Source organism: Gopherus flavomarginatus, chromosome 2 (assembly GCF_025201925.1).
Source record: "Gopherus flavomarginatus isolate rGopFla2 chromosome 2, rGopFla2.mat.asm, whole genome shotgun sequence".
Classification (NCBI taxonomy): Eukaryota; Metazoa; Chordata; order Testudines; family Testudinidae; genus Gopherus; species Gopherus flavomarginatus.
Window position 1 is genome coordinate 257034153 of NC_066618.1, and position 72089 is coordinate 257106241.

The window sequence follows — 72089 nt, forward strand, 5'->3', positions numbered from 1 at the left end:
GGTGCCATTAACGATAGACATCCAAATGGCTAAAGTTTTAGAAATTTGGCCTATGTTGTCTTTCAGTCTTAAGAAACACGTGTGCCTCAGTCTTTACAATACTGTTCGTAAGTGATTTTAGCTTTACACTGAAAATTCAGGGAAACTGTACTTTGGGAGCATCACCGCTCTAGTTGAGTGCCCCATCCTGGCTATCGCCAGACTGCTTTGAGGGGATCCAGCTGTTGAATCCCTGCATGTTTTAAGCCTCCAGAGTCTGAACAGAATCCAAACACAGCCTCAGGTACCCCTAAGAGCTCCTCAGTTCCTGTCATAACTATAAAGGGAAGGGACAGCCCTCCTGTGTACAATACTATAAAATCCCTCATGGCCAGAGACACCAAAAGCCTTTTACCTGTAAAGGGTTAAGAAGCTCAGGACACCTGGCTGACACCTGACACAAAGGACCAATAAGGGGACAAGATACTTTCAAATCTTGGTGGGGGGAAGGCTTTTGTTTGTGCTCTTTGTTTTGGGGGTTGTTCGCTCTTGCAACTAAGAGGGACCAGACATCAATCCATGCTCTCCAAATCTTTCTGAACCAGTTTCTCATATTTCAAACTTGTAAGTAACATCCAGGCAAGGCGTGTTAGTTTTATTTTTGTTTTCTCAACTTGTAAATGTTCCTTTTTGCTGAGAGGATTTTACCTCTGTTTGCTGTAACCTTTAACCTAAGGCTAGATGGGGTTCCTCTGGGCTCTATGAATCTGATTACCCTGTAAAGTTATTTTCCATCCTGATTTTACAGAGATGATTTTTACCTTTCTTTCTTTAATTAAAAGCCTTCTTTTTAAGAACCTGATTGATTTTAACTTGTTTTAAGATCCAAGTGGATTGGATCTGGACTCACCAGGAATTGGTGGGGGAAAGGAGGGGGATGGTTAAATTCTCCTTGTGTTAAGATCCAAGAGGTTGGATCGGTGTTCACCAGGAACTTAGTGAAGAAGTCTCTCAAGACTATCCAGAAAAGGGAGCCAGTATTTGAGAGTTTTCCAGATAACTCAGAAATCTGGATAGTGGCAGCGAGATCAGATCTAAGCTGGTAGTTAAGCTTAGATGTGTTCATGCAGGTCCCCACATCTGTACCCTAAAGTTCAGAGTGGGGAAGGAACCTTGACAGTGCCAAATGGTTTGTTGTCCTGTAACAGAAACTCCTAACCACATTGCTGTAAGAGTATTTGCCTGTACAGATGATTGTGTAAGTTATCAAATGAAAGCTTATATCATACTGGTCAAGCATGGCATGATGTATGTATAGGTGATCATGAATAAGCTGTATGTATGTACTAAAAAATATGTTTAAACTATGTAAACAGGCAGAGTTGATAAACAAGTTTGTCCTAGATAAAAGAATGTTGATTTACTGTCTTCCTAGGCCTCTGAGGTAAATTAAGCACTGTAAAAGCCTAAACACAATGGGAACTGCATTTGCATGTAAGTCAACAGGAAAAGCCAGGTAGACCTCCATGTGAAACCAGCATGGGAGGATACAGCAGACTACAACCACAAGGACTTGTCCTGTATCTGGGATCAAAAACAATTAGTTTTGGGGAAGCAAAGGAGAAGCAAAAAGACAGTTTGTTGTCCATTTCACTGAGGGGCACTCTTAGTAGAGGGGAGTGATTTGCGACTATTATGGATCATGGTTGTGATTGAAAGTTCTGCAGAAAGTTATGCGGAAAGACTTTGAGGGTGAGAAAACTGCTTTATCTAGAGAAATATAGCTTGCTAAAGTTATATTTTTAGCCTTTTAGAAGAGTGTTATACTTTTGTTTTATTAGTAACCACTATCCTTGCTCAGTGTCACTATATCTACTTTCCAGCATTTTTACTTGGTGACACTTAAATCTGTTCTTTATTAATAGACTTATTCTTGGTTTTATTGTAAATACATCACAGTGCTGTAATATTATGTGCAAATCCTCAGCTGACCCAAAGAGGCGTGTGTGCACTACCTCTTTGGCTACAGAATACTTGGTAATTTCTGTGAGTGTCCAGTGAGGGGGGCTGGATACTGCAGGGGAGGACTCTTCAAGGGGGCTCAGAATTGAGGTGCAGCTCCAATGCAAGTAAAGGCTGGCACAGCTTCTGAGGTGATTGTCTGGGTGGTTCAAAGACTGAAGTGACAGAGAGTGCTGAGACCCAGTTTAGCACCAGCAAGTCTCTCTCTTATTGAAGCAGAGAGGTAACAAGGTGATTCAGTCCTGAGCGCTCTAAGAAAGTGTTACACTCCTGTCTTTGGGGTCCCTAGGCACACTCTTGGGATGCAACCCTCTGTCTAGCACCTCCTTCTGAAAACTGTGACCATGCTACTCACTACCAGCCCCCTGGAGCATGGGTTGACTCCTCAGTCTTCCTCTGTAGTTTGAACACACACATTCGCAGAACTCCAGCTGAAAAGGTGCTGAGGGCCCTGTGACAGGTTCGGTCACAGAGACCCCCTTGGGACTGTCACCTGACATGCTGAAACTACCTCTGAGCCCTGCCAGCTTGGGACTCCAGGACCCTGTCTTGTTGAGCCAGACACGCAAGCCTGCTGAAACACAGACCCATGGTCTGAACCACCCCCTCAAATCTACAGACTTAACTGAAAACAGCTTAGCTGGTCACCTCTCTCCAGCACCCAGACACCCAGCTCCCAATGGGATCCAAACCCCAAATAAATCCATTTTACTCTGTATAAAGCTTATGCAGGGTAAAATCATGAATTGTCCACCCTCGATAACACTGATAGAGAGATATGCACAGCTGTTTGCTCCCCCAGGTATTAATCGCTTACTTTGGGTTTACTAATAAACAAAAGTGATTTTATTCAGTATAAAAAGTAGGATTTACATGGTTTCAAGTGATAACAGAGAGAACAAAGTAAGTTATCAAGCAAAATAAAACAAAATATGCAAGTCTAAGCCTAATACATTAAGAAACTGAATTCAGGTAAATCAAACCCTCAGAAATGTTCCAATAAGTTTCTTTCACAGAGTAGACTCCTTCCTAGTCTGGGTCCAATCTTTTCCCCTGTACAGGTCTTGTTAGTTCCAGATCAAATGGTAACTAGGGGTTTTCTCATGACTGCAGCCTCCCTTGTTCTGTTCCACCCTCTTTTATAGCTTTGGCCCAAGGCGGGAATCCTTTGCCTCTTTGGGTTCCCACCCCTCCTTATAATTGGAAAAGCTCCAGATTTAAGATGGATTCCAGTACCAGGTGACATGGTCTCATGTTCTGTGAGGCTCCAAGCCTCCATTCTTTCCAGCCTGACTCACATGAACACAGGAAGGCTTACAAGTAAACAGAGCCATTTACAACCAATTGTCCTGGTTAGTGGGAGCCATCAAGATTCGAAACCACCATTACATTACAGTTACATTATATTTACACTTATAAACATATTTTCATAAAACATATGGAGTGCAACATCACAGGCCCATAGTTTACCACTTCAAGGGCCATGTGAATTGTGTAACACAACACACACAGACTTTGCACAGGTTTCTAAAATCATTGCTCTTTACTTAATTGCACAAGAAATACTCAGAACTAAACAATAATAAACCCTACACGCATTTCCCTGCCTAAGTTTCTTCATCACTTTGGAGTGTTCTTTGGTCTGGGGTCCAGGGTCTTATAAGGCCATGCAGGGTCCTTCTGCTGCAGTGCACAGCTTATGTTCTGAAACATGGATTCTTCCTCCCCCTTCCCCATCCCCCCCACCAGTTAATGTTCTCTGACCTTGGCGAATGCATCCTCTTCCCCCTCCTGCCCAAACCTTCCTTTGTGTCTTTCCCCTGTGACTCCTTTTACAAACTTTTAGTCCCTCGAACAGGGTGGCTCCCAGATCAGCCTCTTCAGGTGATCCCAGACTTTGTTGCTTGGTGACCACTCCCCTGAGAAACCAGTTCTCCTGGGTAGGAACCAGCCTATGGTTTAGAGCGATTCAGTTTCAATGGGACATTGTCATTGACCCTCTATTGTCAGCCCTTTTCCATCAGCCTTCGGAATGCCAGTCCAGCATGCTGGTAAGAGGAGAGAGAAGGTAAAGACCCGCACATCCAAAATGGAGCCTGCAGTCAGACGCAGATAAATGTAAAGAGCTCCCAAGATCAAACAGAAGTCATAAGTTGTACATACAGATTTTCCACGTTTCTCCCCCTCAAAAAAGAACAGACCAGGGATACATGCCAAGTACCCCAGAGATGTTCTGGAATCCACTTCTACACAGAGCATCTGCTATTACTTATTAATTCAAACTTCATACATTCAGTCAGTAAACAATCCCTACACACACATATACACCTACACACACACCAATACAGTTTTATGAAAAAGGGGCAGAGTAAGTATAGGCAGAGTTCCTGGGCCCTCATATGTTCTTGTCACTTACATACTTCTGACTGGTAGGAGTGTCCATGAGAGATGTGTCCCTCTGCAGGGTGGATCTTGGCACTGCAGTGCTCCAGGGAGATGAGTGGTCCCTGTCCTGGGGCAAGGTTGAATCTCCATATTTTCTCCCAAGATGAGTCTCCTTCATATTCCTGAAGAGAGATGAGTTGTGCTTCCTACTCACTGGGATCAATTACATCTTGACTGACCACCCTGAAATCATACACTAAGAAGAACCTTCCCCCTCTTTTCCATCTTCACCAAGTGATTGCTTCACACCCCTGTGAAGATTTTCACACCCTCTGGCAAGTATCATGAGTTTAGCAGTATTCTTTACCACCCTCAGGTTCCCTTCTCCCAGAAGAGGTCTGATACAAAGCATCTTTCAGCCATGCCTCAGTTTCCCTGCTCCCAGAAGGATGTTTTACCCTAGATGCAGTCAGCACAGATTTTGTTTCACCAGTAAGGAATAGGCAGAGAGCATGAGCCCTGCAGCATTGAGCATGTGTCAAGCTGTGCTGGTCTTACAAAGGCAGGCTCAGGTTGAGTTCTGGCCCAGAAGACCAAGGAATTCTGGAAGTTGCAGTTCCCAGAGGGATCTAGGCACTGTAAATTGATAGCAAAGCATGTTGGGAAGAGAAGTTAATAAAGTTCACTTGCCTTCCTCAATACAGACTCAAAAGGCATATTTTCTCTGGCAAGGGAGACATGGATAGCAGCAAACTTCTGCCAGGGCTAAGTTACGGCCGAGAGCTGCAGTAGGGTTCTCAGCAAAGAGTGAGCCCATGAAGGAGCTTGAGAGGGGGTGAGCTGAAGAAACCTCTGGAAGGACTGGGGATAAGGCCGAAGAGGCAGGCCGACAAGCATGGGAAGTAGCCCCAAGGGACAAGTAAAGCAGGAACATCTGAGGCTGGAGTGTTGGAGCCCCGGGCAGGGAGAGGGCACAGGCTGTTCTGTGCCATAATAGTGCCACATAGAAGTAGTTTTGCTGAGACCCCAGCAACCAATTGCAAAGGATTGTTTGTAGTCTCCTAGCTGCAAGAAGGGTGCACCTTTGTTGAAGGGAGGAAGCTGAGGTCTCACACACCTTGAAGAGAGGGCTGTGGCCCAGGGAAGATGAAAGACTTTGCGAGGTCCCTGCATTGAAGGATTAAGAGATGGAATGGGGGTGTTCTCTTTTGGATTTTTCCTTACCTTGGACCAAGCAGACTTTTTAATTTGTCCTGAAGGCCAAACTATTCACAGCTTGGAGGGAAGCTTTGCAGAGAACAAGGTGAATTATTTAAAGGAGGTGAGGAGACTGAGACAGTGCCTGCATCTCCACAGGATGAGATAAGAGCTCTGTGACAGAGCACGAGAAATGTAGAATCAGTCTCATAGTGTCAAACAGTATGATGTATTCTAGCTCGGGTGAATACAGGTGAACCATAGAGCGTATTTACCTTCCTACAAAAAAGTGAGGTGTCCTAAATAGGAGACAGTCTGACTGACTGAAACTAAAACAGAAGTTAAAACAAAATGGAACTTTTGCATATTCTCTCTTGAGACAGAACCACATTGGTATATACAAATACAGTGGTGGTCTTGGGTTCCTAATCATTTATTTTATTTATATGATTTATAAAAATATAAATACACTCATCTCTAACACTGCACCCTCTGATGTAATTTAGTGTCACAGCTGTCAAACACAATGGACTGATCGTCCCACCATAAAATACGCTTCAGCAGATGAAATAACCCACACAGCAAACAACCAAAGCTCGCCAACCTTCAGCAGCTGCACAATGTGATGTGGTGAGACATAGCTGAAGGCCAAAAGCAAAGCTTTTATTGGCAGTACTCTAGGAAAACATATTTTAATGCAATGCTATCAGAGTAATGTTCCTTTCCTTCCAGATCTGTACTTTACACAAAAGTGACCAAAAAATTGCTATGTAAACATCCACCCTCCCACACCCCTCATCTCCCTTTCAGAGGAGCTTTTTTTCTATCGCTTTCAAAAGAACATAGCCTTTCAAATTTGGGACATAAATGCATACTTCGTAAGTTTTTATTCCCTGCTTAAAAAAACAAACAAACAACCCTTCATCAGTGTACCACCAAATAATTCATCAATATAAGCCTGTTTTTTAAATGAACAGTATTTTGTTCCCAAAGTGAGACCTATGGGCAAATGCAGTCCATTGAAACCTAAGATATAGCTTACAGGCGTCGACATCTTCAATGCACAGGTGCACTACACAGATATTCTAAGTCCCAATTGCCCCATCATGATATAAACAGGCATGAATTAGGCACAGCCCACTGGCTCCTGGCAAGTTTCCAGTTCAGGTCTCTATTATGGAAAGTTTTGTGTTAAACTCCACGAACAGCACTGATTTTATATCCTTGTTTCATGGACAGGCAATAAATCCCTTGGGAGAACATATAATTACAATCTAATGTGTACAGAGCCAGAAGTTATTTGCAATATGATAATACAGTAGCACATCAACCAATTTGTACAGTCTTCAAAAAAAATCTTTCTTGTTTTGTTCATCTTGGAACATTAAAGGAGGCCAATGGTGCTTACACAATCATAAACTATCCCCATGAATACATGCAATAAAGGGAAAATTAAAATAACTACTATTTCACTAACCTACGTTGCTTAATATATTGGTGAGTCACTGTAATTCTTACTGTCCTAAATTTACAAGAATAATGTAATAATATAAGCAGGTGTGGTCCAAGTCCGAATATTTCCAGGCATAGCTAGCTTTGGGGAGCAGTTACATTTATGGTCAAGGAATCCCTCCCATTTTGTGGGAGAGCCCTAAATTTAGTGCAGGGCTTCATTTAATTACACAATCTGTGCACATTGATTGTTAACTTGTTATAAGAAGAATTGTAGGAAAATGAAAACTTTCTCTAAGAATAAAAAGCTGTCAGTATTTACTAATAGTTTCTACATTACAGGACTATAAGTCTTTCTGGGATCATGGCTTTGTGGTATCATCACAAGTTAACTCCTGGCAAGAGCTGATATTTTTATTAATGGCTGCCACTGTACCTTGTATATAGATTTTATAACTGAATCTTAATATCTAATAAAAATGGGCAGCAGGGGGAACCTGCATGTACGTGTTTGTGTCAAGAGTTTCTGAAAATACATTTATGGGAGGTCTGACTTACAAAAGTCATTTGTTCCTCTAATAAAATAAACAATGATTATGTTAATGTTTTCAGTTCAGATGGCTTAGGTGCATTTTTATTAAGTTCTTTCCTTGTCTTGTTTTTCATTCTGAGAAATACACCTCCTACAACCAAACCTGAAAGAGAAGGAAAACCATGGCCTAATAAAAGGAATTTTAAAACATTCTTAAAGTATTTCAGCAAGGGATTAAGCTTCATTAATATACAAACTATTCACAATACTTTCCCATCCCTAACTGGAACAAAATGGACCTTAGGGATATAGGAATTACCAAAATGGACCAGACTTGTAGTTCTTCTGGTTCAGTTGCTTTTCTCTGATAGTGGTCAGGACCAGTATTTCAGAGGAAGGTGTAAGAAATCTCATACTGGACAATTCTCGGATGACCTGAGGGGAGGTTTCTTCCTTAATCCCCTTCAGTTAGAGGTTATTTCATGGCCTGAGGCATGAGGGGTTTTATCCCTTATAATTTTTCTTATCCTATCTAGTGTAACTCTAGATGTTCTCAATATCAATATAAATGTTCCCAGCAGCGGTGCCAGAGTTTCTGGCGCCCTAGGCAGAATTCGGGGGGCGGCATTTTGTGTGCTTCCCACGGGGCACGCGGGAGCTTCCTGTTCCACTCCTATCGCGCCTCGCCGAAGAAGGAACCTCTGCCGAAATGCCGCAGGCGGCAGCGGCAGTCATTGAGCTGCTCAATTACCTGCCGCTGTTTTCCGCGGCACGTCAGCAGAAGGTCCTTCTTCGGCGGAGCGATGGGAGCGGAACTGGAAACTCCCGTACGCCCCTTGGGCAGTGCACAAAATGCCGCCTCCCGAATCCTGGCGCCCTAGGCGACCGCCTAGGGTTGCCTAATGGAAGCGCCGGCCCTGAATGTTCTGTCTCTCTCTCTAAAATTGTACTAAGCCCTTGGCCTCAATGATATTTTGTGGCAATCATTGCCCTGTTTAATTTTTTTTTCCTTTTTATCAGTTTTAAATTTACTGTCATTTTCAGTGAATGTCCCCTTGTTCTTCTCTTCTGAGAAAGCATATGAGTGACTGTTATCCTCTGTATACCATTTATTACTCTATACATCTTTACTATGTTGCCTCTTATTAGTCTCCATTCTGAATTGAAGAGTCCTAATCTTTTCAGTCTCTCCACACATGAAAGTCTTTCCAGATCTCTAATCTTTTTCATTGCCCAGCTCTGAACCCCCTGCTAAATCTGTCTGACCAGCTATAGATTCTTGTTCCTGATTCAAAGGGGAAAAGGTCCTTTATAGGTGTGAAAGTGAAACTGTATGTTTGGCACAGTAGTTTATTTTAAAAATCATGAGTCATATACAGTTTTTTTAAAAACTTACTTTCACTGGCTTCCTTAAAACAGGCCAGCATAAAGCTGGACAAAATGTCTTCACTGAGTTTGCTGGCAAACCAACAGCAAATAGAAATTTCAAGTAAGGCAGAGACGTGGGATCAAGTCCTTAGTACTAGGAATCATGTTTTGCTATTCCTGTTAATCTAATTTTCCTATGGTACACTTTGTCTCTAGTTCATATTAAATGAGAGATTGGATGAAGATATTACAGGGAAATAGTGACTTCAGAGGGTTGAACATAGATCTAATGTAAAGGGTTTCTCTGGTAGTCGCAAACTCTGATCCTGGCTTTTTTTCCATTTGCTTTGGTTTCTTTGAATCACACTCTATCCCTCCTCCCCCTTTCATCTTCTAAGGACCAAATTATAGTCATAGGTAGTGTCTCTTGTTCCAGAGGCTTGTGAATTAAACAGCAAGTGTCATCACAAAATCTTGGTTTCCTTTTCCTAGTTGCAGGGCAGAAAACTTGTTTTCTGGTGCCCATTCTTTTTTCCTGTGTAACTGAAGTAATTGAAAGGTTGGACATTAGGAAAAAGTTCCTAACTGTCAGGGTGGTTAAACACTGGAATAAATTGCCTAGGGAGGTTGTGGAATCTCCATCTCTGGAGATATTTAAGAGTAGGTTAGATAAATGTCTACCAGGGATGGTCTAGACAGTATTTGGTCCTGCCATGAGGGCAGGGGACTGGACTCAATGACCTCTCAAGGTCCCTTCCAGTCCTAGAATCTATGAATCTATGAATCTATGAAAAAAAGCTTACATAACTTCTCTTTATATCATCTTCTAAGTTTGTCTGATCCCTTCTGATATGATGTCTACATTTTATTTAATTTTAGCTTTTTGATATTTTCACCCTCTCTAAATCTGAGTCACAGTCAGCCAGTCTGCTGGCTGTAGCTACGCCATCCAAAAATCACAGACCGTGCTCTGAATTCTTTTGTTTATTTACTTACTGGGTGGGATTGGGGGGGCAGGGGAGAGGAGGAGACTGAATCTCGTCAGTCAGTTATCCCGACTCCTTTTGTGCTTAAGTTTATTAAAAGAATACTCAAAAGCATTTGTCTTGTTTTTGGGGAAAAGGTATCAATCTGTTTGCCCACATTCCATCAGCTCATGCCTATCTGAATAAGATCCTGTGCAATACAATCTAACTTTACAATCATGCTTGTTGGCACCATAAATGTTGTTGTTCCACAAGCTCACGGGAGTTAAAACAATGAATAATGTTAAACTGAGAAGTTAAAGTAATCGTGTCTCAAAGAAATATCACCTACCGATGAATAACAATACTCCAAGAAGAAGACCAACTGCCATGCCTGTGCTTGGCATCCCAGAATGGTTTTCTACTTCTATAAAGCACCTCCCCTCATCGGAACACCTGCAAACGTTTACTGTAGTCAAAGAGAAATGTCATAAGATTAGTGGAATCATTTATCAGCCCTATGAAACTGTCCATGAATATTGCCATTCTCTGTAAATCAGTACCATAAATGCTGTGTGTGTAACGTACCTTGAAGATTCAGGTCTCCTTCCAAAGGTGGTTTTCCGTTGTCATTAATTATTAACGGAATGCTATACTGTTTCTCCTCTAGATTAGTGTGCTTTGGGGAAAGGTAAGCATGGGTGCCTGTCAACATGAAACAGGACATACATATCAGGACAATGAGGAGCTGTAAAACGTGCTCAGTTTCACTAAACGCCACCTCCACCTGCAGATACCCTACTGCCCAGGTCTTTTTTTTTTAAATCTATTCAATCCATTCAAGCTGCTGTAAAGGGGCTCCAGCGCAGATGCAAGGGCCCCTGGGGAATTACTCCAGCTGCAGAAAGCCTTTGTGTCCAGCACCTAGCTGCCTTCATCAGCTCTATGCCACCTCTGCAGGGACCACAGGCACAGGGGATATTCTAGGACAGGCCAGGGGTGGGGCAGAGGTGGATATATGAGAAGGAATCAGATGCTCAGGGAGTTCTTACAAGTGGTCTGTTCTGTCCCCTGAAAAACCACATAGGGACCTTTATGATCATCTCCTGCAATACATGGGCCATAGAATCTCACCCAGTGCCTTGTGCATCTTAAGTTCTACAATACACCACCTCTTATGTTCAGAAGGAATTCTACATTCATGCAACCATTTCAGAATATCTAAACCAACTGGGTAGGCCATCCTCGCATTACACCCCATGATAACCTAACATGGCAGGCTTTCCTAAAAGGGGCCTTCAAGGTCACCGAGCAGGACAGGCCACCCCTTTGATGAATGCAAACTAAGCCAGTGTAGTGGGGAAACCTTCACAAAACATTCTAGCTACGGTACATACCATCAATCTAGAGTCAGATTTTTCACATTGCCACATCCAATATCAAGATATGACCCTTAAAAATGCAATGTCCTGGGAAAAGTCTCTAATGCACAGTTTACTCTAGTTGTTCTGTTTCTTTATCAAAAATGGTTTTCTACTGTTTATATTGAAGTAGACTCACAAAACACTTTGAGTCACGTGTTTCTTCTCTCTTCTTGTCAGAAAAATCCCAGTTTGCTAGCACACTAAATAAAAGCATCATCTCTTACAGACAATGGGTTTTATCAATGTAAAATAAAGCCAAATACAACAGTCTAAAGTGTTTCAATAATCACATACTCAAATATGTATTACTTTCTCAACACACCTAAATATTTCAATGTACGGTATAAAACACACAAAGGTCAGAATGAAACAGGAATCCAACCATTTCTTAAATATACAATAAATACAGGTACATGCTACATTTTCCATATAATTGAAAAACTTACCATCTATTCTAGAAATTTCCCAGTCACTCTTTATATTTTCACCGCCACCGAGAGAAAAAGTGAATTCTGGAGGATACAATTGTTCATCATCATCGGTGGCCTGGATCTCTGCTTTTACTTCTCCACGGAGCGGATGGCAGAAGAATAGATGATTACCTTTTGCTAACCGGGGAGGATTATCGTTCACATCTTTTATGTGCATTATGAAGATTGCTGTGGAGCTCTGAGATTTTTTATCTATAGAATTTAAAATAGTGCAAAATTATATTTCAAGTCATAGACTTCAAATTAACGGTCGCTTGGGGCTGGGTTGTTGCTTTTGCAGCCACAGTGGCCTTGAAGAGCGTGGATACGGTGGGGCAACATGAGAGAGGCAGGCGTCAGAGCTACTCTGTCTGTAGAATACACAGGCAGTCTCTGGAGCCAGAAGTGATAGCTAGTGTCACTTTAAAAAAAGGGGGGGGATTAACACACACCCCTACACTTTTTTAAAAGGGACACTAGCTGCCACTTCTGACTGACTAGTGCTGACTTCTGAGTGATAACCGGTGAAAGAGAAGATATATTAAGCCATCATATCCAGCAAGCCCTCTTCGGAGCAGGGAACTCCAACTTTTTATATTAAGTGAACACAAGCCCCAGCTTTTTGGCTATTCCATGTGTGAGCAGGCAAAAGGCAGGATACGGTTGCCTAAGCAGTGTCCCTTTCTTTGCACATCCCTGCAACAGCAGCCCCAATCTAGTTCTTCATCTAAGACTTTCTCTTCCCCAGTAATGTCAACTGTTCTTCTGATACATCAAAAACAATGGACAGAATTATATGTTAAGTAATTTGCTGTTATGTTCTACTTAGTTAGGGAAACCTGGGTTTATGCCTTAAAAGACAGATTTCAACCCAAATACATCCCAGTCTTGTTAGCCATCCATGCAGTGTAGATGGCAAAATGAAATCCCCTGCCAGGAGAAACAAACGAAATACTATTTTTCAGTTCACCTCATACACGTACTGTAGTGCAATCTCTTTATCATGAAAGTAAAACTTACAAATGTAGAATTATTATATTTTCCACATAACTGCACTCAAAAACAAAACAATGTAAAACTTTAGCACCTACAAGTCCACTCAGTCTTACTTCTTGTTCAGCCAATTGCTAAGACAGATAAGTTTGTTTACATTTATGGGTGAGAAACTGCCTGCTTCTTATTTACAAAGTCATCTGAAAGTCAAAACAGGCATTCCCATGGCACTGTTGTAGTTGGCATTGCAAGGTATTTGTGTGACAGATATGCTAAACCTTCATATGCCCTTTCATTTTGTATCTTGCACTATCTTGTTTTTATCTTTTTTATGATGCAAAAATTTGTAATCAAAATAGTAATATAAAGTTAGCGCTTAACACTTTATATTCTGTGTTGTAATTGAAATCAATATATTTGAAAATGCAGAAAAACCAAAATTTTTGTAATAAATTTAAATTGGTATTCTATTGCAGTTTAACAGTGTGATTAAAATTGCGATTAATTCCAACTTTTTTATCTCATGATTGAGATTTTAAAATCATTTGATAGCCCTAATCCATATTATCAATAATTTGAAGTTTCATTTTACAGAAAGTAATTCCTAAACGAACATATCCTCCCAAGCATAAACAGCAAGATGCGTCAAAAATAATTTGACAATGCAACTTCTATAGCTGTATCAGTCAAGGTCTTGCTGTTAGCTGTGCATGTAGCCTTGGAAAACATATATGGTGCTTTCATTGCTTACTTTCTTCTGTTGCAGTGACTTGTACTCTGTAGTCATGTTCTACTTCTCGATCCAAAGGAGCAGCAGTATATATCTTTCCAGAAACTGTATCAATCTCCAGCCAGTTTCTCTTGTTGTTTTTCAATGTGTATCTTCACAAAGCATAAATATATATGTGTATATATATTCTGTACCAAGCCATTATAATTTTTATAATGCAAATGTCTCTTCATTGGTTAAACATTAAATTATCTGGACTGATTTAAAAACTATCAGTAAATAGTTTTATTAGTAGAGTATCTAAAGGACAAGGATAGAATCCCTTGGGGAAAGTTGATCATCCTTCCATCAAAAAAGAGAGAGACAACTCAAGAGATGCCCTAGGGTCTGCCCTTCAGTTAGGGATAAAGGCAAATGAAAAAAATAGGAGACTAGATGCTCAGGGAGGTGCTACTACCACCATCTAAAAGCTGTGCCCCGTGTAAAATGGAAAATATAAGAGCTGTATAATTGTGATTTTTTTTAATGTTCTCAAATAATTGTCTTTTAAATTTTGATTTAAAATGACTCTAGATCCTTAATTTACAAAGACTCTTTAAAATGTGACCTGAGTATAAATTCAGTTTAAAAGGAGTGTAAACAGTGTTGTTTGACAATTGACTGAGTATGCAGACAGCTAGCTCAGAGATACATGTGAACTGCTCCTATTAATCTCAATAGGATTTTAATTCTGAAGACAAATGATGATTTAAAAATCAACATTTAATTCTTTCACTACTGATTGAGTTAGCAAAAACATCTAGTTCATGTGCTTATCTATCACTTTTCGACATAGTGGCAGATACTGGAGTAAGATGAAGTAGGGTAGCTGGTTGTTGACTGGCTTTCTAGGGAAGAGAATAAGGAAATCTCATAACATGCAGACAGGATCAATAAACCTTAGAGTTATGTAAGTCGCTGTTGAATATCATGGCCTTGGTTTAAGGATCTATCCCTTACTGGGGACACTCACAACATCAGTTCCAGGGACAATGACCCCATGACAAACAGCCACAGTGGAAGCCATCTAAACCCATTCCATGGCACTTGCACCGTTTAGAAGACAAGCAAGTAAAGAGGCCTTAACCATAATGGTCAGCAACAGGGAGTATACTGCCTTTTAGTATAGGATAAAGACAAAAAAAATGTTTGTACCTGTATATTCTACCAGGGGGAGGAGAGAGGATTTGTATGAGGCATAGTGATAGAAGAAAGTGTAGATAAGCTAGACAAGGTGGGTGAGTTAATATCTTTTATTGGACCAACTTCTGCTGCTGAGAGAGACAAGCTTTTGAGCTTACACAAAGCTCTTCTTCAGATCTGAGAGACTTTCTAAGATCTCTGTGTAAGCTTGAAAGCTTGTCTTTCCCACACATAGAAGTTGGTCCAATAGAAGATATTGCCTCCCCCACCTTATCTCTCTAGTATCCTGGGACTGACATGGCTACAACACTACTATCTGTGGTGAGACATGTATTACAGTCACAGGTTGTGATCATCATGCTTCAATGTTTATAAGTGATTGTTAGTGCATGGCAAAAAGCCACAAGTTGTTACCCTGAGTGTTTCCGCTTCATGCCAATTTATTGGGGCAGAGAGATTGTCAGCCCATCTTTAAATACTGTCCTCTAGGTGTCACCATTAGCATCCCCACTCAGACAAACTAAGTTAATGGAATCAGTGTAAAATATAGATCATTCATATGTGTGGTGCTGGGGAGACCTGAGGTCACATTCATCCTTCACTTAACTCCATTAGCTTGCTTGGTGTTTTCCTCAAAACTAGTTAACGTTGTTTTTTATTTTTCTGCAAAACCCTCAGTATGAATTGTACAGAAGTAGTGGCAGAGCATTTTTTGCATCCTAAACAGAGGCTTAGACTCTGAGAATTGAACTAAAGAAGACTGATTTGAAAAAAAAATTTAACGTATTATTGAAGACCTGCTTTAGATGTGTTAAACTCTTTGTTTAGTTTGTAGGTGTGTTCTGCTGCATAAAAAGCACTAACACATGCCTTACTGAAATGAAAAAAAATCATTGTCCTCTTGCTTATTTTTAGTCTTCATCTAGGAATATTTTATACACAACTCATTCATTATTAAACCTACTTGAAACCACAAATCAAGGCAAAAGGAATTGTTTTCAAGTCAACAGTGCCTTTCTCTGGAGATTTACTTTGGCCTATTTTTCATTATTAATCCCATAAACCATGAGCTCCCTTGGAATTATTCTTGCTGTAATACAGGTACCCTAGAGTTTGCTGCAGAGAAGACCATGTACTGCAACAGGAACACATCCAACTGTTTTGTATTATCTTCCACAATCAAATGTAAACTATACATACATTGAAAAAAATGTTGCATTTCCTTGTATTCTATGTTTGGATGCATTCTTCTTCTAGCACAGATGTTCTATTTTTCTCAACCACAGCATTTCAATCTAGACACTCGCTGGTTTAGGACTAGATTAACAACTGATGTGAGAATCCCAGTCAATGCTAAAACTACAAATAAATAGAAGGCAAGGTTTTTTGTTTGGTTGTGGGGATTTTTGTTTTTTCTTTTACCTTATCTGGTCCCCCTCAGGATCATTGGCTGTCATTGTCATCACCAAAGTACCTACAGGAACATCTTCAAATATATCTGCTATATAAGTGTTCTTGGAGAAAACTGGCCCTTCATTCGCATCCACCACAACAACTCTGAAATAGGCTGTGGAGCTTGAATTATACCGTACTCCTTTCACCAAAGGTTCTGGATTTGTGGCCTTGACTGTCAGGTTGTATGTTGAAGACATTTCAAAATCAAGAGCCTGGGGAAATGGGGAGAGATTGCAATAAACAATCATTTCACTGTTCTCTTCAATAAGATAAATGGTTGAGGAATCTCTCATGTGTGCCTATAATCTCTCACTCATTTGAAGATTTCCATCCCTGGGGGAATTGGAAGCACAAGGGTGGGTATTCTCAATGCTGAAGATAAACTAAGAAGTTAAAAGTAAGGCTTTCAGGCAATCTATTAATTCTCCCCTAATGTGAAGCCAACAGACACAATGGTACCATCTCCCCTGCTTTGGAGACAGAGGCATGGTCTACACTATGCATTTAAACTGAATTTAGCAGCGTTAAACCAATTTAACCCTGCACCCATCCACACAACGAGGCCCTTAATGTCGATATAAAGGGCTCTTTAAACCGGTTTCTGTACTCCTCCCCGACGAGAGGAGTAGCGCTGAAATCAGTATTGCCATGTTGGATTACGGTTAGTGTGGCCGCAAATTGACGGAAATGGCCTCCAGGCGGTATCCCACGGTGCACCATTGTGACCACTCTGGAAAGCAATCTGAACTCGGATGCACTGGTAGACACGAAAAGCCCCACGAACTTTTGAATTGCATTTCCTGTTTGCCCAGCTTGGAGCTCTGATCAGCACGGGTTGTGATGCAGTCCCAAATCGAAAAAGAGCTCCAGCATGGACCGTATGGGAGATACTGGATCTGATCGCTGTATAGGGAGACAAATCTGTTCTATCTGAGCTCCGTTACAGAAGAAGAAATGACAAAGCATTTGAAAAAAATCTCCAGGCTATGATACAGTGTCCACAGCACAGTGCTGTGTGACAAGCGTAATGGAAAGCCAAAGAATCAAATGGACGCTCATGGAGGGAGGGAGGGGGGACTGAGGACTCCAGCTATCCAACAGTTCCCGCAGTCTCCGAAAAGTATTTGCATTCTTTGCTGAGCTCCCAATGCCTGGGGTGGTTCAGGGTATATCTTGTCAATTTGCCACTCCTACCCCCCCATGAAAGAAAAGGGAAAAAAAATCTTTTCTTGACTTTTTTATATGTCACCGTATGTCTACTGCATGCTGCTAGTAGACGCAGTGCTGCGGCACTGAATAGCAGCATCCTCTCCCTTCCCCTCCCCGGTGGCAGACGGTACAGTACAAAAGGACTGATAGCCGTCCTCATCATCATCCCATGACTGTTCCTGGCTGTCCTCAGGTGAGGTCAGCCGGGGGCGCCTGGGTAAAAATAGGAATGACTCCCAGTTATTCCTGGCAGATAGTACAGAATGGCTGGCAACCGTCCTCATCATAGCAACTGGGGGCTGAGTTCCATCAGCTCCCTCACTTTCATGTCTAAAGAAAAGATTCTGTACTGCCTGGACTATCATAGCAGCAGGATGCGGGGCTCCTCTCCCCCCCACCGTTTAATGTCCTGCCTGGACTATCATAGCAGCTGGAGGCTGCCTCCCCCTCATTTTATCTCACTAAAAACTCAGTGTTTCTTATTCCTGCATTCTTTATTACTTCATCACACAAATGGGGGGACACTGCCATGGTAGCCCAGGAGGGTTGGGGGAGAAGGGAAGTAACGGGTGGGGTTGTTGCAGTGGCACCCCCTAGAATGGCATGCAGCTCATCATTTCTGCGGGATCTGACACGGAGTGGCTGTGCTCTCTGGTTCTCTGATACACTGGCTCTCTAGTACACTTGCCCCATATTCTAGGCAGGACTGACTCTATTTTTAGATAAAACATAAAGGAGGGAATGACCCGGGGAGTCATTCCCATTTTTGTCTTTGCACCCCCGGCCAACCTCAGCGAAGGCCAGCCAGGAGCACTCATGACAGCAGCAGATGGTACAGAACAACTGATAACCCGTCATCTCATCGCCAATTTACAATGGCACAGCAGACGGTACAGAATGACTGGTAACCATCTCTGCTACCTTGCAAAGGCAGTACCGCCTCTGTCAGCAGCATCCAGTACACATACGGTGACAGTGACAAAAGGCAAAACAGGCTCCATGGTTGCTATGCTATGGCATCTGCCAGGGCAATCCAGGAAAAAAGGGCGCGAAATGATTGTCTGACGTTGCTTTCACGGAGGAAGGAATGCGTGACGACATTTACCCAGAATCACCCGCGACACTGTTTTTGCACCATCATGCATTGGGACCTCAACCCAGAATTCCAATGGGCGGGGGAGACTGCGAGAACTTATAGAATAGCTACGGGATAGCTACCCACAGTGCAACGCTCCAGAAATTGACGCTAGCCTCGGTACATGGACGCACACCACCGAATTATTGTGCTTTGTGTGGCCGCATGCAGTCGACTTTATACAATCTGTTTTACAAAACCGGTTTATGTAAAATCGGAATAATCCTGTAGTGTAGACGTACCCAGAGTATACCTTAGGTAATGAAGAGATAGGGCAGACTCATCATGTAGGAGGATAACAGCACAGCACTAGAAAGAATTATTTCAGAATGAATAGATCTTGAGAGTGTCCCTCAGCAAGTAACATTTCCAATTATTTTCCAATTCCATTTGTAGCAATAATATTTACTGTTACATACAAGAAGACTCTCACTCATGATTGGTTGAAAACAGTTATGCAATTAGTTAATATATTTCTAATGGTTATTTCCTTGGAAAGCAATAATACTGAGGTCTAGAATAATGTTAATCAAGAAAACTGAACATGTGAATGACTGCACCCAAAATGGCTGCAGGTGAGGTAATGAAAACTGTATTTTACCCATTAGATGATAAATAATTATTTGTTTGTTTTTGGATCTCTCTAACTTCAACTGTCTTTGAGAAGGTTAATTTCAAAGGAAAAGCACCTCTGGTTTTTAAACTTATGGTCATAAGACAGAGTTTTCCTGGTAATTCTAATTATATATTCACTGACTTCTTGTTTCAGTGAGCATCATGATTTGTTATCTACCAAGGTAAATATTGACTTTGGCTTTGTCTCAGTCAGTGTGCACCTTAAATGAAACAAATTCTACATTTGCCCTGCTCCTGAGACATGCTGAGCACCTGCAACTCCCATTGTAAAAGTCAGTATGGGTTGGAGATGCTCACCAGCTCTAAGATTCCATCCCAGAACAGATATCTTTTACTTCTTATGGTATTACAAACAAAATATCTGTGAGACACTGTAATGTTTACTTGGCTTAGTTTTCCGGTGACCTTATCATGATATTGAACAACATGTAATAATAGAGTGTTTGCGTGAAGAACAAAGATCTACAATACAACATATCATCATCATATCTTGTGCTATATTCTAACGAAACAAAAGAGTTGCAATAAGGGACACGCTACGTTCAATGTGACAACAAAACTCCACTGACATCAAAGCAAGTTCCAGGTAAGGAACAAGCAACCCTTGTGGGAATATTTTAATTTATACACTAGAATGAGTAATTTATTTCATTCTGGTGTTTTAGTAAAGATTAAAATATAATTTTGAGTCTGTATGGAGTTTGCCTCAATTGAAGAGACCTGGGTAACAGGAACAACATTTGGTGTAAGTGATTAAAGGCATTCACATTTTGAAGGGCAAAGAAAACGTCTCTTTGTGGGTAACTTGTCTGGAAATCAAAACCTTTTGCTGTGTAGTGCTCTACAAACTATTACCAGCTTTGTTACACTGTATGTGGCATAGGGCTGGGATACACTTAACAGTTAAAACACACTTTCTGCTATGCTACAGCCATTTTGTTAAGAGTTATAGATAGTCTTCTGTCTTCAGTTACCAATTTTTGTTATATGTTGGGCTTCCTCCTCATTTTTTTCACTTTTCTTAGGATGCAGGTAGTTTAATTATTGCTACTGTACTGGCCACTTCCTTCCAGTTCAATATTCAAAGCTTTAGCTCACCGCTTTACAATGGGGAGCCAATGATACACACATTTTAAGCTGTGTTTTCTGGAGATCCATAATTCATCAGCAAGCAGTTAAAAATAAGATTACTGGATGTTGTTCAAGAACAAAAAATAAGGTTTAAAGAAAAAATTAACTTGCACTGCTGTAATTTAGGAATTAAAGAGATCCACTTACCTTGCTAATCTTTACAAAACCCCTATTTGTTTGGGGGTCTGTCTCTATAATGAAGTTTTTATTTTGATCTCCCTCTTCAATTTGGTAAATGATTTGAGAGCTCCCAGTGAATGGTTCATCAGCATCTGTAGCTTGAATTTCTAATATTACTTCTCCTTCTGGAGTATCTTCAAGAATAGTACAATTACCATACTAAAGAGAAAAGATAATTGAAACATGAGACATCAGGAACCATTCAAGGAAATGGGCTTCAGTGCTACAACTTAGTGATGCACAATCATTAATGAGTTCAACCACACAAGGAAATAGAGAAATATTTTCTCTATTTACAGATGAGGCATAACGAGATTGAGGCTCAGATCCTCAAAGCTATTTCAATACCTAATGCCCATTGAAATCAATGAGAGTTAGGTGCCTAAATGTCTCTGAAGATCTGGCCCAAGGTCACACAGAAAAATTGTGGCAGAACCAGGAATTCCACCCAGTGTCCTGAGTCCCAGTCCACTTCCAAAAAGACCATCCATCCTGCTAGCTTAGGTAAACATCTGAATGATAAGCTCAAAAAACTGAGTTATGTCAATCAACTGGCTAGAGTGCCCCATTCAATTGGCAAGGATGGGTAGTGGTTTCTATACCAGCCTTAAGCAGGTACTTTCTATTCAGTTAACCATCAGGGATTTCACCCTCAATCATTCTTTAATTAAAAGTGCCTATTTGAAATTTCTACGCCCTTGTACAAACCTTACACAAAAGATACGTTGGACATATGTCAACAATAAACCTCCCGAACTGCCAACATGCTCCTTAAAGATTTTTTTCCTTAACACTTGAATTAATTTTCAAAAATAAGTAATATTTCTCATGCAAGCAATGGTTAGATTTTTTTTTAATTTATAAATGTTTGTATCTTTTAAATAGATCATAATTATAACTATGTATTTGTATGGTTCATATTGCTATTATTTGAGAAAAGGAATTGCAGAATATTATTTAATTGAAATCAAACATCTGTAAAATTAAGTCAAAGGTGTAATTGATGGCATAATCTGGCCTTTGACATGTTCCCTCCAACTATTTTATCTGCCTCAAATAGCTTGTTACAATTTTTTTTTCAATAGTTCTTTTACTAAAAACCTTACATCCTTGTAGTCTAGAAACTGAAGGGATGCTGCCAGGGTAAGATATATATATATTTACATAAAATTATTTCTGTATTACTAGAAACATTTCAGTTTTCTAAAACTGAGCAAACTTTCTAAATCTAATCCATTCTTCACCATTCATTGTCTTTGTCTTTTGTGCTTTCCCTTTGCTGAAAGAAAATAGACTGGTCAGTTTCACTTGTGATTACAGTTAATTTCACTTTCTGGTGCCTATGCACTAGCATTATTTTTGCAATGGTATTGGGGGAAATATTAAATCAAATAAAATTTTACATTAAGCCATTTTAATCCATTTCATTTCCACTCCCCTTTCCCCCTTTATAAAAGCTAAATTTCAGGCCTGAATTCCCAATATCGTCCCTTTAAATGAGCAGTATACATTTTAACTTATTTTCATACTTTAGAATGAATCACCAGATTTGTGTATGTAAATCTGTTTACCGTAGCTATTTAGATCTCATAGACAGGCCTTGCTGCAGAGGCATAATGTTATCACTACTGCTCACTAGCAGCCTTAACCAATGACCATTGTAGTTAATGGAAAGACTCCCACTGACTTCAGCAGGCATTGGATCTGGCCACAGCTTTAGTAAAAGTTTGTCTTGTAACATCAGAAACAATATTGTGAGGAATACTCACGTCTGATTTTTCAAAGATGGGAATCTGATCATTGATGTCAATGACATTTATTTTCACATCACACAATGTGGTGAACACTGTACAAAACAGAATAAAACATGTCACAAGCAACATTTCTGCAGAAAACCTGAGGGTTTTTTTTTCAAGTGTCCACAGTGCGATAGGCATTGTACAAGCATACAACATGGCAATACAACAACGTAGCAATCAAAGCAAAATCGTACTGCTGTCAGAAAGACTGGCCACAAGATATTGGGAGTCACAATTAGTTTATATCTTGACAAGGATTCCCTCAGTCTCTCCTTGCCTCTTCCGAGTTCTCTCAATATTTCCTCCATCCTTACTCTCATTCCTTTTTCCAAATTTACTTTTGCCCCATCCCTGATGAGGAGCAGGAAGATAATGAATCTTCTGTTTTCTTCATAACATGGAGATTACAAGGAGACTCTTCCCTCCCCCATCCAGAGATATCAGTCTTTTTCCCCCCTATGTGGGTCATTCTGGTCTTTGCTTATAGCTGGGCAAAAACTAGGTATAATTAACAGAATGCCAATCAGTGAACTCAGACAACAGCAGACCTCACAGCCTTGTTTTAAATCCAGGAATGTGCCACAAATGTGGGGGAGCCCTTAGTTGGTTTTATGAGTCCAAAAAGCTTGCTCTGGTTGACTGTAAATTGTTCAGACGTAGTCAGATCCCAGTATTTTCATCATGTACGTCATAAACCAGGAGTCAGTGAATATCCTAAACAAAATAGTTTAGATATAATTCTAAATGAGCTTCCAAAGCCAGCAACCAAGCCTTTTGAAGTTCTCCTATCATTTGTTTAAACCATGCTGTTTCAATAATGTAAGAGAAACGTAATCCTGCTTACTCTATGTGCTTCTATCTCCTATGGAGGTCAATGTAAATTTTGTAAATTTTGCTTGGCTAAGAACTTCAGGATGAAGCTCTTAATCTTTAATGGGAAAATGTACGTACTTTCTATTCAGTTAACCATTAGGGATTTCTGAGCTTTTGGATAATGAGTCTTGCAAAACCTTTTTGAAGATGAACTTTTGTTCTGAATATTTATATAAACCATCTGGACTCTCTGGCCAGCTGCATTGAACTCACTGAAGTTTCTTCAGTGAGACATTATTGCTTTCCAATAAAACCAGTGGAAACATCACAAATCATGCAATCCCTTCAGAGATTCCCATGCAATAGAAAACCTCTTTCTGGAGAATTCTAGTGAACCCTCTGCCCTAGTGCTTGCTGAATTTAATTATCACATTATGAGTCATTTCTCTGTGCATCTTTAAAACAATTAGGTAAAATTCAGTAAGAAGAGCGGCCCTCAATACTGCTGCTGCCTGTAATGCCCTGTCTGGGAATCGCTTAACATGAACATCGTGGATACTGAACACTGAAACAGGAAGGCTGATGAATGAAATTATTTCAGTGTGTGATAGGCTGTTTGTACTGACCTTTATCTGTCACCTCCACCATTACAGAATAAGTCGAAGCTACTTGCTTGTTTAATGAAGAGCTAGATAACTGGAAAGTCCCAGCTTCTTGCTGGATAATAAAGAGGCTATCTAATGGGATTTTGGGGTTCTGGTCCACAATACGGAACTGCAGGCGAGAATTAAGAGTGTTTTTTTTATCCATATCTGTAGCATGCAGAGTTCCAATATTGCTCCCTAGGGTCAAGGAAAGAATGAAGTCAGTTAGATAACACATCTGTCAATATATTCTACTTTCCCATTGAATCAAATACTATGGACAATGCTGCTAGTAGGAATATAACAGATACCATAAAAATGCCAGTTGCCTGGAAAATACTGTTTGCAGTGTTGTTGTAGCCATGTAGCCAGGATATTACAGAGATAAGGTGAGCGAGTATGGCGGGCTTCACTCACCACAAGGGGCCCCTCCTTGTGGTGCCTCCTTGTGGATTAGCTCCACTCAGGTCTGATGCCCCCTTCCTTGCACCATGGCCCCTCTCTCTCTGGGCTCAGGGTACTATTTCTTTTTGAATCAGCCCCTCCAGCAAAGTCAATACACTCCTCCTCTTCTGAGGTAGCAGTCTCTCCAGACCAGCTGGTAGAGTTGGCATCTCCACCAGTCCTGTGTCACTTCCCAGTGGCTGGTACGAGAACCCAGGCCTGCCCTGTACACTGGGTTCCATCCCAGGGACCCTACAACAAACAGCCCATATCTGCATAGGCCTACCCCTTGCTGCTGTTTCCCTGGGCTTCTTCTTAGTTAGCCCTCACAGGCTTCCTTTCCCCACAACTTCTCTGGAATTTACCCTTCGGTTAGGGCTAGAAACCCAGGGCTTATTGTTCCTCTGGGGTTTTCACCTCTCTTCCTTTCCGCTCCCGGGGATTGACTGCAGGCCCTCTCCCTGCAGCCTCCTTCTGATGCAAACTTTCTGTCTTTATAATCCAGCCTATTTCAGCCCAGCTGGGTTTCTTGTTCAGTTAGGCCTGGCTGTCCCTCCAGGTGCAGCCAGGTACCCTGGCTCCTCAGGTCCATGTTAAACCTTTCCAGGCGTGTGTGGGGTTGGAACCCCATCACAGTGAGGTAATAGCTTTTATTGGACCAATATCTGTTGGTGAAAGAGACAAGCTTTCAAGCTACTCTGAGCTCCTCTCCAGATCTTGAAAAGGTACTCAGAGTGTCAGAGGTAAATACAAGGTGGACAGATTGTTCCATAACCCTGCAATAACAACAGATGCAAAACCTGCAGACACATCTCCACTGCTACAGTGATCTGTGTCCCCCACAACACACATTTTAAGGTGCATGAGTCCCACACGTACCTATCACAGCATATGATGTACCTCATATAGTGGACTAAATACCCCAATTACAACTATGTGGGTAAAACCAGACACTTGCTACATTCTCAGATGAATTCACACAGAAAAATGATAAGAGACAAAAATACCATATCACCCACGGGCAAACACTTTTCACAAAACAATCACTCATCTGACCTCTGAGTCCTCATCCTCAAAGGAAACCTGCACAACACTTTCAAAAGATGAAGCTGGGAACTTAAATTCATAACTCTGCTAGACACTAAAAATCATGGTCTTAATAAAAATATTGGATTTATAGTTTGTTACAATGATCTGTAATCCACAAACCCTCCTTTTTTGTCCTATGACTGCAGACGTGATGAGTGGCCACTTCACCTTGAATGGTCTCTTACAATGCGTATTAACCATTTATGCTAAACAATCTGCTCCACCTTGCATTGAGCTGTGACACTCTAAGTACCTTCCCCAGACCTGAAGAAGAGCTCTATCTAGTTCAAAAGCCTGTGTCCTTTACCAACAGAAGTTGGTTCAATAAAAGATATTACCTGACCCACCTTTTCTCTGGAAAATACCATAAAGAAATACAGTAGCTTTATATTAAAGCTATGCATCAACATAGCTCAATCAGCAGTTATGGGGTTGATGTAGGAATTACTGGGTGCAATTCTATGGCTTGTGTTGTGCAAGAGGTTAGAATAGATTATCATAATGAGGTGTTCTGGCCTTAAAATCTCTGAACAAGTAAAGTAGAGTCTCAGGGTATGGCTACACTTGCAGCTATACAGCGCTGGGAGTTAAACCTGTTTTCGTACTGCTGAGTAGGGAAAGCGCTGCAGTCTGTCCACACTGAAGCTACCAGCGCACTGTCGTGTCCACATTTGCAACATCTGCAGAGGCATTGGGAGCAGTGCATTATGGGCAGCTATCCAAGCATTCAAGTGGCTGCAACATACTTTTCAAAAGAGAGGGGTGGGGTGGAGTGTGACAGGGAGCATGGGGGGGAGAGAGAGTGGATTTTTTGAGCCGACACTGTCAGCTCCCTGCCTTGCTAGTTCCGACCCCTTCCCCCACCCTTCTCTCATTCACTAAATGCCAATAGCCCTCTTTTTTTTTTTCGTCACAGACCAGATAAGCAGCTGCTCCCAAACGGACACACACCCCCTGCCCACCGTGCTGCTTCTCTCCTCAAGCCCCTTCCTTCCCCAAGCAAACACTAGCTGTGAGCATTGCAAAGGAAGCTCATTCACAGCAAACAGGAGCTGTGTTTGTTTTTTTAGATAAGCAGCTCCGGAAGCCCCGAGTTCACAACAAAACAAACAGAGGCATCACAACAAAACAAAGAGTGTTATCTTTACTTAAAAGCATTATGGGAAGCTTTCGGAGGTCAGTTACAGCATAGTAAGATTAATCGCTGTTTACACTGACACCCCAGCACTGCAGCAGCAGCTCTGTTCTCTTTATTCCTCTCATCGAGGTGGAGTACAAGCAGCGCTGTAGCCAGGGAGATACAGCGCTGTATGTGCCTTGCCAGTGTGGACTGGGAGTGAGTTACAGCGCTGTAAAGCCACCACCAGCACTGCAACTCTCAAGCGTAGCCAAGGCCTTAGGGACAGATTTCACTAACGTTGATGTAAATCAGAAGTAACTCCATTGAAATTAATGGAATTACACCAAAGTAGCATCCATATAAGGGACAGGAGAATCAAAGCACTTATCCAGTGAGAGTAATCTTTTTAATCTTAAAAAAGGAAAGCAAATTCTATTGTACATTTTAGCATTGTGATTGTAGGAGAGCACAATATTGTATTTTAAATGATTTGATTTTGCAACTCTCACTTACCATGACTAGCTTAGTTGCACAAACAATCCAACTGTAGTCAGTGGGACAATTTGCATGAATAAGCGCTATTCAAAGTGAATTAATGTGACAGAATTGGGCCCCGAAATTGTTAATTCTAGTTTCATCAATGGAAACAATGTTCAGACAGTGAGAAAGATTTATATAATAGTTATCTTCATGATGTCTTACCTAATCCTTCATTCTCCTGAACTTCAAATATAGTCAAAGCATTCTGGCACACAGGAGGATTATCATTAATGTCTTCAACCTGAACCAAGATTAACAAAGGCCGGCCCAGTTCCTCTCCTTCATTATCTTTTGCAGTTGCAAAGAATGAGTACTACAATGATAATATTGCAATTAGGAATAATAAACGCAAGAACTATAATAGCTTCCATTTAAAGGGATCACAGTGAAAACCTTGCTACCAAATGAAAGCTCTTTCTGTATGTCTTAATAACATTTCCATCTATTTTAATACTAATTACTTATAGGCTCTTATATGGTACCTATTACCATGTTATCTGAATGCCTCACAATTCAATGCATTTATTCTCCCAACACCCAGGAGAGGCAGGAAAACATTGTTTTCTCCATTTCACCGATGAGTAACTCAGATACAGATAGGTGAAGTGCACAAGACATCGGTGCGAGAGCTGAAACATAATCTATGGGTGACATCCTACTATCAGTGAAGTCAATGGCAAAACTCCCATTGATTTCAATGGGTTGGGATTTCACCCTATATCTCCATCTAGTCCCAGGCCAGTGTCATTTACAACCACAAAGCTATCTTTCTTCTCTGTGGCCACAATTTAGTAAGGAATTTAAGAATGTGCCTAACTTTAAGCATATGATTAGTTGCATAGAGGTGTTTAAAGTTAGGGACCTTATGTTCCTTGCAGAATTAGGGCCTACAACTGTATTCTCTCCTGGAAATACTTATTCTACCTTCAGAAGTAGGCAAAATATTATGGTTTTATTCATTACATTTCTTTTTCATGCCCCCCTTGATGATGCATTGCTGTGAGGTCAGCAAATTCCCAGGCAAATGCTGACTGTACAGTTAGAGAAAACAAACTGAGAAATGCTATGGAAGGTACCATTTTTTAAATTAAACACGAAACACAAAATGGTGAGGGAGATCAAATCCCTTTAGATATGCTGACTGGTCACTATGTAGTATTTTAGCAATTCTTTCAAAATCACAAGAAGGGAGATTTATAGCCTGAAAGCTTATAAATTATAAAATGTATTTATTGGCCCATAAAAAGCATAGCATTATTTTCCTTGTCCAGCAATTTTTTTTCATAAAGAGAATATGTTTAATACCAAAATAGACTCACTTTAATTCCATGATGAACCTAATGTCAGCATCGTGGACTATTCCTGGGGCTAAGTTAAAATGCAGCTCTTCAATTTTGTGTTTATTCAAGATGACAGGCTAGATCCTGTCATCTTGGGTATGTCTACACTGCCATTAAAAACCAGTGGCTGGCCTGTGCCAGGGTATGTTTACACTGCCATTAAAAAGCCATGGCTGACCTGTACCAGCTGACTTGGGCTCACGAGGCTCAGGCTAAGGGGCTGTTTAATTGCAGCGTAGACGCTCGGGCTGGAGCCTGGGTTCAAGGACCCGTGAGGTGGGAGGGTCCAAGATCTCAGGCTGCAGCCCAAGTCCAAACATCTACACTGCAATTAAACATCCCTTAGCCCGAGTCAACAGGCACGGGCCAGCCATGGGTTTTTAACTGCAGTGTAGACATGCCCTCAGTTCCAGTCACAGGCGCAGGGCTCGCTCCAGGCACCAGCCCAGCAAGCAGGTGCTTGGGGCAGCCAACGGAGAGGGGCGGCACTTCCGAGTCTTCGGCGGCAACTTGGCAGCAGGTCCCTCACTGCCTTTCAGAGTGAAGGACCAGCCACCGAATTGCCACCGGAGAATGAAGTGGCGGCGGTAGAGCTGATCGCAATTGCGGCTTTTTTTTCCCCTCCTTTTGCTGCTTGGGGTGGCAAAAACCCTGGAGCCGGCCCTGCACAGGCACCAACTTTCAGCTTTCCCCGCTCCACTCTGAGGCATCAGCCCCAATCGGCTCCTTCCCCTAAAGCCCCACTCTCACTCCACCTCTTCCAGTCCCAGCTCCTCCCCCTCCCTTCCAGCATCTCCCACCCGCCACTGAACAACTGATTGGTGGTGAGTAGGAGTGCTGCAAGGGAGGGGACGGAGCTGATCAGCAGGGCCCATCACACAGCTAATTGGCAGGTGACCTGTGGGAACTCTATTTTTTTCCAGGAGTGTTCCAGCACCGGAGTCAGGGCCTATGGTTCCAGTCCACCGATACAAAACAGTCATAGGGCTGGTGGATACAGCTCTCTCATGATTCCCCAGCATGGGGGAAACCCCAGGTGGTGTCAGGCCAGCATGGCAGCTCCTGTGCCCAACCCCCTTTCCCACTCTCCTCTCTAGTGAAGGACCTATGGGCCGAGACAAGGGAGCTTAGCCAAAGGGCTGCTGCACTCTAGTGAACCCCAACTGTTAGACACACCTCTTAAAGCCACTGACAACTGACACAACTTGGAGCAGCCCTGAGATTACAGTTGCTGTTCAAATTTAAAGTGTTCTTTGTATGAACACTTGCTTTTATTAGTGAAGCACACGCATGTGTGCGCTGTTAAATCTTAGCCCTAGCTGATGTAGGCTACACAGACTACACATGACTAATTTTTTTTCCTCTTTGTGGAAAGAATGTGTAGGAATGTACCTGAAGAGAGAGAGAGAGAGAGTCTGATAACATCTGTTGTTGGGTAAACTCTTCATTATCTTTACAGGAAATTCATTTCTTTTGTTTTGCCTATTTTGCCTATTTCCCCACCCCACCTCTTGGAGAAGAAAGGCAGGAAGACTTGAGAAAGCTAAGAATTCCACCCACCTGCAAAGCCACAGTCCACCACTCGATCAGGTACTATAACACTGTCTCTGTACACAGCACATGTTCTGTGCAATTCAGAGTAGGCTATGAAAACTGCAATAACTACAGAACTCGTGCTGCTTTAGAAAGAAATATTATAAAGTTCTGAATTAATGGCTGTTGGGTGGAATGTAGTGTAGTGTGATGGACATGCCTGCTGGTAAATTGCCTGAGAGTCCATGTCTATCAAGTCACTCAAATTCATCCAGAAACCACATCAAATTACACATATCTATCCTCTTTCTCCTCCCTCTCCCACCACTAACTCTCCTACATTTACACGCCCAGCCACTATTGAGTCTAAGACTTTGGGCTACTGCATCAGTCAGGTTTCTCATGATTACTTACCAATTCCTTTTCTTCCCTATCCAAGGGTTCAGTCACATAAATCGTCCCGTTCTGATCAATTGTAAATGGGAACCTGGGCAGCCACTCCCCTTGCAGAAGGTCATATTTTGCATCTGGCTCATTCCACTGCACCTAAAATCCCCAGAATGAGTTAAAACAAAGGATTAGAAGTGTGGACTGAGATGTAACTGTTTGAAGCACTGGGAATGAAAAGGAAAAGATGGATTTTCTGGTTTGCACATTATTTTATTTTAGGTCATAAACCTAACCATTTGGCAGGCCTTGGAACTGGGACTCTGAGGCCCAGATGATGGTCCCAGCTCTGCCACTGGTCTGCTGAATGACCTTGGACAAGTCACTCTCTTTGCCTCAGTTTCCTTATCTGTAAAATGTGTATAATAACACTTACCTCCTTTTAAAAGCACTTTGAGATCTACAAATGAAAAGTGCTGTGTAAGAACAAGGTATATTATTACAGTATTGTAATGGCATCATGCTAATTTACAGCATCTTTTTGTACCGGCCAACTTCTGTGCTTTTCCTCTTGAGCTTTAGTCACCTAAGCAGTTTGGGATCACAGATGGAAGTGTAGAGTGGCAAGTCAAATCTTAGCAGAGGAGGAGATGATACACATAAAATTGTCTGACTGGTCTAGCACATAGTCTGACCTTCCAGGGACTTTAGGGGCTGAACCACTACTGTTTCCTCATGGATGGGATGAGGTGGGTGAACATAACCAACGCTGCAACTGAAGAAGTTGGAGGACATTCCATAAGGGGAACTTGAGAGAGTTTTCCTCCCTGCTGGGCACCCTCCCATGAGTTTGTCTACGAGAGAGGCAATCAAGCCCTACATTTGCTATTCCGGTGCTAGTACCTAGCACTACCCATATTTTTCCCAACTGTTGTATTCCCCATCTGTAAAAATCCTCCCTGCATTCTTTAAAAGACTAATTCTCTGTTATATCAATGAGCTTTTGCTTTTGTAATTCATATTGTGCCAAACAGCATTGGAATGAGTATTCTTTCTGTTCCTTTGAGTTTTCTATACATCAGCAGAATTCCTTATGCATTGCCTGCAGTTCATAGAATATACCAAGACTAGAACTTTCTGTAAGCTTGAGTGGGAAAATCCTTGTGTCACTGTAACATTAATATTGCTCTGGCCTGTACCTTAATCCTCTCCCTAGCATCCATTTCGTAATAAGGATATTATAGGGAAATCGACACTAATACCCTCTTCCAGTTTATGTAAAATATGCCCAAGGGGCCAAATCTTGAAATCCATATTCCATTTTTACTCAATCCTTCCTCAGCCCAAACTCCCATGGACTGCAATATCCAACACGGAAGATGTACCAAAGTCTTGATAACTGGAAGAAGATCCTGCAGCTGGCAGGGAATATTTAAGGCTTGTAAATGCATTGACATTAGTCATTTCTGTGATTTCTAGATCCTACCTGCGTGATAGAGATGGGATGAGGCTCAGTAGAGTTTTCTTTGATAGATACTTTCGGAGGTGCCTTCCAAATGTTCTCCTTCACAGTTATTTCCACATCAATGTTACTGGTTAAAGCGTTCTCTGACATTCCTGCCAAATCCTTCACTGTGACAACGAGGATGAACGTAGCCTGCTTTTGGGGATTTAATAAACGAGAACCTAGAAAACAAAATAAAGAGACATGTGAGAAACTTAACAAAAGCTCTGTTACTGGTACATTGTTCAGCTGCAGAGAAATCCCAGCCTCTGCTTTGCATGTGTCCATTGCAGTATCTTGCTTTTACAACTGTTAGTCTAGGCTTCTCTTCATGAATTTAAAGATGATCCTCTGTGTTGGGAGTTGAATAAGACTCTTAGCCTGCTACATTGCTTCAATTTCCTGAAAACGTTGAGAACTACTATTTTGAGAGAGACACTCTCAGAAAAAAAATTAAAAATCAAATGCAGAGTTGCAGAGTTGGAAATACACTAGTACTGGTTCCAGCATATTTAGATTGTAATCTCATTAAGGCATGGACCGTCTCATTGTTCTGTGTTTGTATAGCACCAAGCACAATGGGGTTCCAGACACTACCAAAATAAAAAACAATTAATAATAGTAATAACAGCAAATGAGACTATAGTTCCATAAATAGCTCCCATTGACTTCAGTTGGAGTCACAAATACCTCTCAGTATCAGAGCAGACCCTTAATAAATATGTCCCATAGGCTAACTTTATTCTGGGGAATGATTGGAAAGGAGCTTTCTTCTTTTATCTTGATTCAAGTCCCTCCTAGACCCACTGTTTCCACAAGGATCACAAGAAGAGGCTTAGATAAATAGTTAAGGAAAACTCTTCCTAAATTATCTCTCATCTGGGTTTCCCTGTGCTCTCCGTTTTTAGTCTATAGACTCTTCAAATCAGGAAATAACAGTTGTTATTATTTTGCATCACATACCCATGGTCAGTGCTTAACATACAAACAATAACAATACTCACGATAATTTTACATACCAAGCTCACTTGTTGAGATTGCTCCAGTTACGTTATCAATCTGAAAAAGCATCGACTTAAAAGGGTTGGGAAAATGGTGGAGAATGTTGTAACTCAGCTTCGCATTGGGAGTTGTAGGATCATCACGGTCAGTGGCATGGACACGCAGAAAGGGTTTACCTATTTGGATGTAGAAGAAAGGCCAGTAAGAGAATGGAGAAAGGGCCTTGATTATCTAATCCAGGGAAGTTGCAGCTCAGGTATGGGGGAGAGGAGGAGACCCACAGGGATGTGCTTGACAGCTCCTTGATTCAGGACCTCGCATCCCCTGTACAAGTTAGGATTGCACAGAGCAGCCTTAATTTACATCATTGGCATAAGTAAGGTCCCTCTGGGAACCCTGCCCCCTCTGACACGCCCCTGACATGCTGCCACTTTCCCCTTACACGAGGTGGGGACTAGCTGATGTAGGGTGTGGCAGTACCATCTCAGCCAGCTATCCCCCTCCACAGAGTTCCTTGGGAAGCGGGGATTCTCTGACAGTTCTATTTGGTTAGTTTAGGACCACATCATGGTGCTTCTGCAAATAATCCATCACAGAGTGTATAGAGAACATGCAACACTGTTACTGCATTTAGAATTGTTACCATTAAAGAGGCTGCTCTACACTAGAGCTGGTCGCAAGTTGGGATTTTGGTTTCATGGGAAATGTTGACATAGCAAAATTTGGTTTTGTTCCAGAACAAAAAGAAATACTTTTCAAATTTCCTGAAAAATGGCAATTAAAAAAAATAATTTGGGAAAATGTAATTTGGGAAAAATTTCACATCACAATGAAATGTCTTTTGAAATGTATTTTTTCCATTTCTACATTTTTATTATTTGTACATTATTTAATGACATCAGTGGTAATAGAGCATAGTATGACATACCATGACATACCTAATCGTGTCCTAATATAACATGACATGTCTTTTTTGTTTAATTAAGGGAAGATGCTATTTAGTACAGATTGAAACATTTTAGTTTATTTTTGATCAAAGTGTCTCCTACTTGTAACAAAACATAACATACTAGGCCAGACCAATAGTCCATTTAGCTCAGCATCCTGTCTTCTGACAGTGGCCAGTGCCAGGTGCTTCACAGGGAATGAATAGAGCAGGGCAATTGTTGAGTGATCCATCCCTTGTCATCCAGTCCCAGCTCCTGTCAGTCAGAGGTTTAGGGACACCCAGATCATGAGGTTGTGTCCCTAACCATTTTGGCTAATAGCCATTGATGGACCTATCCTTCATGACGTCCTCTGATTCTTTTTTGAACCCACTTATACTTTGGCCTTCACAACATTCCCTAGCAACAAATTCCACAGGTTGACTGTGTGCTGTGTAAAGATGTACTTTTTTGTTTGTTTTAACCTGCTGCCTATTAATTTAATTGGGTGACCTGTGCTTCTTGCAGTATGTTAAAGAGTAAATAAGACTTCTTTATTTACTTTCTCCACACCATCCATGATTTGATAGACCTCTAGCATATCCCCCCTTAGTTGTCTCTTTTCTAAGATGAACGGTCCCAGTCTTTTTAATTTCTTCTCATATTGAAGCTGTTCCATTCCCTTTATCATTTTTGTTGCCTTTCTCTGTACGTTTTTCAATTCTAATATATCGTCTTTGAGATGTGGTGAATAGAACTGCATGCAATATTCAAGATGTGGGTGCACCATTAATTTATATAGTGGCATTATGATATTTTCTGTTTTATTATCTATCCCTTTCCTAATGGTTATTGACATTCTGTTCACTTTTTGGACTGCCACTGCACACTGAGCAGATGTTTTCAGAGAACTATCCATGATGACTCCAAGATCTCTTTCTTGAAGCTAATTTAGTCCCCATCATTTTATACATATAGTTGGGATTATGATTTCCAATGTGCATTAGTTTGCATTTATCAACATTGATTTTCACCTGTATTTTGTTGCCAAGTCACCCAGTTGTGTGATAACTCTTTGTAATGCGTCGCAGTCCATTTTAGACTTAACTGTGTTGAGTAATTTTGTATCATCTGCAAACTTTGTCACCTCATTGTTTACCTCTGTTTACAAAACAATTTGACACTTTTCACTACAATACAAACAACAGACACTTTTGATTTCTTCAGTCTGTGTTATGTAGCAGTTGCCATAATTTTTAAAAAATAAAATATTTGACTATTATATTGTCAAAATATGACATGAAAATATATGATGTCATATTATGCACTATTACCACTGACGTTCATTACATAATGTAAAAATAATTTTAAAATGAAAAACATAACATAGAGTTGAAAATGAAAATTTCTTTTTGAAACTACATTTTTAAATTTTTCCAAAACAAAATTTTTTTCAAATGAAAACATTTTGCTTTGGGGAACATTTTTCTTGCAGGAAATTTCATTGAATTTGATGTGATTTTATGTATATTTTCAGTTAAAATGGCATTTTCTGATGGAAAAATGGCTGAACAAAAATGTTCAGATATGCTGTATAATAGACCTTTTTGGTGAAAAGCATAATGTGGAACATTAAAAGATAGTGGAGAGTACATTGAAGAATGGAACTGTGAACAAACTTTTAAACTTTAATTGTTGATCCAGTCAACATATAAAAAACCCTATCACCTGCATGAACTGCAAATATACTCAAGAACTATTGCATTTCTTTCTTGCGTGCTCAAGCCATAAAGTCCTATACTTTACTAAAAGCTCCTTTTTTGCTTCATGATCTGAGGGCATGTCTACACTTACCTCTGGAGCAATCAATCCAACAGGGATTGATTTATCGTGTCTAGTGAAGACGAGATAAATCGACCGCCGAGTGCTCTCCCGTCAACTCCAGTACTTCACCGGAGCGAGAAAGGTAGGTGGAGTGGATGGGGGAGTGTCAGCAGTCAGTCTACCTCAGTGAAGAGACTGCGGGAAGTAGATCTAAGTGCATCGACTTCAGTTACTTTATTCACATAGCTGATGTTGCGTAACTTAGATCGATCCCCCCAGGCCATAGTATTAATAGCTGGCTATGTCTCTTTTTTCATTCTCTTGGCTCTTATTACTGTTTTCCATACCTTTATGACTTCTAAATTGGTTTACTGCAATCGACAATACAAAACTACTTGGAAACTACTGATGATGCAGCCCACTTTCTGGGCAGTGTTTTGCCACACGAAATATAAAGCACTAATTATCTAACAACAGTAGTGGCATCTTTTTTTCCCCCTCTAGGGTGATCTATAAAGACCTAAATAATTTAGGTCCCTTGTAACACCTACTTTCGGTGTGATCTTGGGCATGTTTTTTAACTTCTTTCAGCTTCAGCTTCCATCTGCAGTGCACAATGGGGATAGTGATATTTACGTACTAAATAATGTTTGTAATATGGTAAGTTCTGTGAAACATTTCAGCTGTGATAGACACACACCACTCTATTAGCCTATGTGCTATTTGTATTATATTGTACCCAGTCATGCCTTTAGTTTGTAACATCCTTTTTGACAAAGTGTTATTCTTTGTTTAGCATTTTCAGTCTACTATATTGCACATCTTTATTAAATTGCATAATATACATTTTAAATAGCAAAAATAATAATATTAATTATTAATGATAATGGCCTTTACCTGGATGGGAATTCTGCCATACTGCTCCATAGTATTTTGACTTCTCAAACTTTGGTGGGTTGTCATTAATATCCTGAACATTGATAGTAATAGAGTAGGGACCTTTCACTTTCTCTCCCATTACATTCAGAGCCTCCACCTAATATTGAAAAGCAAAAGAAATGGCCAGGAAAGATTTTCACTTAAGTGAGTTGGAAAAGTGTATCCAGCATGTTGAAGCTGAAGAGTAAAAATGGTCTGAACCTGATCATTTTCATGTGAAGATGAGCCTACATAACAGTCATGACAGCAACTGCTGAGACACATTCAATAAATCTTGGTACCACCTCATTTCAAAGTGAGGTTTCACTGGACTGGAACATCATTAGCATACACCCTTATTATAGTTGTTTTATTTGAAGCTTCCTTAGTAGTGACACTGTTCAGATGATTTTCATTGCACAGTATACCAACATTATAAAGTAGTCCCTGATGTTAGTGACCTGTTTCAGTAGCAGTCTGATCTCCATAGTGGAGACCAGGTAGGTCTTAGGTCTGGAAGGTGCTAGACCAGGGCAGAGTGCTCAGCACCTTTCAGGAGCGACCCCTTAATGCTTTCCCTCTTTATGTAGAAATTGATGTTTTCCATACCACAATGACAAAAGCATGAGTATGTGTCTGCTTGAGTTTGCTATTCTACAAGTGGCCAGAAAAAGTAAACTGAGCCACAGGGTCAGCCTAAGGAATTAGCCAATTAGCCACAGAAGAGTGTGTTGTAGTGGAGCTGTCCAGGAATTTTCCTTTGCATATACATTTTTGAGATTTTGGCATTTGGGGGGCAGTTAGGAGGGAAGAGGTTCATTCTGAAAAAATCTCAAAAACAAATTGTGTAAAAGAGACTGGAAAAATTCCACTGTGGTAGAACCAAAGCAGAATGTTTTGGCTTGTCAGCTGCCTGCCTGGTTTTTAAAAAAGCAAACTGAAAAAAAAAATTCCCTCATATGGCATCAGTCTGACACCCACACTGGTCATTGACTAAATTGGAAACTTACGTCCCCAGCACAGACCTTTGCCACTTGAGCTAACAGAGTAATTAATAGCAACGTAGGTTGTCATTCTCTCCATGAGCCCGCACTGGAAAGGGATGAGACAACACTTTGCCAGAGGGTTTCACAAATATTTGTTTATAGCAGAGGAATGGTGAGACTCAGGAACTTTTGGTTCCATTCCAGACTCTGGAAGGGAGTGTGCTCTTGTGGACACAGACTCTCTTCTGCCTGTGTTCCCCAAGCTTCACCCTTTCTGCCCCATACCCTCCAACCTGTACCTATCCCAGTCTTGTATCTTCTCCAGCCCTGTCTCTTTGTCCAAGTCCCATTCTCCCTGCCTACCCAGTCCCAGTTTCCACTCTTCAGACTTCTCGTCCCAGTCCAAGTTTCCTTGCCTGTCCATTCCTAATCTTCCCCCTCCATGATCCATGTGTTTCAGTCTCCCCTATCTACTTTCAATATCTCCCTCTCCCTACTCACAGTTTCCTTCCTCAGCCAGTCCCATTTCCTCTCTCCCAGTTCCTCATCTGATCTGTCTCTCCCCACATACTCTTTCCCAGTCCCAGTGTCCCTCCCCAGGGTCCTCGTCCAATCTCAGTCTTCTCCACATTCTCTCCCTGGCCCCGAGACCCAGACTCTTTTGCTCAGACAGTCCCAGCTCTCCCCTTGCACCCAGCTCCTTGTGAGGTCTGTCTCCCATTGCCCCACTTTTCCCCCCATAGTTGTTCCTAGTCCCAGTCTCCTTGCCCAACCAGTCACAGCCTCCCCTTCCAACTTTTCTAGCCTCCCCACCAAGCTCGTAGTCCCAGTCTCTTTGCCCAACCAGTGCCAGTCTTCTCCTAATTCCCTGTCCCAGTTTCTCTCCCAACCTCCACTCCCAGTCTTATCAGACTCCTTGGCCCAATCTACTCCATTCACCCCTCCCCCACAATCCAGCTCCTCTCCCCTTTGTATTCAAATGAGACAGCTTCCTCATCCATGCTGCCTGGACTCCAGGGGCTCAATGAGAGGACAAGAAAAACAGGCTCCCTGCTCAGAGTTCTGGTGCCTGGCCCCACCCTGCCCTAGAGCAGTAATTACAGGGAAAGTCTGGTTGAACATGGATGGAATCTTCAGCAATTTTAGCTGCTAAAATGGCAGATGTCTCTACTGAGCATGTGTAAACTGTAACTTTTCAAAGGCTTTTAACTTGTTCAAATTTGGGCAGATTTTCCCAAGGATGACCTAGGGCAAATCTTTGACACAAAAGCTTTCCCCTTGATAAATTTCAAACCTCTGCTCCAAAGCATGGGATCACTAGTGCCGTTTAAAGAAAGGGACGCCAGAAATTTTTAACACTTTTAAGAATTTCTTTCCCTACCCTTGTTCTTGAAAACAGCTGAACCACTTTGGCTGAAATTAAAAAACAAAAAATCAGCCTGGAGTAGACACCCAGGATGAAAAATTTCAACCTAGGTGGTTAAAACTGAGCCCAGTTATAAGCCACTGAAAACAGGATCTTATCATGGAAAGGGTCAGGCAGCCATAGTAGTAAGTGGCTCTACCAGCCCTACAGTCATACCTGGATCATTTATAAAAGGTCTATCCAAGTACAAAGCATTCAGAACACATTTTCTGTGTCACAACCCCCTCCTCTGATGGCAGTAGCCCTCCACTGTAAAAATGGAAACAAGAACTCAAATAAATGAATATAACATAGCTAGCTGTCCCCAGGCTGCCAGATGAGGAGAAATGTCCCAGAATCAAACTGTCTACTGGCAATGAATTAGGTGGCAGCAAACAGGCTGGTAGGAAATTTCAACTGACATTAGTTTCAAATTTTGGCAAAAAAAAAAAAAAGAAAAATTAATAACACTCCCCAACTCTTTTTCAACCTGCTCCATTTCTCATTTATTTCACCTGTAGCCTATGGATTGCTTTGTTTTCCCTGTCTAGAGACCCGTTGAGATACAGATAGCCATCAGTTGACGCAATCTCAATGACGTCATCTTTTTCACCAGACAGTCTCAAACTGACAGCAGGTGGCTCAATTGTAAACTAGAGAGGAAAAGAGAAAAGTCAGGGGAACAGGTTCCTTTTCAGGAATATTTCAGATAATTTAACTTTCTAATTCACAATTTTTAAATTCATTGTCAACATTTTCCTTGCTAGAGTGGGCAAATGATATTCAAACACATTGGCGTTTTTCCTGTCTTAAATTAGTAGATGAATCGTTGTTAACATTACTTTCCCAGCTGTAGAATGCAGTAAGGGGGAAAACAGACATCTGTTTAAAACAGAGGCTGGTCTGAGTACAGGAATGCAAAAAACATAACACACTCATCCTCCATTTATTTGAGTATTGGCTCTGTCATTCATCTTTCACTAGAAACAAAGCTCATGACACTTGGAATTACTATCACTGTGGGTAAAGGGAATCTCTAAAGAAAAGGAAATCAGGTAGAATGCAGTTCGCAGATTCATAGACTCCTAGGCCAAAAGGACCATTGTGATAATTTAATCTGACCTGTTGTATAACATAGGCCATAGAATTTTCCCAAAATATTTCCTTTTGAACTAGAGCATATCTTTTTAAAAAACAACCAATCTTGAATTCAAAATTGCCAGTGATGGAGAATCCACCGCCACCCAATGTAAGTTGTTCCCATGGTTAATTACCCTCACTGTCAAAAATGTTGGTGTTATGTCCAGTATGAATTTGTCTAGTTTCAGCTTTCAGTCACTGGATCTTGTTATGCCTTTGTCTGATGGACTGAACATGAACTGCATGTGATTTCTTACGTTCATTCTCTAGGAATGCTGATTATAGCAATAGACTATTTTAGATTTATCCTCTTGGAAATCATTTGATAGAGGCTGATGCTTTAAATTTCATCAGCAGGCACTAAATTATCAGATAATAAAAGTCAAAGTTTCTATCATAACCCATCTTGGGGCTGCTTTTCCTCTTGAAATCAACAGCAAAACTCTCATTGATATCAATGAGCATAGGATGGCTCTTTTGAACAAAGAGCTAACCCTCAGAGTTAATGATTACCTGGTATATTACATGAACTCCTGTTGTACCTTCTGATACAGAGAAAGTCATGTCTTGCAGAGGTCCACTGACGCCCAATCCATTCATACCATGGCAAGCAGCCTGTGCAGGAGGGAAGTAGAGGAAGATGATCAATATCTTTTCTATGTTGGCTGCAATTCAACAGTGGCCCTAGCATCACTGCAGTATGAAAAAGAATCTTTAAAGAAATTTTCACTAAAATAACATTAAGTGAACAGCGCTGACAACGGCTGACTTTTAATGTAGATTTGTAATGTGTTTTTAATGATTTTTTAATGCTGGTTTTTAATGTAGATCCATTTTTTAAAAATTGATATCATTTTTTAAAATTCTATTTCAAAACAAATATTTAAATGCTGCCTTTTCCCAAAGTAAATATATTACTTAATTAAATATCACATGCTCCGCTTGCAGAAGGAACTAATCTGTGTGCACAAAAGGACTGAGGGCTAGATTGAGACCATACATCTAGTCAGAGCTGTAACTAGGCATTTTAGCACCTGGGGTGAGCAAGCATATTTGCACCTCCTAGAAGCAATGTGTGGCGGGACATGCAGGGTCACCCCTCAGATTTCTGCTTCCATTTAGCACAGAAGTTTTCAAACTGTGGGGCACACCTTTCTACGGGGTGCATCCCACAGTTTGAAAATGGTTGCCTCTTGCCAAGAGCCAGTAGATCAGAAGCTGATGGGAGCCACCCAGCCTGCTCGGGTCCCTGGCTCTTCACGCCTGCCTTGCCCTGCTCTCCGAGCCAGCCACCTTTGTATGGGTGGGTGCTCCCCAAGCATGGCAGGCAGCACAGCTCTGAGCTGTGCCCCTGAGACACTCTTTCCTCCCCCCCCCCACAGAGCCCAGCTGCTATGAGATGCTCCTCAGTGGGCTCGCTCGCCGCTGCAGAGCAGCAGCAGAACCAGGGACACCAGCTGTCTCAAGAGGGCATCGCCAGCTGGCATTGGGCTCCTTCAGCATGAGAAGTCAAGGGCCCAAGTGGGCCGGGCATCTTCCAGTAGCTTCCAATCTGCTTACTCCTGGCAGGAGGTGACAGTTTTCAAACTGTGCGAAATGGAAGGCAAAATTCTTGGGGGGGGGATGTCCCCCCCACTACACACACACATGCACACACACATATTGCCCCATTTGCCCACCCCTGCATCTTTGCATCCTGGGCAGCTGTCTCACTTGCCCCTCCCCAGTTGGAGCCCTGTGTCTAGCACCCTGTAAGGGACAGCAGATAGCTGTACTGCCCTAAGAGCAGCTTACTTTCATTCTGATTGGCATCCTGGAGGCTCTGCCCACTCCTGGCTAACATGCCTGTGGTATTGGGGGCAGGGAGGCGCTGTGGGGCCTGCTCTTCCATCCCCTACTCAGAGTGCTCATGCAGGGGATTGGGGATCAGAGCTTATGCTTCTTACTCCTCTGCTTGTCCACGCAAGGGCAAGTGACAATCTTGCCCAAAATATGTCAGTTGGTTGAGCTGACAGCAGAGTGGACCAGGGCCTAACAAGTTTCCAAAGGGTGGTTCTTAAGTACAAACAGTGAGGAAAAATGATTTTCCAAATGATGACCAATACCCTTCACAGTGTGTGCCTGTGGATTCTGTCACCTGATATCTGATATTCATATGGTTTTTTTCTTCTTGTTCAAAACTGACTTGTCTTCATGTCACTGGCTGATAAACCTAGACTACAGCCTGTGCAGTGATAGTCTTCCCTATGTACCTCACTAATAAGAACATAGTGTAAATACACTGTAGTAGTTATTGTCTTTTTAATGGGATTGACATTCATTGTAAACATTAGTGTTCCAGCACAACATTTGTGGTTATGACCAAAACTCCCTAGGAGTGGACATGCAGTTTAAAGTTTGGTTCCTGCTGTAATATCTTGCTGTGTTATTAAAAACATTAAATAAAACCAGTTTTCTGAGGTAGCTTTTAACATATACACATTAATGTTTCAGTAAGCTCCAAAATTTACAGAACATTTTTAAGAAGTGCTTTTAATGAATTAGTAATGTGCAAACCTTAAGAATATCCATAGTGCAAGTCATTTCCTTCGCATTAACTTTCTTTTAGTTTTGCCAGGGAAAACACAGAACAACAACTCATCATTATAATGGTACCTGATTAAAGTAGGGACATGGGATGTGATGTCAATACAATTTCCTTAATAAAAACATAACACCATGGTGGTAGTTTATATGAAAGTACACACAAAAAACTATGTTTAAATTTACTCAAAAGTTAGGAACTGGTAGAATAAAGGTTGTCTTGCAACCATGATTCAACTCCTTTGTGCATATGCATTATGATAGCCTCTAATTAATTTCATCATTACATACTGTTTTTTCCATAGGACGCTGCCTCTTTCAGTGCACTGGCTGAATCTGCTTTGAGGATGAAACAAGGTTGTATAGGGAAGGCGGCTGTTGTCTGTGGGACTCCCTGACTCATTTGTTGCAGAAGTTGGAAAGTGTGTAGTGACTGAGGCAGAGGATTAGGGTCTCATAATTAAGGCAGTCGAATGCCACCCTCGAAAACTGAATTCTAACCCTGCCTCTGCCACACAATTCCCAAGTGAGGCTAAACAAATCACTTAAACCAAACTTTTCACAGGTGCTCACTAATTGCATGTTCATCATTTTCTGAGTGCCCAGCTTGAGACTCTGGGGCCTGACTTTCAGAGGTGCTGAGCACTCACAGATGCAATTGAAGTCACTGGGAGCTGTGCTTTGATTATATTAAGTACTACGTAATACTAAGAACTCTGAAGAAATAGATCCTAAGTATCTCAAATTGGACACCCAAAATTAGCGGAGACTTTGACCTTAATCTCTCTATGCCTCAGCTCTTCATCTGTAAAACCACCACACCTCACAGGGATGTTGTGAAAAGAAATGAATTAATGCTTGTGAAGCATCCGTGCCATAGAAAAGCCCATGAGAAAATTAATAATTCTGTCTCTTCAGGGCAGAGTTTGAACATTGAGGAAAAATCAAAATATTGAATAGCTGTTCATTAAGTGGGCACTGGCCATCCTATGCATTGAATGAGGCAGGAAAATAGTATGTGACCGTGTATTAAAGATTGCATCATAATACTACTGGAATAAAATCACTTTTATTCCAGACCAGTGTGTCCCCATGTGGAATTCTACCAGCAGAGCTATAGTGGTATAATTATACTGCTGTGTTCTGCTGGTCATTGTACCTGTGGAGATAAGCCCAATGAGTGAATCTTGTCTGTTGGATGCCTTCCACCATAAATAAAATCCAGTCCTTTGTGGAGAAATTCACAACAGAAATCCAGAGTCACAGGGCTAGAGCCATAACGGGATCTGGATGCCTAACTGCTGTAGTAGGTGCCTACATCCAAAATTTAGATCCTCAAAACCCTCGCTCAGCTGCCACTTAGCCCTGTAGGCACCTAAAGTATCTAAGCACCCAAATGTCTGCCATAATGCCCGCACACAGCCATCTGGAACTGTCAGGGAGCATGCGTGCAGCCCCCTGAATAAATCCTGACATCAATATCATACCTCATCCCAGGCAGGATCCTCAGACTAGGTGTTCCCTGCCTATCTTGCCTGCAGGGCCCAATCCCCTAGGCATTCTGAGAGATAGGCTCTCAGTTTCGCATCCCCCTCTGCATGATTTGATCCCACATCTCCTAGGAAACCACCCTAACCACTGAGCTATGGGATATTCTGGGGTGGGGCTGTTTCTCTCAATCTCTCCCCTTGAAACTCTTCCACTTTGTATAAATAATTATATAGTCATTAGAACAGGGACTTGAACTTGTGTTTCCTGCAGCTTACATATATGAGTTGCATAAGAGAAAATGAAAATTTCTTGGACAGACGTCAGGATATGCTTCTACAGGCACAACATTCTGAAGAATCAGAGCAGGCTGTGCAGTGGGGACAATGAACCGGTGAAGAAATTTGGCAATATGTGACCTCCAGAAGAAAGAGGAGCGTCCATGTACCAGCAATGCAGATACAGGTGAGCAACCATTTTCATGTTCTTTCCACAGGTACTAATGCGGAGAGTGGACTAGATGATACATCTGAGGGAAGGGAGTAGAAGGAGACTCCTCCAATTGGAAGGCATGAGATGCACTGTCCTAGGGAAGGGGGTTCCACTAACCACGGATACCAAGAGAAGAAGGTGGGCGGTGGTGGTCAGGGACTCCCTCCTCAGGGGGACTAAGTCATCTAGCTGCTGCCCTGACCAGGAAAACTGAGAGGTCTGCTGTTTGCCAGGAGCTAGGATTTACGATATGATGGAGAGACTGCCAAAACTCAAACTCTCAGATCGCTACCCCTTCCTGCTTCTCCAAGTGGGCACCAATGATACTTCAAAGAATGACATTGAGTGGATCACTGCAGACTACGTTGCTCTTGGAAGAAGGATAAAGGAGTTTGAAGAGCATGTAGTGTTCTCATCCATCCTCCCTGTGGAAGGAAAAGGCCTGGGTAGAGACCATCAAATCGTGGAAGTCAACAAATGGCTACGCAGGTGATGTCAGAGACCATGGGATGGTGTTCCAAGAAGGAGGAATGCTAGGCAGAGACGGGCTCCACCTAACGAAGAGAGGGAAGAGCATCTTCGCAGGCAGGGTTGCTAACCTAGTGAGGAGAGCTTTAAACTAGGTTCATCAGGGAAGGAGACCAATGCCCTGAGTCAAGTGGAGAAATGGGATACTGGGAGGAAGCATGAGCGGGAGAGTGCAAAAGGGGAGGACTCCTGTCTCCTACTGAGAAAGCAGGACAATCAGCAGGTTATCTTAAGTGCCTATACACAAATGCAAGAAGCCTGGGAAACAAGCAGGGAGAATTGGAAGTCCTGGCACAGTCAAGGAACTATGATGTGATTGGATTAACAGAGACTTGGTGGGATAACTCACATGACTGGAGCACTGTCATGGATGGATATAAACTGTTCAAGAAGGACAGGCAGGGCAGAAAAGGTGGGGGAGTTGCATTGTATGTAAGAGAGCAGTATGACTGCTCAGAGCTCCGATATGAAACTGCAGAAAAACCTGAGAGTCTCTGGATTAAGTTTAGAAGTGTGAGCAACAAGGGTGATGTCATGGTGGTAGTCTGCTATAGACCACCAGACCAGGGGGATGAGATGGACGAGGCATTCTTCCGGCAGCTAACAGAAGTTACTAGATCACAGCCCCTGGTTCTCATGGGAGACTTCAATCGCCCTAAAAAGAACAGGAGTACTTGTGGCACCTTAGAGACAAACAAATTTATTTGAGCATAAGCTTTCATAGGCTACAGCCCACTTCTTCAGACTCATAGAATGGAACACACAGAGAGAAGATATTTATACATACAGAGAACAAGAAAAGGTGGAAGTAGCCATGCCAACTGTAAGAGGCCAATCAATTGAGATTAGTTATCATCAGCAGGAGAAAAAAAGCTTTTGAAGTGATAATCAAGATGACCCATAGAAAGTGTGAGGAGAACTTAACATGGGGACATAGATTCAATTAGTGTAATGACCCAACCATTCCCAGTCTCTGTTTAAACCTAAGTTAATTGTATCTAATTTGCATATTAATTCAAGTTGAGACTTTGTCCTCACCCACAACTGTTTCACATTTGGGGACAATATATACCTTCAAGTCAGTGGCACTGCTATGGGTACCCGCATGGCCCCACAGTATGCCAAAATTTTTATGGCTGACTTAGAACAATGCTTCCTTAGCTCTCATCCCCTAACGCCCCTACTCTACTTGTGCCACACTGATAACATCTTCATCATCTGGACCCACGGAAAAGAAGCCCTCGAGGAATTCCACCATGATTTTAACAATTTCCATCCCACCATCAACCTCAGCCTAGACCAATTCACACAAGAGTCCATTTCCTAGACACTACTGTGCTAATAAGCGATGGTCACATAAACACCACCATATACCGGAAACCTACTGACTGCTATACTTACCTACATGCCTCCAGCTTCCATCCAGGACACACCACACGATCCATTGTCTACAGCCAAGCTCTAAGATACAACCGCATTTGCTCCAATCCCTCAGACAGAGATAAACACCTACAAGATCTCTATCAAGCACTCTTAAAACTACAATACCCACCTGCTGAAGTGAAAAAACAGATTGACAGAGCCAGAAGAGTACCCAGAAGTCAGCTACTACAGGACAGGTCCAACAAAGAAAATAACAGAATGTCACTAGCTGTCACCTTCAGCCGCCAACTAAAACCTCTCCAGTGCATCATCAAAGATCTACAACCTATCCTGAAAGATGATCCCTCACTCTCCCAGATCTTGGGAGACAAGCCAGTTCTCACTTACAGACACCCTCTCAACCTGAAGCAAATACACACCACCAACCGCACACCATACAACATAAACACTAACCCAGGAACCTATCCTTGCAACAAAGCCCGATGCCAACTCTGTCCACATATCTATTCAAGTGACACCATCACAGGACCTTATCACATCAGCTACGCCATCAGAGGCTCATTAACTGCATATCTTCCAATGTGATATATGCCATCATGTGCCAGCAATGCCCCTCTGCCATATACATTGGCCAAACCGGACACAAATAGGCAACAGAATAAGGCCTTGGCTACACTCACACTTTACAGCGCTGCAACTGGGGTGTGAAAAAACACCCCCCTGGGCGCTGCAAGATACAGCGCTGTAAAGCGTCAGTGTAATCAGGGCAGCAGCGCTGGGAGCGTGGCTCCCAGCGCTGCACGCTACACCCGTAAGGGATGTGGTTTACATGCAGCGCTGGGAGAGCTCTCTCCCAGCGCTGCTGCTCTGACTACACTCACACTTCAAAGCGCTGCCGCGGCAGCGCTCCCGCAGCGCTGCCGGGGCAGCGCTTTGAAATTCCAGATGTAGCCATACCCTAAATGGACACAAATTTGACATCAGGAATCATAGCATTCAAAAACCAGTGGGAAAACATTTCAACCTCTCTAACCACTCAATGACAGACGTGAAGGTGGCAATTTTGCAACAAAAAAACTTCAAAAACAGACTCCAAAGAGAGACTGCTGAACTTGAATTAATATGCAAATTAGATACAATTAACTTAGGTTTAAACAGAGACTGGGAATGGTTGGGTCATTACACTAATTGAATCTATTTCCCCATGTTAAGTTCTTTTCACACCTTCTATGGGTCATCTCGATTATCACTTCAAAAGTTTTTTTTCTCCTGCTGATGATAGCTCATCTCAATTGATTGGCCTCTTACAGTTGGCAAGGCTACTTCCACCTTTTCATGTTCTCTGTATGCATAAATATCTTCTTTCTGTGTGTTCCATTCTATGCATCTGAAGAAGTGGGCTGTAGCCCACGAAAGCTTATGCTCAAATAAATTTGTTAGCCTCTAAGGTGCCACAAGTACTCCTGTTCTTTTTGCGGATACATGAGTGCTACTCTGAATTCAATCACCCTGATATCTGCTTGGAGAGCAATACAGCGGTGCACAGACAATCCAGGAAGTTTTTGGAAAGTGTAGGGGACAATTTCCTGGTGCAAGTACTGGAGGAACCAACTAGGGGCTGAGCTCTTCTTGACCTGCTGCTCACAAACCAGGAAGAATTAGTAGGGGAAGCAAAAGTGGATGGGAACCTGGGAGGCAGTGACCATGAGATGGTCAAGTTCAGGATCCTGACACAAGGAAGAAAGGAGAGCAGCAGAATACGGACCCTGGACTTCAGAAAAGCAGACTTTGACTCCCTCAGGGAAATGATGGTCAGGATCTCCTGGGAGAATAACATGAGGGGAAAGAAGTCCAGGAGAGCTGGCTGTATTTTAAAGAATCCTTATTGAGGTTGCAGGAACAAACGATCCCAATGTGTAGAAAGAATAGTAAATATGACAGGCGACCGGCTTGGCTTATCAGTGAAATCCTTGCTGATCTTAAACACAAAAAAGAAGCTTACAAGAAGTGGAAGATTGGACAAATGACCAGAAAGAGTATAAAAATATTGCTCAGGCATGCAGGAGTGAAATCAGGAAATCCAAATCACACTTGGAGTTGCAACTAGCAAGAGATCTTAAGAGTAACAAGAAGGGTTTCTTCAGATATGTTAGCAACAAGAAGAAAGTCAAGGAAAGTGTGGGGCCCTTACTGAATGAGGGAGGCAACCTAGTGATAGACGATGTAGAAAAAACTCATGTACTCAATGCTTTTTTTGCCTCTGTCTTCAAGAACAAGGTCAGCTCTCAGGCTACTGCACTGGGCAGTACAGCATGGGGAGGAGGTGACCAGCCCTCTGTGAAGACAGAAGTGGTTCGGGACTATTTAGAAAAGCTGGAAGAGTACAGTCCATGGGTTGGATGCGCTGCATCCGAGGGTCTACAGGAGTTGGCGGATGTGATTGCAGAGCCATTAGCCATTATCTTTTAAAACTCATGGCAATCGGAGTAGGTCCCGGATGACTGGAAAAAGGCTAATGTAGTGCCCATCTTTTAAAAAGGGAAGAAGGAAGATCCGGGGAACTACAGGCCAGTCAGCCTCACCTCAGTCCCTGGAAAAATCATGGAGCAGGTCCTCAAGAAATCAATTGTGAAGCACTTAGAAGAGAGAAAAGTGATCAGGAAAGGTCAGCATGGATTCACCAAGGGCAAGTCATGCCTCACTAACCTAATTGCCTTCTATGATGAGATAACTGGGTCTGTGGATGAGGGGAAAGCAGTGGATGTGTTATTCCTTGACTTTAGCAAAGCTTTTGGTACGGTCTCCCACAGTATTCTTGCCAGCAAGTTAAAGAAGTATGGGCTGGATGAATGGACTATAAGGTGGATAGAAAGATGGTTAGACCATTGGGCTCAATGGGTAGTGATCAATGGCTCCATGTCTAGTTGGCAGCCAGTATCAAGCTGACTGCCCCAAAGGTCGGTCCTGGGGCTGGTTTTGTTCAATATCTTCATTAATGACCTGGAGGATGGCGTGGACTGCACTCTCAGCAAGTTTGCAGATGACACTAAACTGGGAGGAGTGGTAGATATGCTGGAGGATAGGGATAGAATACAGAGGGATCTAGACAAATTAGAACATTGGGCCAAATGAAATCTGATGAGGTTCAACAAGAACAAGTGCAGAGTCCTGCACTTAGGATGGAAGAATCCCGTGCACTACTACAGACTAGGGAACAAATGGCCAGGCAGCAGTTCTGCAGAAAAGGACCTAAGGATTACAGTGGATGAGAAGCTGGATATGAGTCAATAGTATGCCCTTGTTGCCAAGAAGGCTAACGGCATTTTGGGCTGTATAAGTAGGAACATTGCCAGCAGATCGAGGGACGTGATCCTTCCCCTCTATTTGACATTGGTGAGGCCTCATCTGGAGTACTGTGTCCAGGTTTGGGCCCCACACTACAAGAAGGATGTGGAAAAATTAGAAAGAGTCCAGCAGAGAGCAACAAAAATGATTATGGGGCTGGAGCACATGACTTATGAGGAGAGGCTGAGGGAACTGGGATTGTTTAGTCTGCAGAAAAGAAGAATGAGGGGGGATTTGATGGCTGCTTTCAACTACCTGAGAGGGAGTTCCAAAGAGGATGGATCTAGACTGTTCTCAGTAGTACAGATGACAGAACAAGGAGCAATGGTCTCAAGTTACAGTGGGGGAGGTTTAGGTTGGATATTAGGAAAAACTTTTTCACTAGGAGGTGGTGAAACACTGGAATGGGTTACCCAGGGAGATGGTGGAATCTCCATTCTTAGAGGTTTTTAAGGTCAGGCTTGACAAAGCCCTGGCTGGGATGATTTAGTTGGGGATTAGTCCTGCTTTGAGCAGGGAGTTGGACTAGATGACCTCCTGAGGCCCCTTCCAACCCTGATATTGTATGATTGTACATGAGTACCTCAACCCCTAGGCTTTAGCATTAGTGTCAAGCTCTCTGGCCCACTGAATATTTAATTATTTATACAAAGTGGACCAATGCTGAGCCTAAGTTCCCTTTGTGCATCTAGCCCCTGGATTTTATGCAGCAAAGTGCAGCTGTGTTAAAGACAACTGTATTCAAAGTACATGCTTCCATACTTATTTTCCAGGGAAAGACTTTATACAGGCTGTGACAGAGGACTTGCAAGGGCTCAATATAATTTACTATGAAGTGCTATTGTGCTGTGTTTCAGGTGAAGTTCAGCTGACATTGGATCTTACTGTGAGAGAATGATGACCATGGAACTGTCACCTTTTCTTACATAGTGTTTGTGCCCTATTGTGCAAGTAAGCTCAGAGAGTTCGGAAGGGCTATTCAGGAAGTAAGATCCCTTTAATAAGAGCAAAGGAGGCAGAATCTGGCCTTATAGATTATAAACTGTTTTTTTTATTATTATTCTTATTGTTGACCATTGGTTTTGATGGATTTTACTTTGTCGTGTTTTATAGAGTGATGTGCCTGTTCTGAAAGAACAAAGGCTAATACTGTGCAGTCTAACTGTAGGGTTCAAAGTTTAGCTCTTGTATCAAGCAACAGCTATCTCATCCTGTCAATTAAAACTGCTTTATGTGAGCCATAAACATTTCCAAATGCATGAGTATGTTGTGAATCATTATTCATGAACCAACAAGGAAGAGCTGTTTTCCTCTTTGGTCTAGTTTCTGTTTGGCACCTGTTACAATCCTGTACAAACTGACTATAACTGTTGCAGTACAATTTCAGGAGTTCTATAGGTGCACCCATTGGCAATAAACATTTGAAGTACAACAAAGTGAGTCTTGCAATCCTATATTCACACAAGTAATCTACTGAGGACAATGGGATTTATGAGAGCAATGGTTATAAATGGTTATATTTTGGCGGGGGGCATTGTTTTATTATAGGTTTGGATCTGAATTTTTTATACTTTATGTTAGTTACAAATGCAGCTTAGAGCCCCAGTCCTTCAGCCTTTACACATATCAGTAATTTCATTGACTTCAGTGGGCCTGCTCCCATAAAAGAGGATTACTCATATGCATAAAGGTTGAAGGTTTAGGCCATAGATAATCCACTGCAAAGTGGAGAAATGAAGCTAAGTAAAATAAATAATAGGTATGATTTTTTACTGGTCACCCCTTTCACACAGCAAGCCTCTGAGTGCAACCCCCCTTATAAATTAAAAACACTTTTTTTATATATTTAACACTATTATAAATGCTGGAGCAAAGTGGGGCTTGGGGTGGAGGTTGACAGTTTGCGACCCCCCCTGTAATAACCTCACGACCCCCTGAGGGGTCCTGACCCCCAGTTTGAGAACCCTTGATTTAAATGATATAGCACAGTCTGTCCTAGGAAAATGCATTTATATAGCAGCACAAGTGTAAATTATAATAGAGCACAGCACTAAACTAGTGTAAAAAGTCATCACTGTTTGACGTAGGGTGGAATCATTCTAAAATCTTTATTAATGTGAGGTTCAGCTACAGCAAAGAGAAATATGACACCATGTCTTAATCATTCTCCCTTAGCAGATTCAGTTACTACAGGAGAAGTATAAGAAGATCTTTTTATTTAAAGCTTGTCACCAAACTGTTTTTTAAATGACTGACATTAATTGTAATCTTTTGAACAAGGACATGAATGTCCAGGATTTTTGTCCACGTATTTTGTCCATGGTCAGTATTATAAAAATTCTATACAGAATATGTTGCCCATCCTACTTTTATGCTGAAATGCAATTTATGAAAGATAGTTTAAGGGCCTGGATACATCTGTTGATATGCAGGGTTTTTACCAACTAAACAAAAGACAAGGCAATCACTCACCAGGTGAAATACCAGGAGATAGAATAGATGAAGTCCACAGAGCTTAACCATTTTGATGATTTCTTTTCTTTTGGCTCCTGTAAATGATTACATAATAGTTTACAATCCATTCATCTTAGTCCATCAGAATTCTCATTCCATATATTTATAAATAAAGGTTTAAGTCAAACTTTTAAAACCTAGGTGCCAGAAGTCAAGGTCCCAAATCCATATAGAGGCACCTAAATTAATACTAAATTAAAGCCTCCTGAATTTCAAAAGAATTGAGCACTCATAGCTCTCAATGACAGCCAGGGCAGTTCAGTGCTCTTACACTCAAGGTTGCTCTTCAGGAGCCCATCACAAGGAACCCAGCTTTGAAAACTGTGGGCTCAGTTGTGTGTATCACTTCCTGTCATAAATCTAGGGGACTGATGGAAATGAAATTCTCTTCTCCTCGGGTTAGAACACTTCCACTTAAAGGACTAGACCAATTCTGTAAAGTATTGCTGACGCGCAGTGAACGTTTATGTTGCAAAAAGTAGTGGAAGCCTCTGCGTTGATCATTCATATTGCAGTCGTGAGCACTCGGCACCTCTGTATCTTGGCTCTCCCCCATTCCACAGTACATAACCTTAAGCTACCAAGCCCCAGCCACAGGGAGGGAAGAACATATTGTGGAGGCAGAGCCCTCTCTATCACTTTTCCATCCCATTTAATTCTGTTTTCTCCTCTACAATTCACAGGAGAAGGCAGTTACTGGACTTATGCATAGGAACTATATTGCCCAGCACTAATGAACAGCACTAGGCTGTATTTGTTTCACTATATACAACGGTACTATACAAGAGGAGCTTGACTTTGCACTCCCCAACCCACCCATGTGAGCAGGCATCAGTGATACAAGGAATCCCACTGAACTCAGGGTGGCCACTTGCACAGACAAGGCCTAATTGCAGAGGTATAGAAAGAAGAAAACTGCTCTCCAGTGAAACCACAGGAAGAAGTTAAATAAATAGAAAATTAGCATTTTGCCAGGAAACAGGCTCACATCCCACCCAGTTGTCGATTATTCTGGCAAAGGGGGGAAGTGAAGAAGGTGACTCGTTTTTCCATGTCCAGCAAGAAAATCTGGGGTGTGGTCTGAGCAGTACTGAAGGAGAAACCCTGGGAGCAGCCAGACCTGAGGAGATGGTTTGATCTGATCTTTATGACATCTTACTGGTAGAATTCCTCCCCTCCCCCCTTTTTAATAAAGCCAAACCCCAGAAAGGGGATGAGTTTTGACTATACATACCATGGAGACTGTGGTAGTAGAGTAGGTTAGCAAAAGTACCCACTCACATGGCAGTTACATACTACCTCATCCACTTAAACCAGGGATCGGCAAGCTTTGGCATGCGGACCATCAGGGAAAGCCGCCGGTGGGCCAGATAGGTTGTTTACCTGCAGCGTACACAGGTTCGGCCGATTGCAGCTCCCACTATTCACCGTTCCAGGCCAATGGGGGCTGCGGGAAGAGGTGGCCCGGCCCGCACGACTTCCCGCAGCCCCCACTGACCTGGAACAGTGAACTGTGGCCAGTGGGGGCTACGATCGGCCGAACCTGTGGACACTGCAGGTAAACAAACTGTCCCAGTCTGCCAGCGGCTTTCCCTACTGGGCTATGTGCCAAAAGTTGCCGATCCCTGACTTTAACCTATCCCAGCTTGACTGAGAATTACAGCAATATGAGGGATACTTTGTTTTGGTAAATTATAGTCTGGGGAAGGTCTATTTTTCCTCCAAATTTAAATTAATTCCTTATCAAACACATTTATAAAACAGGCCACTGTATCAGTGGATAAAACCTAGAACAGAGATTTGATCAGTGCTTATTTCTTCATCATAACCTTGCACACTGAGAGGTGAGACCAGTATTTCTCAGGTGGTTAGAGGCTCTTACCAGATCTCTTACACTCTGGCATTCCCAGGGGTCAGAAGCCCCTGAAATGCACAATCCACTATCGCCCAGGAAACCTCAGAACTCATGAGTCCAACTGATCCAACTCATCTGGCCCAGTATAGAATGCAAGACCTGCTGAGACTTAGAGAAGGGTTTTAGCTAGCATACAAGAACATAGGCGGCATGTTTGTATAATTTTTGGTGGTGCCCAAAATAGTGGTGCCCCCCCGGCTCCCGCCTTGTAAGCCAATATAAAATGAAGCTACAACGCGTCGGCACCACAAGATTACAAGGGTCAATTAAAAGTGGAAAGTCAGAAGCAGCACTCGCCTGCTTCAATATACAGTATTATATTTTGTTGCACCTGTTGTGACAAAGTGGAAATGTTCTTAATGTTTTCTCTGAATACTGTGTGGGTGCCTCAGTTTCCCCTGCAAGATGCCATCTGAAGGTGTTGGGGACAAAGAGATCAGGTGGCCCCTTGTCCAGAAAAGACATAAAGGCCAGAGGAGGGAGTGTTAGTTTGGAGCTGGCTGGGGAAATGGGGAGAGGCCCAGAACTTGGGTCTGGGCTCCCCACCCCTAAGATGGACCTGACTGAGGGGTCCTGTTTTGGACTGTGTTCCTGTCATCTAATAAACTGTCTGTTTTACCGGCTGGCTGAGAGTCATGTTTGACTGCAGAGTTGGGGTGCAGGGACCTCTGGTTGCCCCAGGGACTTCTGGTTGCCTGGGCAGACTCGCTGCGGAAAGCGCACAGTGTGGAAGGGCAAGTTGAATGCTCCGAGGTCAGACCCAGGAAGGTGTAAGCTTCTTGCCCTGGAGACAGTCTGCTCAGAGAGAGAGGATGCTCCCCCAGGGTCCTGACTGGCTTTGTAGGGAGTAGTTCCAAAGCATCCCAGCATCCCCTTCCACACCATGCGCTTCCCAGAAGTCTGCACAGGCACCGACACTCCCTCCTCTGTCCTTTGTCTCTTTTCCAGGCATTAGGAGGCCACCTGATCTCTTTGTTCTCCAACACCTTCAGTTGGTACCTTGCAGGAGAGAGGCCCAGGCCATCAGTTGCCCGGAAACAGGGTTTCAGATATTCTCTGTGCAGATGGCATCACACTGGTCCCACAATCACACCCCCTTATCCCACCATCTAGATCCTTGAGAAATGCACAGGTGAAACTGAGGCACCCACACAGTATTCAGAGAAAACAAGAACATTCCCACTTTGTAACACCTGTATACGACTAGTTATATACTTTAAAGGGTGTAAAATAATCAAGTATTGTGTTAAACACAATGATACTCCAAACTGACCACCAAATTTAACATGCATCCGACGAAGTGGGTATTCACCCATGAAAGCTCATGCTCCAATACGTCTGTTAGTCTATAAGGTGCCACAGGACTCTTTGCTGCTTTTACAGATCCAGACTAACACGGCTACCCCTCTGATACTTGACACCAAATTTAAGTTGCACAGTTTTCCCCTCAGGTGAGGGCTCTGGGGTGGGGCTGGGGATGAGGGGTTCACAGTGCAGGAGAGGGCTCAGGGTTGGGGTGCTGTGGGCACAGGCTCTGGAGTGGTGCAGGGCTGGGAATAAGGAACTTGGGGTGCAGACAGGCTGATCCAGGACTAGGGCCAGAGAGGACTCCCCCACACACACACTGGCAACAGCAAGCTCCAGGGGAGGAACCCCTCCTCTCCCCCTCCCCAGCACACTCACTCTGCACCACGGTCACTGCGCATGCTCCTAGGGTCTCTCTCAGGTCCAGAAAGCCCACTCGCCTCCCCTATGGTGTGGTCTCCCCTGCTGCTGCCCCTCACTGGGGATGGGGCTACCCCTTGCCCAGCTTGGGACAGGAGTGGGGACTGCAGGGTGGTGGCTGGGGGGTGGGGGGTAGGGTGTCACAAAATTCACCCAAGCCCCAGCTGCTCAGATCTAGGAAGCCCTCCTCCTCCCATCTCCCCTGTTGTGGGGGGGGCTGCCATCACGTGGCTTCCTTCCTCCCCTGCCACAGCCTGCTGCCCCTCACCCTAGCCTCACTGGGGATGGGGCTGCCCCTTGCCCAGTGTGGGGCAGGAGTGGGGGCTGCAGGGGGGAGGGGGTGGATCACAGGGTCAAACCTCACTGAAGCCCCAGCAGCTGCTCAGGTGAGTGAGGTCCACTCCAGATGTCCATCTCCTGGCTGGAAGTCCCCTTGGTGTCTCTTCCAGGTGGGTGCTGGGGGACGGGAGAGAGGGCTCCCAAGCATGTGCATGCCTCCTCCCTACTCCTCTCTCCCCCTCCCCTCCAGAGGTGCTCCAACAGTCTCTATAGTCTTAGGCAGAGGCAGCAACAGGCAGCCGGCAGCACAAGCAAGGGAGAGAGGCACAGGCTGTTTTTTTTTCAGGCAGGGAAGCTCCGAGGTGGGGTGGGGGAGACGACGCTTCAGGATGGGAGGGGCCAGGGTCCACTCCAGACAGGGCCAGGGGAGAAACCAAGCTCCAAATATTGGTGGAGCATGGCCCCCAGCCTTGAATATTCCTGGTGCTCAGGCACCACGAGCCCATATAAGCTGCCGCCGCTGTACAAGAACAGTATAGGGTTAAGCAGAAGGAGCAATATCTACCTAAGCTCTTTCTAACACACACACACAAATGGAGAGTTTGACAGTTGAGATCCAGGTTGAGGGTTGAACTAGTTCATTTCACCCACTTCTCTTTTCCTAACCAATTTATAGATCCCTAATGATCCTTTTTATGCATCCTCTGTCTAAAAACACTTAAAAATGAAACATATATGACTCTAGGGTATCCAATATGCAAATATACAAGCAGTTTTTGATAATAAATGCTCTGTGAGTATAGTACATATTTCCAGATGAAGAGTTAAAAGTATCTGATTACATGAAAAGTTTTTTAAAAAAACATATTTTAAATGCCTGCTTTGTATTTTTTGTTTTAGAGATTTAAGTTTTAAAGTATAAACTACTTTGCCTTGAAGGAAAAAACTGATCTGCATCAGATCCAAACTACTCCTAACACTAGCAATACTGCCATCCATTTTCCAAGAAAAGGACAAGCACAGGCCATCAAGTTGCTAACATTACCAACAACCCAGCTCCCTTCCTTTGGCACTTAAAAATCTTCCAAACAAATGTTAATTAGAGCACCCCTTACCTTTAGTATGAAAATGTTGTTTCCCTCTAAAATATATTTCCCTCTTTGAGCCTTTAGAATCACCTGCTGCAGTTAATGATGTCTCTCTGTGTATCTATGCGCTGTTTTTGGTTTCTCAGATTCTCCCTGAAGGTTGGTTCAAACATTAACTACATTGATTACTATTGCTCCATAATAACTAGGTGTGGCATGAAATGGCAGCTATGAAAGGAAGTAGTATAACCATGAAATAACCTACTCCTCTTTAAGCATTTTTATTTACCTTCAGATTTTCAAACTGAACTCTGCTTTTGAATAAGAAAGTAAGGAGCTGCGGGTAACTAGTTATTCCTATCTATGTAATTTCTCCTCTCAGCCTCTATCTGTCAGAGATGAATTGGAAAGGAATATACAAAGGGCACTGTCCTTCTGGGGAGATATTCTCTCTGTCACTTTGTTAGTAATGGCGATGACTCAAGGTCAGAAGACAAGAACTTGGAGATGAAGGTGATCTGTCTTTGTAACTGTTGATCAATGCTGAGCGAAGTGAGCCTGTTCACTAGGAATAGTGCACCTGACTGGGGCTTCGGATATTTGGATTCAAATCCTAGCTCTGGCACAGATTTCCATGGGCTTGACTTTGGGCAAGTCATTGAATTCCATCTGGAATTGTAGATAATATTTCCTTCATCCCACCTTTTGTCTTTCATGTCCATGTAGATTGTAAATGCTTCAAATCAAGGAATATCTTTTACTTTTTGTCTGTACAACAGCTAGTACAATGACATGTTGAGTTCAGCTGGGGCCTCTAGTTGTTACTGCAATGCAAATAATAAATCAAATAGCATTGAAACTCTTCTCAGGAGGAATAGTAGTTTTTAAAACTCTACCATGCAGTGATCTAGGATTCTTTTTATTCTAATTTCTTAATTTGCTTTTTATTTCATATATTTTGCGTCCTCCATAGGTTTACATTCTTGTCCAATATTTTGAAACAAAGATGCAGATGTTAATGCTTATCCAGATTTTAACTTCCATGTTAGCTTTCCTAAATATCCTATCACAATTTTATTTGTTGCTTTATTATTTATGTAATGTCTGAAGCATTTCCTGAGTTCCTATTCTGTATTTTCAAAAAAAAATTAAATCAATTGCAACTTTATGGTGTACAGTGCTATAAAAAGTTACCTTTCTGTTTGGACGCCAGATCACAACCTCAACCTGAAATCAATATTTTAATATTTATTCCTGAAGGAAGAGAGTTTTGATTTATTATAGATTTTAACATGCTTTCCAGCACAAAGTGTATGGTGTGTCATGTACCCATAGACTCACAAAGAATGCTGATCCTCTCAAATGCTGCACCTTATGAGCAAATTATCTTTAGAGCACAATACAAAACCAACTCCTTCCTTTATCTATTAGATCACGCTTTAAACTACTTAGAAGCAGTATAACATTATATATATTATATGAGTGAGACAAATCCATTCCTGGTGTAAATAGCTTGAAGTCAAGTGTCTTACACTAAGTCTGAGTCTTTTTTATTGCAGTCACAAGTGAATAAAACAATAAAGCTATTTTCAATATAATGCATTATATTTCAAAACAGTAAAGTCTCACTGGCTATAACAATCAAGTGCACATAAACAAAGGACTGAGTGTCAAAATTAATTCTCTTTTACAGTGCTATACGTTCAGAATAACTCTTGAATTAAATTAAATTACGCTGGTGTAAATGAGAGTCAACTTTGGCCCTAAAACTCTAAGATGCTTATTATTAGGAGCTACAAGATGATTTTATTCCAGAGACTTAAGTTGCAAGTTCTGTTTAACTGAATGCACATCCAGTGAGAGCTTAGAAAAATGTTTTTTGTTGATTGTGATGTACTTTTTAGACATCATGGCATATTGTCAGCAAAGTCTGTTAACCCCCTTTGTCTTTCCCTGCCCGGAGTAATTTCTTGGGTGCAAAGCTACTGCCTCCTGGTTGTACCCACACAAGAAAAAAAAAGTCATGATGTCAAAAACATTACAAAGTCCAGAAGCACTTGGGGTTTTTCAGCAGTCATAACATGGTGCTACAGATTAAATTGCAACAAGGAGAAACTCAATAGGGAGGGTGGTTTCTTGATCCAGCTGTTTCTTTTAAAAAATGTGATGAAAAAAAAAGCCAAGTGTTTAGGTATTTATTATGTGATTCATTGTTAAGTGAGTCAGTTTTTCCAGAGACAGCTCTTCCCACATCTTTGCTCATATCCTCCTCACCCTATCCATTTTTCACCTTTGACGTTCCTCCCACTCCTCTACTTCTCTTTTGCTATTCCATTTTCTTTTATAGTTTTACCACTCTCCTCAGTTAAACTGATATCATTGTTGTACCTCCCGCTCTTGCACAACTGGATGGCCCTCTGTGACTACAGCATCTTTTCTTATCCACTTATACTGAGACTATTGTTACTTTTCTGAAACCTTTTCAAAATGTGTTGTGGAGCACATTTCTTTTATAGTAGCCGCATTATGATTTGCAGTGAGCCGGCACCAAAGAAGGAGGTGATAGACTTTAGATGCTCTTATTATCCACGTAGGTTGTCATGTAATGGAACCAAATAATTCTTTTGGAATAAATAGTGCATGTTCCAGTGACTACTGTTATTTACACTATTTATTGTAAGAGCGCCAAAGGAGATTAAAAGCTTGTGTTTCAGACTGAAGTTGCACAGAACAGCAGCACCGTGCATTAGAGAAATTCATTTTCTTGAAGCATTCATGTGACCTCTGCCTAATTCAAGTCTGCACTTGGAGTGAACTATGCAGATCAGTTATGAATTGTGTAGTTCCAAGTTTATTACCAGCATATATATTGTGACAAAGTTCCTCCTCTACCTTGGTGGGTCCTGCTCTTATTGGCAGATTTGCTCACCTCAGTGATCTTCCCCACAGTCTGGGTCAACTTCTCCTGTGTCTGGTCAGGAGTTGGGAGGTTTAGAGGGAACCCGGGCCTGCCCTCTACTCCGGGTTCCAGCCAGGGCCCTATGGATTTGCAGCTGTCTATAGTGCCTCCTGTAACAGCTGTGTGACAGCTACAACTCCCTGGGCTACTTCCCTAAGGCCTCCTCCAAACACCTTCTTTATCCTCACCACATGACCTTCCTCCTGGTGTCTGATAACGCTTGTACTCCTTAGTCCTCCAGCAGCACACCCTCTCACTCTCAGCTCCTTGTGTCTCTTGCTCCCAGCTCCTCACACGCACTTCCTCTCCTCTGGCTCCTCCTTGCCTGACTGGAGAGAGCTCCTTTTAAAACCCAGGTGCCCTGATTAGCCTGCCTTGATTGGCTGCAGGTGTTCTAATCAGCCTGTCTGCCTTCATTGGTTCTAGCAAGTTCCTGACTACTCTAGTGCAGGCCCTGCTCTGGTCACTCAGGGAACAGAAAACTACTTACCCAGTGACCAGTATATTTGCCCTCTACCAGACTCCTGCACCCCACTGGCCTGGGCCTGTCACAATATCCAAACTATGATTTTTTTTTGTTCTTCCTATGTGCTGGAGAGACAACCTTTTGCGGCCACTGGGCTTTTTGCAATTATTAAAAAGATGTCTCCAAATGTGAGATTCAAGACATATCATGAAACATACTATAGAATCAGAACAAAATAAGGGGGCAGCTCCTGCTCCCAGTCACACTAGATTAATCCTGTTTAGAAAGCAGTGATACTATATGATGACCAGAAATTATCTCGTGACCTGAGACTGGCATTCATTTATATTTATTTGATTATAATAATGTACATCACTGAAAATGCAAAGGCAGCTGGTCTTTAGGATCCAGGATGCCCAAAGCTTGTGAGCGGTCCCTGATTTGGATGACCTGAGAGCCTAGGTGACCTCTCATCATTTTCCTCATCAAAATAACCCTCAAAATGTAAACTGATCTTTAGGATTGAAATTTTGCCAGTGCAAATTTTCCTAAAGATCATGGTATACTCATAGCCCCACTAGTTGCCCAGGTCTGGACTTTGGGACACGCAAGACCTAAAGCCATAGGTCTTTTGATTTACATGGGGAACTCAAAATATTCCACCTTTTTAGGAAGGAGGGGTTTGAGGCCGAATTAGAGGTTAGAGGCACCCCAAGTTCCTTCCCCCCTCGCTGCTTGGAGCAGCCACTGTAACCTCTATCCACAAGATCTAAAATTTAAAGGTATAAGAGGCAGCCTGGACTAGCAGACTAAGCATGGGACATAGAGCAAGGGACTCATGCATGTAATCCCAATTAATTAAGATCAGGGTTGCCCCCAAAGAAGCATTTATCTGACCCTCCCCAAAATCCTAATCCTGTTACCATGCGTAGCAGTATAATCACAGTAGACAGGGTTAATTACCTTTGAGTGGAACCTGTAACATTGTTACCCACTATAAACATCAAAGCCTGGCTCTGACAGTGACAGCAATGGGTCAATCCAAAGCCCTGCTGGGCTCATTTCAATTGCATTCTGCTTAGTCTTCTAAAATGATGTGATTTATTTTCATCACACTGATATAAATGTACTAAACTATACTAAGAATTAAACATGGAAACAGAGCTTCCAGCACCTTTACAAGAGACCAGTTCGAGCCACTGGGTTAGTTCAAAAAAAAATCACAAGATTTCTCCCATCAAATCTGGTTGTCGGAGTCCCCCTGACATGCAGGTGCACTGAGTGCATATTGGTTCATCCATGCCTGAGAGGTGTATACCTACAGGAATTCTGAATTGCAATGAAGGTACTGAAAGCGTAACTGGCCAACTCGTTGCTCATTTCAATGAGTGTTCCATTAAGAATAATGGACCAGTGAACATAAATTCATTTCCTTTGGAAAAATATCTGCTTATCAATTCTGTTGCCTCTAATGCAAGTGGAAATGTGTGCTCTGGGAGTAACTGTGCACATCATCTGAACCATTATGCACTTTAACAAGATTACTATATGTGGACCTGAGCCCTATTGGGAACTGGCAGAATGCTTTAAAGAACATAACAGTATATGGGACTTTAACCACAAATCAACAATTAGATCGATTCTCAGCCTGAATTTTATCTATTGTAAGAGAATTTCTATACAGTACAGGCCTAGCCTAACTCAAATTATCTACTTTTGTGATCAAGACCTATTCCAGTGTGTATGCATTTACGGGGGGAGGCCCTTACTCTACAAGATTTTCTTTTCTATTTGCGTGCACATTTATACTTGCGGTTATTTAAAGTGGACATCATTTAATGTAGCATTTGCAATATTTCCTTTACTTACAGGGAAATACCACAAATCCCACAATAATTTTAACTACCGCCTGTGGTAAATATCCAGTTTTTCTTGGCTGACTGTATACATGCCATTGAGTGAGATCCTGTGGGACTCCCCGTGTGAGTAAGGATTATTCACATGAGTAAAGATCTGTGTTATTGGGCTAGCTATACCAGTACATTTTTTATATTCACTTTCTCTGGATTTTCAAAGATTAGTAATGCAGCTATTTTAGTTCATTCTCTGTCTCCAGTTTTACTTGGATGGAAGTCGTAAGTACAAACACTCTGACTGATGAAAATTAATGTAACCTCCACAGCTTTAGCATGTTATACTTTGTGTTGACTGTATTTAGAGCTGGCCAGATAATGCAAATACCTTCCTATGAAATATGTTGTGGTTCTGAAAAATGTTTCATCCTGAACCAGGATAAAAAGTAAAAACAATTTTTTTTTTGTGGGAAGGGATTTCATGAAAATAAGTTTGGTTTCCTGGCTGCCCCCAAAAAAGAGTCTTGTCAATTTCACTTTCTGCTCTGCCTCCCCACCAGCTCCAGCTCCCAGGGAAGCAGAAAGCCCAGCTACTCATTCTCCCCACAAGCCCCCACATTGGAGAGGCAGAGAACTGAAGTGGCCTGTCTCTTTGGCCCTGAAGCTGAGGATGAAGTATTGAAGCAGAGTCAGGGCACTCAGCCTCATCAGGCCTCCTAGAAGTCTGTTGTCAATTTCACTTTCTGCCAGCAGGTGAAAACCTTCTAGTGGAGCCAGGGGCGGCTCTAGGTATTTTGCCACCCCCAGCACGGCAGGCAGGCTGCCTTCAGCGGCTTGCCTGCAGAGGGTCCGCCGGTCCCGCGGCTTCAGCAGACCTCCTGCAGGTGTGCCTGCGGAGGGTCCACTGGCCTAGCTGCTTTGGAGGACCTCCCGCAGGCAAGCCACTGAAAGGTGCCGCCCTCGCGGTGACCGGCAGAGTGCCCCCAGTGGCTTGCTGCCCCAAGCACACGCTTGGCGTGCTGGTGCCTGGAGCTGCCTCTGACTGAAGCATCTGGGGAGCCACACTTCCGATTTTCCCAACGAACAATCAAAAATTTTCAGCAAAATTGAAATGTTCCCATGGACAATTTTGACTTTGTGGAAAAGGGCATTTTTGCCTGGGAAAATTATTGTGACAGAAAATGCCCAACCAGCTCTAGTCATAGTCTATTGCTTTGTAAGGCAAATAGGCAGTGATTTAAGACTGGGTATGCATTTGTCAGCTAATATACACTCACATCTTCATTGCATCTCAAGACTTAATACAGCCATGTGGCTAAATTCTGCTTGAATGCAGCACTGCACTTCAAGGAGATTACACCAATGTAACAGACAGCAGTATCTGCCTTCTGGGGATAAATGAAGACACTAGACCAGTGGTTTTTCAAACTTTTTTTTGGAGACTCCGTTGAAGAAAATTGTTGATGCCTGCGACACAATGGCCGTGGGGATGAGGGGTTTAGGGTGTGAGAGGGGCTCAGGGCTGGGGCAGAAGGTTGGGATGCGGGGCTGAGGGCTGCAGGGTGGGGCTGAGAATGAGGGGTACAAGGTGTGGGAGGGGGCTATGGGCTGGGGCAGGGGTTGGTGTATGGGAGGGGGTCAGGGCTATGGGCTCAGGGTGCAGGCTCTGGGGTGGGGCCAGGGTTGAGGGGTTTGGTGTGCAGGAAGGGCCACTGGGTTAGGGGGCATCAGGGCTGGGGCAAGGGGATTGGGGCATGGGGTTGAGGAATGGGATGGGGTCAGGGTTCTGGGCTAGGAGTGCAGGCTCTGGGGTGGGGCAGAGGATGAAGGTTTTGGGGTGCAGAAAGGGACTCTGGTTTGAGGGGGTGCAGTGTTTGGATGTGGGCTTACCTCAGGCAGCTCCCAGTCAGCAGGGGTGCTAAGCAGACTTTCTGCCTGTCCTGGCACTGCGGACAGAGCTGCGCCCCAGAAGCAGCCAGCATCAGGTCCAGCTCCTAGGCGGAGGTGAGCAAGTGGCTCCACGTGGCTCTCACCAGCAGGCACTGCACTCTCCCCACCCCATCTCCCATTGGCTGGGAACTGCGGAGCCAGTGTTCGAGATGGGGGCAGGGCACAGAGCCCTGTGGCCCCCCAGCCTAGGAGCCGGACCTTCTGCTGGCCTCTTGTGGGACGCAGCACAGTGCCAGGACAGACAGGAAGCCTGCCTTAGCACCCCCACTGCATGACTGACCAGAAGCCACCTGAGGTAACCCCACAATGGGAAGGAACTGTATCAGAGCATTCCTTGGCAACCCTGCCGTGCAATAAGTCAATGCCTACCACTTCTTTGGCTGAGCTAGTCCCAGCAGAGGGGAACTTGCAGATAGTCTGTGCTGGCAAAACCTTGTCTAGTGGACTTTCCATGGGTGGGCAGGGGATGTTATAGTGCAGAGGGAGATCAGGCACTTTACTTTATTAGTACATCTATAAAAACAAAGAACAGCAGCTCATTATAGGCTTGATCCTATGAATTCCCATGTGTCTTCTACAAGGTGCTGAGTGCACTCACTTCAGCTAATCGTGAGAGAGCTCAGCAGTTTGCAGGATTAGGCCTTAAGGAAGTGGAACAGGAAACCTTCCTGCTGTGAAGTGTTTTCTCCTTATGATTAAACACATTTCCAATAGAGCTAAGTTACTTTGAACTATTAATTTGAAATGGTTAAAAAGGTAAGGAATATTTCATAAATACTGCGTGCACATCTGCAACATTATCTAGAGATATTACTCAGAGAGACCGATTACACTGGTCTACAATTTTTGAGAAGTTGTCTGCTTCAGAAATAAAATGTGCTATTTATTATGTATTTTGATGTGCGGAATTCAAATATGACAATTAAAACAACTGATTGGCTACTGTTTCTAAGATATTTAAGTTTTTACATTTTATGTCTATGTATATTGTGTAGATAGTAGAGTTTTAATCATAAATTGTAAACCTAGGTCTTTTCATGTGTTTATGGTTGCTTTACATGATAATATTTCACCTGTCCTGTTATGCAACACTTTAAAAATCAGCAAAAGGGTTATATAAATAAAATGTATTATGAAACAAAAGGCAAAAAACTATTATGTACATAGCTTAGTCCTATTCAGTGTCTACTCGGTGCTTCTTGGCTTGTCTCTTGTATTCATTAAATGGAGCATCTCTTATCACTGTCCAGCAATAGTCTGCAAGCATTGATGGGCTCTATTTGCCCTGATAGCCTGCCAGGAGATTTCACTGCTGTAGTCTGGAGCCCAACAGCTCTGCCTTACTCTTGGGTAGTTCCAAATCTCTGACAAGGTCATTCAGTTCACCTTGTGTTATGAGGTGTGGTTCAGAGGAGGAGGATGGGAGAAAATGTGGGTCCTGTGACATTGATGGTTCAGGACCAGAAGTTTCATCCTCTTCCTCTTCCTCGTCTGACTCAAGTGAGAATGATTCTGATGCATCAGGAACCGGCAGTCCTTCTCCGTGGGGTACTGGGCGTATAGCTGATGGAATGTTTGGATAATGCACAGTCCGCTTTTTCTTCTTTGACACACCTTTCCCAACTGGAGGCACCGTGCAGAAGTAACAATTGCTGGTATGATCTGTTGGCTCTCTCCAAATCATTGGCACTGCAAAAGGCATAGATTTCCTTTTCCTGTTCAACCACTGGCGAAGATTTATTGCACAAGTGTTGCAGCATATGTGTGGGGCCCACCTCTTGTCCTGATCTCCAATTTGGCAGCCAAAAGAAAGGTGATAGGCTTTCTTAACCATAGTGGTTATACTGCGCTTTTGTGATGCAAAAGTCACTTCACCACAAACATAGCAGAAGTTATCTGCACTGTTCACACAAGTACGAAGCATCTCTGCTCACTTTGGCTAAACAGAAATGTGTCCCTTTGCAAAATCAAACACTGACAAATAAGAGAGCACCACACTGTATGATTTCTAGAGCTGATATAGGGCAATTTGTTCAGCAGAGTGATGTAAGCTTCGTTATGATTGCATCATCCATGACTTCTAGGAATAACATGATGCACTTCATATCACGTATGACGCAATACCAGCTTCAGATTGCATCATTCATTGTTTTGCCTAAAAAGCAAGTACTGTCCAAACCCAGTCATAGATTTATTCATAGGCCCAGTCAAAGATGTATTTTAGTCATTTCTGGTTTAAATTGAGATCCCTTCCCTTTATAACTCACTTATCCTCCGCCATTCCCAAGTCAAGGGTTGTATATACTGACCCAATAGCATATCTTGAAAACTAGAGCCAATTAACAATTTTAAGCATCATTTTCGTTCTCAGTGACCCAGAATTAGTAAAGTTGGACTACATTTATTTCAGAAGCATTTTGGCTGTAGAGCAGTGTTATACAAGTGCACAATAGTTTCCCATAACTTGGTGTAAAACTGCTAATGAACTACAGTTATAAACAAATACATCTCCAACATGTTCTACATCAAATACATCATGTAACACTGCTTTAATACATGATTTTTAAGAGCCTAATGGGAGCTCAGCACTTTGCAGGATCAGGCCCTGATTGCTTTTCATGGAATTAAACTGTGTCAGATTATCTCCCTGTTTGCAAACTTGGGGGCTTAATCCTGTGAACACTGACTAGTGGGTTCAGCACAGTCACTGGATCGTAGGTATTTGCAGGATTGGGCGGATATGCTTTATGTCGCAGCCACGTGAGGATCATTAAGGAATTGAGAAGTGCAAACAATGAGCACCAGAGGTACTGTATTGGTCATGGATCAATCACAACATTACTAACGTGGTAGGAAACTGCATTTCAGTCTCTAAATACAAGCCATGCCAACAAGCAGAGCCACTGAGACCTCATCCAGTTCCACAAAGGCTTTATGAGAAGGTCGGCACTGATTTATTTACCTGTCAATCAAAGGATTATTTAATAGTCACAGATTATTATTCTCTGTATCCAGAGATTGGCACACTGCACAGTACTAATAGTAAATCCATGATAGCCGGCATGAAGGGAATCTTCTCCAGACATGGGATTCCAGCTGGAGTCTTTAGCGACAATGGGCCGCAATTTTCCAGCGCAGATTTAAGCAATTTGCCATAGATGGGGATTTTCATCCCAAAACATCAAGTCCAAATTACCTCCCTCCCCCAAGCAAATGGTCTTGTGCAAAGGTCTATATGGACAATAAAAAACTTTATGAAAAAGACTTTTGACAGAGGGGGAGATTTGTTTACCAAAGTACACCCATGGAGAATGGCTTTTCTCCAGCTCAGCTGTTAATGGGAAGAAGAATCAGCTCTAGTTTACCAGTTACTGATGACTGAAATCTAATAACAATAAAATCAAAATGAAAGAAAATCAGAAGTGGAAGCAGAAATATTATTTGACAAAAAGGCCTGGGATTGCCCATCTCTTGACCAAGGTGATAGAGTGTGCTTGAGGAATCACACCTCTAATACTTGGCACCAAAGGGGTGCCATTAAAGAACAGCTGCATCCAAGGTCTTGTGTAGTTCAGACAGGCCAGAGGGACACATTTAGATGTAATCAAAGGGATCTATGGGTAGTCCCAGAAAGTTCCAACACATTGGCAGTAGGTGTGGATGTCAGCATTTCCCATCTGACTGATCCTTTATCATCAATGCACAAAAAAGAAACTGTCAAGAATCAAGAGAACAACTCAGACTCTAATGAGAGGCTGATACTGAGAAGATCAGCACAGAAGATTAAACATCTTGAAAGACTCACAGAGATTTGCTAACCTGCCTGGAGAAGGGGCATTTGAGAAAGAGAGTGATAAAGACTCACTTGAGAGTGATGTGCTGGCAACCTCTCCTCTGTAGGTAGTTGACACGTTGGGTTTATGGAAATGTACTACAAAGGTTGAGAATTTAATACATGTGTTATTACAAAGTTGTTAGCTGTTTATATATATATCTATGTATATAAGAGTTAATTTGTTTTTCTTTAAGAGGGAAGATGTAGAGATGTGTTTGCAGAAGGTTATAATTTAGAGACACGCCCTCATAACAGAGAGTGTTATGAACATAGGAATTTGGAGATGTGCCTTGGAGGCAGGGGTTGGCCAGCAGTTCACCAGAGATGCTCTCCAGTTTGTTTTGTTAAAGTTTTATTCATTCATGGTTTGTTATTTAATGAGCCCCAAGATCATTACACATACAACTTTTCTTTGAAAATTACACTTGAATAACAATATTCATAGCTCTTCCCACTCTCCAACTACCTTTGAGCAGTGCAGAAAAAGCCAGGCAGGCACTTTCCTGTATTCTCGCTTGGGTTAAATATACCTAATAGTTGTTCGCTTTGTGCATGTCCACTTTCTAGTTTCAGTGTGTTGCAAAGGCATGACATGTCTTGAAATTCTACCCCACAGTGTCAAGGATATAATTGTAAAGTAAATATTAGCTGTACCAAATGAGACATTCCAGAGATGTATTTCTTCTTCGGAAGGATAGTAATGGAGCTTTTCACCCACTTGTTATATAACAGACCATATCAGGTATTTAGTCAGTTGATGAGTCAACAAGAGGATAGGGCCCAGTCTTACAGAGAACAACTCATAGGATTAACCCTTCAGCTGGACTACTGCATGAGTAAACATTTGCAGAATCTGGCTCATCATGTCTTTCTTGCAAGAGAGGAAGGCAAATGATAGTTAGCTAAAGAAGATATTATTTTAGCAACTATGCCTGTCTTTACAGATTTCCCATTAGAACTTTAATTTGCAACAAGAACCTAAGCTTGTAGTCCGTAAGAAGGAAAATTTTGCTTGCAGCAGAAATACAGGGTTTGTATCTTGTAACAAATTTAGAAGTACATTTGTATTTTTAAAACTCTACAATTATAAAAACAGATTGGGGGCAGGGACTGTCTCTTTGTTCAGGGTTTGCACAACCCCTAGCAGAGTGGGGTCCTTGCCCATGACCAGGGCTCGTAGGTGCTACAGTAATACAAATAAATAATAATGAATGTACTAGACAATTCATTGTCACTAGGTCAGTGATGAGCAGTACAGTGGTGTAAGTCACATATCAATAAATGAGCTTAGAAGGATCTCAGGGACTCTAAATTAGTGAAAATCTCATTTCAGATGATAGAAAGGTGCTAGTGCTCTGAAATTAGGTGTAACATCACCTGAAATCCATGCAGAAACATACACCTAACCTCTACTGCAGGAACAGTAAAGGTAAAAGGTACAGTGAAATGTGTCCTAACCCTGTGCACGGCTCAGTCCCCACCTTCACTCCCTTGTCATTAGATGGGCATTGTATGGTGACAGTCCCCTCAGATTGGGTAGGTGACAAAACATCTCAGACAATGATCAAAAGGCACTACTCTCATTATAATAGGTGCTTACCAGCAGCTAGGACCTTGGTTCATGATGTGTTTCCTGACTGATGGGTACAACCGTTGTTGCTGCAGGCGCGAAATCAATGGTAAAACTCCTATGACTTCAGAGTTGCCTGGATTTCACCCCTCACATTTCACAGCTGTAGTTTGTAATCAGATTAAATTCTGGTTAAGAGGTGACAATCATGGTTTACTGGTTTACGAATAGAGGAAAAAAGAAAGTAAAGCCCCAGTGTCAGAATTTTAGTGCCTCTGACTGAGCAGCAGTCAATGATTTCACCATCTACAGAAGAGTTAGCATGGAAATAGCACTATCATTCAGTAAAGTCTCATGCCACCTAGTGAGAGAAAGGTAAAAATGTGTTTTTCCCCATTGTACAGAGGGGAAAACGAAAACACATGGGGTGAAATCCTGACCCTGTCAAATCCAATGGTTTTGCTATTTACTTCAATGAGACCAGGAGGGTTAAAGAATTTGATCAGCATCATATAGAGTTAGTGAGAGACCTGGGATAAGACCTGAGAACCATCTGATAGGACAAGCGCAGCTCTTTTTTCTTGGACATGCCAACTCTGCCTCTATACCCACCTTTGCTCACTTTGTGTGAGCACTGCCTTTCTGTTGCCTGCTGCTGTCTCCTTTCCTGAGTGCCACTCACTTTGTCTCATGTAATGGTCTGGCATTGTTTCAGCATGGAATCAGTTATTTCTGGAGAGCTGGCGGTGTGAGTGTCTAATGTTGATAACCATGTCAGTGACTTTGGGAAATGGGTTTGTTTCAGTGATGTGAGGGTAAGATTACTATGTCTATATGATATTTTGAATTCTCCCTGTGTTTCCCTATGCAACTGTCTCCTGTTATTTTGCCCAGTGTGAAAGTTGAACAGTTTCACTAAAGTTCAGTGGATGTTCAGATCTGGGGTCTTGGTTCAGGGCACTCTGTACATATTTAAGATTATGCATGGGCAGCGGGTGTAATAGGACAGGGGAAGCTAAGCCTCTCTTAATCTAGGCCATGGTCCCACCAACACTCTGCCCTGAGGCCCCGTCCTCGCTCCCCCTCTCCCTCGTTCCCCCTTAAGCCAGTGGAGGCTCATCTTGGCCTGGCGGCATGGAGCTTGGGGCTCGGCACACTGGCAGTGCAGGCCGACTCGAGCATCAGGCCGGTGCTCAGGCCAGCTGGCAGCCCGGGGCAGCTCAGGCCAGTGCTCAGGCTGGCCGGACTGCTTGGGGGTCATGGCAGTTTGGCAGGGGCTCCTCTGACCATGGTGGAGGGAGATCGGGGCTCCAGCAGGCGGGAGGGGGCCCTCAGGTGGAAGGAATGGGGCCAGAGACTAGCCTCCCCAAAGGGGGAGGGTTCACCTGCCGCCTATGAGATTATGCATTGGATTTCATACAAAGTAATACTTCCTTTTGATTTTCAGTGCTCCATTACATTCTGAAATACACTGTTTTTTGATGTGGTGATATCTCCATGGAATTTATAGATACCAGAAGTTATAAGTACTCTGAGATGACTGCTTTTTAAAGAGTCATTTAATCTTAAAATAAAAGTATCCAAATGCTAAAAATAAATATTTTAAAATAAAGGAAGTGTGTCGCCTTAATCATTCATGTAGTCAATTATTATCTGTATGATTCTGTGATACAAATGATGTCTGGTCCAGGTTTGTTTGTTATTAGGTACACTGCCACGGTTTTATTGTCATAGGTTCCTGATCTCCAGTCAACTGTTGCTCCAGAGCAGTTAATAATATGTGAGTGGGTGGCATGTTGAGCTTCAGTGTTAGAAGGCAAAAAGCCATTAGTTTCATGACATTATAAATGTGACTCCAAGGAGGAAAAGGTGTGGGAGGTAATATCATTTATTGGACCAGCTTCCATTGGTGAGAGAGACAAGCTTTCAAGCTACACAGAGTTCTTCTTCAGCTCTGGGAAACTAACTCAAAGTATCACAGTTTCTTTCTATCACCAATAGAAGTTGGTCCAATAAAAGATATTACCTCACCCACCTTGTTTCGCTAATATGCTGTGACCAACATGGCTATAACAACACTCCATACTCTAACCAGGAGACATTTCAATGTCTTTCACTTAACAATCTGTTGAACAAAATTGGATTTTATACAGGGCCTGATAGTTTTAAGATGTTTTCAGAGTGATAGCTAAAGTGAGGGCAATCTATATTTGGAAATTTCAGCATGTTAAATCACATCTTTACTAACATGATGTTA

The 72089-nt window shown here is 42.4% G+C and overlaps 1 protein-coding gene across 2 annotated transcripts; it reads right to left on the minus strand.

Moving 5' to 3' along the window:
• Positions 1–6041: 6041 nt before the first annotated feature.
• Positions 6042–57320, minus strand: CDH17 (cadherin 17). 2 transcript variants are annotated; one of them, XM_050940801.1, is made up of 18 exons: positions 57227–57320; positions 52151–52227; positions 40373–40474; positions 39235–39372; positions 36308–36446; positions 32678–32836; positions 31641–31840; positions 30182–30313; positions 27057–27207; positions 23684–23899; positions 22215–22291; positions 20413–20604; positions 16122–16366; positions 13539–13669; positions 11771–12007; positions 10489–10605; positions 10253–10369; positions 6042–7730 (listed from the first exon to the last, which is right to left on the minus strand). In XM_050940801.1, the coding sequence occupies exons 2-18, from the start codon at positions 52199–52201 to the stop codon at positions 7630–7632; spliced, it is 2505 nt and encodes an 834-aa protein (XP_050796758.1). In that variant the 5' UTR covers positions 52202–52227; positions 57227–57320; the 3' UTR covers positions 6042–7629. The 2 variants fall into 2 exon arrangements, with proteins under 2 accessions (XP_050796758.1, XP_050796759.1); XM_050940802.1 differs by lacking the exon at positions 57227–57320 and adding an exon at positions 42416–42514 and having other exon boundaries at positions 52151–52228.
• Between the last annotated feature and the right edge of the window lie 14769 nt (positions 57321–72089).

Bases quoted from the DNA above. Each gene is read 5' to 3' on its own strand.
- CDH17 (XM_050940801.1), bottom strand. From the start codon at position 52,201: ATGGTTAAGCTCTGTGGACTTCATCTATTCTATCTCCTGGTATTTCAC. The intron at 13,670-16,121 runs GTAAAAGAAAAA...TGCTTTGTGAAG, and splicing joins CCTGAGGGGGACCAGATAAG to ATACACATTGAAAAACAACA. The intron at 10,370-10,488 runs GTACGTTACACA...CTTTGACTACAG, and splicing joins AGGAGACCTGAATCTTCAAG to TAAACGTTTGCAGGTGTTCC.